Source organism: Cebus imitator, unplaced genomic scaffold (genome assembly GCF_001604975.1).
Source record: "Cebus imitator isolate Cc_AM_T3 unplaced genomic scaffold, Cebus_imitator-1.0 Scaffold205, whole genome shotgun sequence".
In the NCBI taxonomy this organism is placed as follows: domain Eukaryota; kingdom Metazoa; phylum Chordata; class Mammalia; order Primates; family Cebidae; genus Cebus; species Cebus imitator.
Window position 1 is genome coordinate 3,298,077 of NW_016107520.1, and position 72,089 is coordinate 3,370,165.

Below are 72,089 nucleotides of genomic sequence, written 5' to 3' on the forward strand. Positions count from 1 at the left end.
CTTTTTCTTTTTTCTTCTTCAGGAAGGAGCATGTTTTTAAATGGAGGTTTGAATGGTCCAGTTAACTTTTGTAAATATCTTGTGAAATGTTCACAGGTACACACACACACACACACACACACACACACACACACGCCCCTTTGGATTATCCACGCTGGATCAATTCTTCATCTCTGCTATTTCAGCCTTCAAATATAAGACTATTTTCCTTCCTTATCCACTCTATACCTTATATTTACAGTTTACAGAATAATGAAGTGTGAATGCTGATCTCGTTAATTTTTATGTCTGTGGAGCTCTTAGCTAAGTGACCCTCATTTTGCAGATAAGAAAATCAGTTCAGAATGGTTGAGTATCTAAACTATGTCCCACTTGACCACCCTCAGGTATTCAGGATGAAGCCCTTACCTCATCACTGTCACAATGTGGTTTTCTAATGAAATTGAATAGGCCTTTAAAACATGATCATCAGGCCAGGTGCTGGAGCTCATGCCTGTAATCCCAGCACTTTGAGAGGCATAGGTGGGAGGAGTGCTGGAGGCCAGGAGTTCAACACCACCTAGGGGACCGTAGTGAGACCCTGTCTTTACAATTTTTTTTTAACATTAGCCAAACTTGGTGGCATGAACTTGTAGTCCTAGCCACTCTGGAGGCTGAGGCAGAAAGATTGCTTGAGCCCAGGAGTTGAGGCTGCAGTGAACTATGAACACACCACAGTACTCCAGCCTGGGCAACTAAGCAAGATTCTGTCTCCAAAAGAAAATTTGAAAATAAGGGCTGGTTAAATCGAGTTACGTGTGCATGAGTACAGTTAATAAGCTATCCAAGAGTGGAGTTCTGTTCATCTAGAACAGTGGTTTCTGATGTTTTCCTTACAAAAATCCCTCTTAATTTCTCCCAGTGTGGATTCCCCAGAATTTTTGATTCTCATTAGATTACTATCATTTTTTCTTTTTTTTGAAATGAAGTTTCACTCTGTCACCCAGGCTGGGGTGCAGTGATGTGATCTCGGCTCACTACAACCTCTGCCTCCCAGGTTCAAATGATTCTCACGCCTCAGCCTCTTGATTAGCTGGTATGATAGGTGCCCACCACCACACCTGGCTAATTTTGTATTTTTAGCAGAGACAGGGCTTCATCATGTTGGCCAGGCTGGTCTCAAACTCCTGACCTTAAATTATCTACCTGCCTCGGCCTTCCTAAGTGCTAAGATTATAGGTGAGCCACCAGGCCTGGCCCATACCTAGCATTTTTATGCACCACTCATGCAGCGGATCTCCACATTTCAGTTTACTTGTGGAAACTGATCGTGAATAAATTTAGTTGTTTCCTTCCTGGATTTCAAAATGTTGTTGGTAGCACTTTTACTACTACCTTGGTTGACCCTAAATGACCCAGGAATTATTTGTGCACAGAGGCTGAGTGTGTGTTATCTGGGTCTGTACTCGGGAAAGGTATCTGTGAGAATCACATTAAGTATGAGTTAAGTCATATTCCCAAGTTATGTCCAAAGCCTTCTGGTATAATGTAGTTTGAAACATAAAACAGCACTTGAGGCCAGGCACAGTGGCTCATGCCTGTAATCCCAGCACTTTGGGAGGCTGAGGCAGGTGGATCACAAGGTCAGGAGTTCAAGACCAGCCTGGACAATATGGTGAAACCCTATCTTTACTAAAAATACAAAAATTAGCTGGGCGTGGTGGCATGCGCCTGTAGTCCCAGCTACTTGGGAGGCTGAGGCAGAAGAATTGCTTGAACCCAGGAGGCAGAGGTTGCAGTGAGCCGAGATCTAGCTACTGCACTCCAGCCTGGGCAACAGAGCAAGACTCTCTCAAACAAACAAACAAAAAACCCCCAAAAAACGAGCACTTGAAATAAATGAGCGACAGCTATGAGCAGGCAATCTTTTCCCTGGTCTATGGTTTCTTATAATGATGCTTAATAGGGAGGTATTTTTAGGCCTGTTAAATTTACAGAACAAAAGATGGTCACATACCTTTGGCTGAAGGAGGCAAGGGATGTTATTTTCTTTTTTAAAGAAACATTTTTTGTACCATGTGAATCTAGACATAGGAAAGCAAACTATTTCCTTCTAAAAACCAGGATATATATTTAGCACCTGCTCATTTCCCAGCATGTCCCAGTGCCTGTTGTTTAAGGTAATAGCTCATTAAGACTTACACGTATAGGCTTTAAAAGGAGACCGTTTACAAAATTCTTTATTCATATTATTTTATTTTGTTCTCCTAACAACACTGTGGATATTGTTATCTTTGCTTACAACCGAGGAGACTGAGACATAGATGAATCAAGTGGCATGTCCCAGACCACCGGCACATGAGAAACAAAGACTTGCAATTTACACTTCAGGCTCCGCAGTGCTGGCAGCATAAGCTCTGCCACTCACTGTGTGATCTTTTTGGTAGAATTTCCTGAAACATTTAAATTGGAGCAAGAGAAAGTGCTAATTACATGCTGCTTTTTTCATTTGTATTTTATTTTTATTGATACAAATGCATAATAAATGTTTGAGCTTTAATTGCCACTAAAGTCTTGGTAACTACCAGGCACAGTGGCTCACTCCTGTAGTCCTCACACTTTGGGAGGCCGAGGTGGGCGGATTGCTTGAGCTCAGGAGTTCAAGACCAGCCTGGCATGATGAAACCCTGTCTCGACAAAAAATACAAAAATGAGCCAGGCTTGGATAACTTGAGCCCCGGAGGTAGAGCTTGCCATGAGCCCAGATTGTGCCACTGCATTCCAGCCTAGGCGACAGAGCAAGACCTTCAAAACATAAAATAAAATAAAGTCTTATAACAAATTTTTAATTTGACTTATTAACAAATTGGCCACCATAATCCTCCCATTGGATAGCAGGCTAGTAAATTATGGGAAGTTTATTTCAAAGATATGTACAATCCACAATTAGCCATGCTAGCGGGGTAGAGGGCAGAAAAGGGCATGATTTGATAGTTGCAGTTTTCCTTTCCCCTGCCCTGGTCACCCAGCAATCTCCCTCCCTCCCTCCCTTCCTCTCTTTCTCCTCTCCTCCCTCTGGGTACCAGGAGGATAAATGGACACAGACACACTCTGGAACAATGTGGCCATGATGACTTCATTATCCTGCTTTGGCAGAAGATAAGTCCTGTCCGCCTGACACGCGTCTTGGCCCTATTTAAACTGTCTCTCTTGTTCAGGGTCATGAACCAACTAACTTGCCCACATTTTACAGCTTAACAGACTTGATAGGAAATAAGAAGAAGGCTAGTGCCAGGGTGGTTTCATGGGCGTGTGACCTGTGCAGTAGCAAAGCCCCCCATGCTCAGAAAGGCCTGCACCTGATTCATGCTCTGCTCTCACCATCTTGAAATTCTCAGTAAGTTTTGAAAAAGGGGTGTATGTTTCCATTTGCCACTTATTCCTGAAAATTGTGTGGCTGGTCCCACTTGGTGGCTTAAAGTATTAGGTTTGGAGATGGTGATCCAGCCAAGTTGGAGGGCTACCAGATTCTAGGTTTCCCCCAAAAGCCTGGGGATAGGTAAACACAAGGCTCACAGATCCAAAACGCATGGGAGCGGGACACAGCGGACTTGAAGCCTCATTGTATGTGAGCAACAGAGGATGTTGTCCACCACCTGGCAGAGGGGGGTCTCTTTTAGTTGAAGCCAGAGAGGCCTGATGCCCTACTCTAAAAGCCAGGAAGATATGCCCCCACGAATTCAAACTGTATTCTCTTGATTGAGAGTGCTGCACAGGCAGAGAGGAAACAGTCAGTATCCAACAATCAACATCCAAACTTTGGAATTTTTTTAACCCTCTTATTTTAGGAAGCATTTTCATTTAAAATTTAACATTTTTACTCATTATAAATTAACGTTCATTGAGAAACACATTTCATTACTGATAAGCAGGAAAAAATTTAGAAATCACCATAGTCCTACTCCCTAGAGACGATTACTGTTAAGGTTTTAATGCACATATATATTTGTATACACATAGATGAACAGTCATGCATCACCTAATGATGGGGATACATTCTGAAAAATGTGCCATTAGGTGATTTCATCTTTGTGCGAACATCACGGAGTGTACTTAACAGAAGCCTGGATGGTACAGCCTGCTAATCACCCAGGCTATATGGTAGAGCCTATTGCTCCCAGGCTACAAACCTTTACAGCTGTTGCTGTACTGATTACTACAAGCAATGGTAACACAACAGTAAGTACATGTATACCTAAACATAGAAAAGGTACAGTAAAAATACAATAAAAATAAAGGATAAAAAATGAAGCCCGGTGTGGTGTTTCACACCTGTAATTTCAGCCTTTTTGGAGGCTAAGGTAGGAGGATTGCTTGAGCCCAGGAGTTTGAGAGCAGTCTGGGCAACATCAGGAGATCTTGTCTCTAAATAAAATAAAAAAAAAAAAAAAAATGAAAAAGAAAAGAAAATTAGCCAGACATGGTGGTATAGGCCTGTGGTTCTGCCTACTTGGGAGGCTGAGGTGGGAGGATCTCTTGAGCCCCGGAAGTTGAGGCTGCAGTGACCTGTGATTGCACCATTGCAGTCCAATCATGGTGACAGAGTAGAGACCTTGTCTTAAAAAAAAATCCAAAGATTAAAAATGGTAAACTGTGTACGACACTTACACCGTGAATGGAGCTTGCAGGACTGAAGTTGCTCTGTGTGAGTGAGTGAGTCGATGAGTGAGTGGTGAGTGAATGGGAAGGCCTAGGACATTACTAAACACTATTTTAGAGTTTATAAACACTGCCCACTTAAGCTACACTAAAGTTTGTTACAAATCGTTTCTTTCCTGGTGGGCTGAGGTGGCTCATGCCTGTAATCCCAGCACTTTGGAGGCTGAGGCGGGTGGATCACTTGAGGTAAGGATTTGGAGATCATCATGGCTAACATTGTAAAACATTGTCTCTACTAAAAATATAAAAATTAGCCAGGCGTAGGGGCGGGGCACCTATAATTCCAGCTACTTGGGAGGCTGAGGCAGGAGAGGCTGCAGTGAGCTGAGATCCAGCTCCTGCCCTCCAGCCTGGGCGGTAGTGCTACTCTCTCTCAAAAAACAAAACAAAACAAAAACCACATTGCCCAGCTGCACAGAAATATTTTCTTTTTTTATCTCCTTACTTTATAAGCTTTCTTCTATTTAAACATTTTATTTTTATTTTTTACTTTTCAATTTTTTTTGTTGTTGTTGTTAAAAACTAAGATACACACACATTAGCCTAGGCCTACATAGGGCCAGGATCATCAATATCACTGTCTTCCACCTCCACATCTTGTCCCACTGGAAGGTCTTCAGGGCCAATACCATGCATGGAGCTGTCATCTCCTCTGATGACAATGCCTTTTTCTGGAACACTCCTGAAGGACCTACTGGAGGCTGTTTCACAGTTAACTTTAAAACAAAAATAGAAGCAGTACACTCTAAAATAATGATTAGGCCAGGCATGGTGGCTCATACCTGTAATCCCAGCACTTTGAAAGTCTAAGATGGGGGATCACTTGAGTTCAGGAGTTCAAGAACAGCCTGGCCAACACGGTGAAACCCTGTCTCTACTAAAAATACAAAATTAGCCAGGCATCGTGGTGAGCACCTGTAATCTGAACTACTTAGAAGGCAAAAGAATTGCCTGAACTTGGGAGGCTGAGTTTGCAGTGAGCCGAGATCCCATCACTGCACTCTAACCTGGGTAACAGAGCGAAACTCCACCTCAAAAATAACAATAATAATAAATAAAATAATGATTAAAAGTGTAGAAGAGTAAATACATAAACTGTAATATAGAAATTTGTTATCAAGTATTATGTACCTTACACAATTGTATGTGTTAGACTTTTATATGACTGGCAGCAAAGTGGGTTTGTTCCCACCAGCACTGCCACAAACACATGATTAATTCTTTATGCTACGACATTATCATGACTGCAACGCCACTAGGTGATAGGAATTTTGCAGCTCCAGTATAATCTTATGGTACTATTGTCATATATGAGGTCCATAGTTGGCAGAAACATTATTATGCATTATTATACCTTGGAGAAAAGCACGCCTGTAATCCCAGCACTTTGGGAGGCCGAGGAGGGTGACTCACGAGGTCAGGAGATTGAGACCATCTCGGCCAACATGGTGAAACCCGATCTCTACTAAAAAATACAAAAATTAGTTGGGCATGGTGGCAGGCGCCTGTAATCCCAGCTACTTGGGAGAATGAGGAGGAGAATTGCTTGAACCTGGGAGGCGGAGGTTGGAGTGAGTTGAGATCCAGCCAATGCACTCCAGCCTGGTCAACAGTGCAAGACCCTCTCAAAAAAAAAATAAATAAATAAATAAAAGAAAAACAAAACAAATTCCACTCTGTGTTACTCTATATGGCATCACAGAGTTGCTGCTTCTTTCATTTAGGATTTTGAGAACGTGGTCCCATGTCATTACGTATTCTATTCCATCACATACAGTCTGCCACATGATTTTAATAGAGTTTATAGCATGCAGAACTAACTTGTATGGTTTGATATTTAGATTGATTATCATTTCTTGCTGTTTTAAATGGTGTTGTGATGAACAGGTGCGGAGCTGAACTTTTACAATGATTCATGACTATTGCTTTAGAGTAATCTTCTAGAAGTGAGTTTCTGAGTAAAAGAGAGGAATGTAGTGAGAGTTGCTTGTCCGGTGGGTTTACGGAACCCTGGAACCAATCTCCATTCCTGTCAGCAGCGTTTATGACTTTGGGCAGCGTTCTCAGAATTCTGTGGGGACTTGGTTTTGTGGGTGGATGAGAGGTTGTGATTGACACCTAGAAGAGGCGCTTCCCTGACTCTCATGGAAGTTTCTAGAACCCCAAGTGGTCGATAAATGGGGGTGCAAATGGTGATTGTTTTTTATGATTTGTAGTCTAGGCAACTGCTGTGAGGTGAAAATTATCTAAAGAGATTACCATCGAGAGGGACGTTGCCCAGACATTCTATTTGCCTCTCATTGCACCTTATGGTTATGTATAACGCCATGGTTATATAATTTTTATAAATCCTGATTCAGCATAGTGCTCAATCAGGATTTGTAAAAATTGCACTAAAACCATGTCCTGTGATTTGAAAATAAAAAACAAGACCCTGTGTGTGTGTGTGTGTGTGCGCGCGCGCGTGTGTGTGTTTTGCTCCTACCCAATCAGCAGGAACTATAGGCTTGTTTGGGTTCCCTACCCCTCCCCTCTTCCAGCTACCCTTAAGATTTTTCTTTTTTGTCACATAGAGAAGCAGCAGTCATATGCCATGTCTGCCCATTCAAAAGTAAATCTCTCACACTTCAGCTTCTTCTGTAAATTAAAATTTCAGCTTAAATCTTTTTGATGTTTACAAACACTGAGCCTCATAATCCCTACATCTATTTGTGTATCAGACTTCTCTTTAGGGAATCCATAAATAATCCTCTTCCATAAAACAGCCCCCCACCTGGGTTTCTGGAAAAAATCAGTAAGAGGGAAACACAAGTAAACCTACCAGAAGCCCAGCTGGAATTTAGAGGTTCAGTCAATCATAGGAGACTTCATATTTTTTTTTAAAAAATCAGAAAAGATTTTATTATGTGGTATAGTGGTTATATATAGAGAGTAGAATCAAAATCCTGACAAATTATTTTCCATTGCAGGGAGGCTTCCTATTAAGTGAGATGTGTGATGTACAACATCTTCGAAGACAGATCTGCCCCGTGGGTCATAGATGATACTCCAGGAGTACATTCTAATGTCGGGAAGAACCATTACCCACCGACATGCCGGCAGTCATTTTCAGGGACTAGTGGCCTGGGTCTGTGGTTATTTTCCTACAGAAAAATGCAATGGATGATATAACCTTTAGAGTGGGCCGTGTTAGAATTCCCATGGCATGATGGCTTATCCTTTTAAAAATGCATTAAATATAAATGAACCATTTACCATTAACCATAGTATATATTGTTTTCTTGCGTTTATCTTGTGTCTTCTTTCCCTTTCTGCTCCACACACCCCTGTTTTCTTTTTCCAATTGCTTGTCTACATACTTTTCTTTGCCTTAAGAGTTTATGCACACATCTTTTTTTGGTTTCCTCTGTAACAACTCCAACACATCTTTTACGTTTGTGATTTTTGCTTAGCTTTTTCTCCCTTGTTTTATTCACCCCCAGCCAAACCATGTTTATTTTCATTTTTCTCTCAGTGGTCTAATTTCTCTCCATGCCTGTCACATTTGACTGAGGTTTGCTGCATGATTAAAATGAAGGAAGTCTTTTCTTCTCATGCTTAAAAAGGAAACTGCCCACTATATACTTTCAGCTTATCCTAAATGACTGGCTCCCTTGAATAGGATTCCTAGCTCTTTCTTGCAAACCCAGCTCAAAGAACAGCTTTGTGCTCTGTATAGAACACACCAGGGATGTGTAGGTTCAAGCTATGTTGTTCAGAATTTCCAGTGTTGCTTTGTTGAACATTAGGAAGTGCCTTATCACTAGCATCATCTCTTTCTCTCTCTGCGTCTGCTATTTACAGGTGTTTTCAGCTGGTATTCACCCTGCTTGTCAAAGGCAAAATTGGTTTCCCTAAACTCGCCATGTTAGTCTGCATTTTTTGCATTGCTATAAAGAAATACACGAGACTGGGCAATTTATAAAGAAAAGAGATTTAATTGGCTCATGGTTCTGCAGCCTGTATAAGAAGCATGGCAGCATCTGCTTCTGCGGAGGCCTCAGGGAGCTCTGACTCATGGTGGAAGGCAAAGTGGGAGCAGGTGTCTTACATGGCAGGAGGAAGAGGAAAAGAGAGAGAGGGAAAGGTGTCACACACTTTTAAACAACCAGACCTCATGATAATGCACTCACTCACCATCACGAGAACAGCACCAAAGGGAACTATCCGCCCTCGCCCGCCCTCGTGATCCAGTCACCGCCTACCAGGCCCCACTTCCAAAATTGGGGATTATAATTCGACATGAGATTTGGGTAGGACACAGATCCACACCATTTCATTTGCTAATCACAACCCAGAAGATGTTTTAAGGGAGGTGTTAAATTTACATTATCACTCCTAAAGCCTCTCTTGCTTGTGGAATAAAAAGAATGTGAAGGGGCATTGAAAAAGAATTCTGGCACAGCTGAATGGTTGTGAGATGTGATTTGCATGGGGAAAAACTCACTCTGCTTGTGAGGCTTTTTTTTTTCTTTTTTTGAGACAGGACTTTGCTCTGTTGACTAGGCTGGAGTGCAGTGGTGGATTTCAGCTCATTGCAACCTCTGCTTCCTGGGCTCAAGTGATCTTCTTACCTCAGCCTCCTGAGTAGCTGAGATATGCCATCATGCCCAGCTAATATTTTTGTAAAAACAGGGTTTCATCATGTTGCCCAGGCTGGTTTCAAACTCCTGCATTCAAGTGATCCTCCTGCCTCAGCCTCCCAGAGTGCTGGGATTGCAGGCGTGAGCCATCGCACTCAGCTGCTTGTGAGTCTTTAATCACTGAACTTGTTTCACTCTGGGCAACTATCTAGAACATATATAGCCATGTGAGGGGGACAGCCTTTGCTTTTTGAGATCTTGCTCAAGTCCGTTCTTAAATGGGTGTGTTGAGGAAAGGATAATATAAATCCTAAAATACAGAGTATCTCAGACTCTCCAGTGAGTCATTTCCTTATTTCCATTAATTGGCTTAGACCCAGCTGTAGACTAGAATGCTATTTTTATGGATTCGTTCACAACTGAGAGATCTAACACAGGGCTTAAGTAACACAATCTGCCAATGTGAAGAAGAGAAAGAAATGCCTTACTACATACATATTCCAGTAAATTAGGCTGACAATATGTTTCACATTTTGAAATAATCTTTGCCTTCTAAAACACTCATGTATAGGCTAAGAATGTTTTGGGTGGGGGATGTGACACTGCTTGGAGATAAAGGAGATCTCACTATTATTTCCCTCTACGGTGGCTTCCTTGGGATATTTTTTTCTTTGTGCTTGCCTTTTTCATGGTGGGGTACACTGAAGCTCTATCAGACACAATTGCTCTATAATAAAATGTGACTCACCTCTCCACTCCGTTGTAAAGTTGAAAAGGGAGCAACTCAAGTGTGTGGCTGACTCAGTAATTGGCCAGTACAGCCTTTATTGAAATTATGCTGTGATCTAGAAATTACAAGTGAAATAGCTCATGAAGTCATCCTGACCCAGCTGTTTGGGGCCAGGGTAAGAGTCTCTTCTGGAACATTTTTCTATTACCCCTTCAATTTGGTTTTGTAATTATCAGTCATGCAACCACTCCGATCATGAACTTAGCACATTTTTTTTTTCTAACTAGCTGTGACACTGTAGAACATATCACTTAGCAGCAGAGCACATTTCCTGAGATAAAGTAGCAGTTATTTCTTCAATGAAATAACACATTGGAGGCCAGTCCATAAAACTCAGGAAAACCTATAGGAAAGTTATGGAGATTATGCATGATGTTTATTTATCTATTTTTGTTTTGTTTTGTTTTGTTTTTTGAGACGGAGTCTTTATCAACCAGGCTGGAGTGCAGTGGCGCGATCTTGGCTCACTGCAACCTCCACCTCCCAGGTTCAGGTGATTCTCCTGTCTCGGTCGCTTGAGTAGCTGGGACTACAGGCATGTGCCACCACACCAAACTATTTTTGTATTTTTGTAGAGATAGGGTTTCACCATGTTGTTCAGGCTAGTCTCGATCACCTGACCTCAGGTGATCTGCCTGCTTCAGCCTCCTAAAGTACTGGGATTACAGGCATGAGCCACCATGCCCAGTGCCATGCATGAAGTTTAATCTTGTCAGTGTCTAGTCAAGTAACAAGTTTTATAATGGAAGAAAATTTGTCAAGGTCTGATGGCTGGACTAAAGGAGAAAGATCTGTATGTCTGGGGAAAAGAGTCATCTGATGCCTTCTGACTGTCAATGCTGGGCATGGGAAGACTAGAAGGGGACAGGAAGGGATTCAGGCTGGGAGTTTTGGGCAAAGTGCAGTGAACTCAAGTGGGCATTAGTTCCAAAAATGCAGGTCTGGCCATGGCTCCTCATGCTCCACAAGATGATCTCCAAATATCTCACTATGGCAAAGTGGACTATTCAGATTCTACTCACAACAGGCATGGTGGCTCAAGTCTGTAACGTCAGCACTTTGAGAGGCTGAGGCAGGTGAATGACTTGAGCCCTGAAGTTCTAGACCAGCCTGGGCAATATAGTGAGAACTTGCTGTCTCTACAAAAAATTAAAAAATTAGTCAAGCCTGGTGGCACATGTAGTCCTAGCTACTCTGGAGGCTGAGGTGGGAGGATCCAGTGAGCCCAGAAGGCTGCAGCAAGCCAAAACTGCACCCTTGCATTTCAGCCTGAGAGACACAGAGAAACGCTGTTTAAAAAAAAAAAAAAAAAGGAGGGCACGGTGGCTCAAGCACTTTGGGAGGCCATGGTGGGTAGATCACAAGGTCAGGGGTTTGAGACCAGCCTGGCCAACACAGTGAAACCTCATCTCTACTAAAAATACAAAAAAATTAGCCATGCATGGTGGCACATTCCTGTAATCCCAGCTACTCGGGAGGTTGAGGCAAAAGAATTGCTTGAACCTGGGAGGTGTAGGTTGCAGTGAGCCAAGATTGTGCCACTGCACTCCAGCCTGGGCAACAGAGTGAGAAACCATCTCCAAAATAATAATGATAATAATAAAAAGATTCTACTACATTTCAGTGTTTGTTTCATCCCTGCTTCCTTGATCATTCTGTTCCCTCTATCTGGAATACCTTATTCCCTTGTCTACCTGGAATATTGGATTTGTCTTCTGAGATTCAGATAGCTCTCATCTTCTTCAGGAAGTTTTCACTGACCCCAGAGATATATGATTCATGTTCCTGCCAGGTGCATGCTTCTGGTGCTTTACTCATTTAAAGCAGTGTGATTTATGTATTTACTTGATTTGTCTACTTCCTCTAATGGACCCTGAGCAACCTGAGGATAAGCTTGTGTCTTTATTCATTTTTATGTCTGCCGTGTCTAGCACAGAATCTAGCACATAGTAGAAGTTCATTGCATTTATGGAGAATGAATGAATGAAAGAAGGGGCACATTTTTCGTACAGTTGTGTCTCTGAATCCATGGGGGAGTGGTTCCAGGATCCCCCTCCGATACCAAAATCCATGGATGCTCAAGTCCCTGATGTAAAATAGTGTAGTATTTGCTCATACCCTACACACATACTCCTGTATCCTTTACATCATCCCTAGATGACTTATAAACCCAATGCAATACAAATGCCATGTAAATAGTTGTTATACTGTATTGTTTGGGGAATAATGACAAACAAAAGTCTGTACATGTTTAGTACGGGTGAAACAATCCATTTTTTGTTTGTTTTTTCAGATACTACTGATCCGTGGTTGGTTGAATCTATGGATGTGGAACCCACAGATGTGGAACTCATGGATATGGAAGGCCAACTGTGCTATGAATCTAGGAGGCAGAGCATCCAGAGATGCTGCAGAGGGTGTTTCTATATTGTGAGGGAGGCTGAATTAAATGTTATTTAAGAAAATGCCATGAATCAAATAGCCTTCCTGGCTTTTAAAGGATCACAGATTCAGCATGAATGGGGAATGTTAGAAACATTTAGCCCAGTCCCACTTCAAGAGAGCAATCCTTTCTAGGACTTTTTTATTTTCTTTTTTTGGAGACAGAGTCTCGCTCTGTTGCCCAGGCTGGAGTACAGTGGTGCGATCTCAGCTCAATGCAGCCTCCCTCTGGGGCATTATTGACAGATGAGCAGCTGGCTTGCATTTGAATGCTCCAGGGCCAGAGGGCAAAGTAATTTACCAGGAGCCCATTTGGGTCTCAGATGGCTATGTTTGTTTTTCATGATTAGGCATAATTTACCTCTTTGGAGCCTTCATTTTAGTAAGTGCTCAGTAAAATTTTCTATTATTGTTGTTACAGTATTGCTTTATTTTTCTTCATTAAAAACACCTAATAGTTGTAAGGGTTTCCATTTCTTCTTTTCTCAGGGCTAACCTCCCTAGTTGCTTAATACCATGACTGGATTCCCAGATCCCTTATCTTCTCCTCTCTTGCCACGTGGCTCAGCAGCCAGGAGAGAATAATCAGTGCTTCTCCTGATCCTGACTCAATTCATTCCAGAAAAAAGGCCTCTTTCATCCCTCTGCCCATGCTTTTCAGAAGCGAATGCCCAAAGCAGGAGGTTGCAGTTGTGAATCACATCAAGTGTAGCATTTATTTACTGAAAGAGATCTTGGGTAGGAAATGTGATGTTAAATAAGTAATCAGGGACACAACAAGCACATATTGTTTAAGAATTAGTAATATTTAACAGAAATTATTGGGAAAAAAAAAACTTTCTGTCTTATTTATTCACACATTTCTCATCAAAAAGCAAAACAGACCAGGCGCGGTGGCTCACGCCTATAATCCCAGCTCTTTAGAAGGCAGAGGTGGGCAGATCACCTGAGGTCTTAAGTTTGAGACCAGCCTGGCCAACATGGTAAAACCCCCATCTCTACTAAAAGTACAAAAATTAGCTGGCGTGGTGGTGGGCACCTGTAATCCCAGCTACTCAGGAGGCTGAGGCTGGAGAATCGCTTGAACCTGGGAGGCGGAGGTTGTAGTGAGCCAAGATTACGCCACTGCATTCTAGCCTGGGTAACAAGAACAAGACTCCGTCTCTAATAAATAAATAGCAAAAAATAAACCTTACACCTTGAAGGCAAAGCCATTTCTAACTCAAATAAATGAATTGTTAAAAAATAAGAGACTCATGGAAAATCAAAAAATTGACTGTGGGCCAGGCACGGTGACTCATGCCTGTAATCCCAGTACTTTGGGAGGCCGAGGTGGGCAGATTGCTTGAGTCCAGGAGTTTGAGACCAACCTGGGCATCATGGCAAAACCCTGTCTCTACAAAAAATACAAAAACTAGCTAGGCGTGGTGTCAGGCACCTCTCAGCTACTTGGGAGGCTGAAGTGAAAGGATCACTTGAGCCCAGAAGGTTGAGGCTGTAATAAGCCATGATCACACCACTGCACTCCAGACTGGATAATAGAGTGAGACTCCTTTTCAAAAAGAAAAAAGAAATGATAGAATATGGGTTTTTATTGCACATATTAAATTTTTTAAATTCTTCTTGGATGATCTGGGGAAAAAAAGCAGAACGCAAGAATCTGATTCTCCTTTTTTGATGCAAGCAGTACAAGAATGAAACCAATGAGACATTAGAAAGCATTTCTAAATTTAAGTAAGTTATCTTCAGTTTAGAAATAGCTTCTGAATAATGCTGATACATGTCCTTGTGAACCCACACACATAAAGAATATCCCAGTTAGTAACCCGCCATTTGTATGACGTAGCTTTCGAGTTATTTTCTTCATTTTGCTGACGAGTTTGCACTGAATGATCCATATTCTTTTATCCGATTCCTCTTATTCTCAATGATACATATTTGCAAAATGGCTCATGAGGGAAAAGGTGGTTACATCTTCTGCATAGCAACTGAGATCTGGTTGCTAGTTGAGTGAAAGATGCTGGCTGTCTCCAAAAGAGGCAGCTAAACTTAGGGTGGGGCCATGGGGGTGGGAAGAGAAGACAAGCTGGAGGAGACTGCCACTCTCAGTGACTCAGCCCAGGCAAACCCTATTTATTAATAGGGCCCTTGATTGCAGGTGCAAAGATCGGTTTTACCAGCAGATCCTAGAATAACAATTAACGGGGAAGCAAGATGGTGAATGGTTGCCCAAGACATTATTGTTTTCTATTTCTTCCTTTCCTTTTTCCTCATAGGACCCTGATTTTGTGCAGGATTCTGCCCCTACACTTTCTTCCTTAAAGCAGCCCTGTGCTCTTAGGGAGGTTGGCCAGACCCAGGGGATAAATTATGATTAGCCCAAGCCAATCACGCTCTCTTTTTCTCTTGCTGGTGATTAGTTTGGGCATGCGCACATGACGAGATCTGTCCAGGGAGACAAGAGAAGTGCATTCTGGAGTCTTTTGAAAGGCTTGTAAAGAGAAACACATAGAAAGAGATGGTTTCCTATTCTCCTGGGCCTTCTCATGTCTGGATGTGGTGCCTGGAGCTGCAACAGTCATTTTAAAACATGAGGGCGCTAGCCTGAGGACAAAACCCACATGTTAAGGGGGACTGGACAAAGATGGTAACACCTGGGGCCTGAGGATTTAACTGAATCACTGAATTAACCAACCACAGAGCTGCCTGTCATGCATGGAACAGTGCCTCCCATCCCCATTCATATGTTGAAGTCCTAATCCCCAATACCTTAAAACATGACTGTATTTGGAGATAGGGAGTTTATGGAAGTAATTAAGGTCAAAAGAAGTTCTGTGGGTGAGCCCTAATCTGATCTGACTTGTCTCCTAATGAGAAGAGGAGCTTAGGACACACGGAGAGAGACACCAGAGAGGCACATGTCCAGAGAGAGGCCTTAGAAGGAAACGAACCTGCCAACACCATGATCTCGGACTTCTAGCCTCCAGAACTGTGAGAAAGTAAACTTCCATTGTTTGAGCCACTGAATCTACAGTATTTTGTAATGGCAGCCCTCACAAACTGATACATGGTTCTCCCTGGGGACTTCTTCATACTGTGTATGAGGCCTTATGATTTTTGTTTGTTTTAGGTCACTTGAGTGGAGTGTTCAGTTTCATTCTAACAGAGTTGTTAAAAACACAAAAAAGATATTGTAGCCATATTATTCTATTATAAATGAAAGCAAGTTCTGAGTATAGAAGATACAGCTACAACATCTAACACTCAAGGCCAGAATACCAGGGAAGATAATCCCAAGTGCTATCATCATAAGCAGAAGTGGTAGCAGGAGAAAGCTGAAAATGTTGGAGGAGGGGTAGCATTTACCATGTTTTTTTTCTAAACACCAGGTAGAGTCTTGCTTTCTCCCCTTCTAATCCTCCCATAGCTGGAGCTGATACAGAGCCTCAGGAGGATATTGTTGTGGTCAAGAACCACAGTGGAGCTGAGTGTCCAGCGCCTGTGACCTCAGCTAACCAATCCAGTTGACCAGCAACAGATGAAGAAATAAATTTTGACCAGCTTCAGGGAATGAGAATGTATAATGCCTTGTATGGTAGCTAGAGTAGGAGAGCATGAGACCCACCTCATTTTACAGGCTTCCCCTCATTAATGTAGGCTATCCCAGGTCCTAACGTCAAAGCAGGAAGTTGGGTAACCACTGAATCAAGAGAGATCCACCATTAACATATATGTAACATATATTTTTTATCAAGTACCTCTGGGTTGGCTCTGAGCTATGAAATAAGAACTGTCCCTCTCATGACTAAATATGAAGTTTTTTTTTGAACCAAGTGTATTTGTCTAGAGAATAGTTGTCAGATTGATCATAGTCACATCTCCTTTCTTTCTTTCTTTTTCTTTCTTTCTTTCTTTTCTTTTCTTTTCTTTTCTTTGCTTTGCTTTGCTTTGCTTTGCTTTTCTTTTCTTTTCTTTTCTTTTCTTTTCTTTTCTTTCTTTTACTTTCTTAGATAGAATCTCTCTCTGTTGCTCAGGCTGGAGTACAATGATGCACTCTCTGCTCACTGCAGCTTCTGCCTCCCAGGTTCAAGTGATTCTCCTGTCTCAGCCTCCGGAGTAGCTAGGATTACAGGCGCTCACCACCACATCCGGTTATTTTTCTTTGTCTTTTTAGTAGAGATAGGGTTTCGCCATGTTGGTCAGGGTGGTCTCCAACTTCTGACTTCAAGTGATCCACCTGTCTCGACCTCCCAAAGTGCCGGGATTACAAGCATGAACCACTGCACCCAGCCATAGCCACAGATTTCAAGCTCTCAATGCTTAGATTCCAACAGCACCTCTTCGGTCTTCCACCTCCACAATTTTCCCTTCTAAGCCATTCTGCTCCCTGTTGAAGCTTCCTAAGATAGCTTTCATTATTACCTCCCCCATCTCCCAAATATTCATCTGGTCCGGAAACTACTGGAGACATCCTTGAGTGCATCCGCCCAGCTGCAGCTCCACATTCCATCTCTGAGAGCTACTCTGTCCTGGAGATGCGCCCAGAAGCCACGTTTATTTCATATAACATAGTTCTGTTGTTGCACTAGGAAGAGATAATCAAATTCTCTCTCCTGGGAATTTGGAATTGGAAGCCAAAGATGCCAGTAGCCTCTGCTGATCATTTGAACTGAAGATACAGGAACTTGGGAGTTGTGGAGTGGATTGTCTTATGCCGTCTTCATGGGCAACAGAAAAATCTATTGTGCAGAGAAGAAAGGATGAAGCAAATATGCAAAGAGAAGCCACAGTGAGAAAGTACCTGGTCAGGGGGGCAGGTGGAGTTGAGGAGACTAAGAAGCTTGTATCCCTAGTTCCTGATAGCTTTTCATTCTGGGTTCTAGGCCTTGGTGAGAGACCTAGCTGCCCATTCTGTCCTGGAGTTCCCCCAGATATTTTTATTTATTTATTTATTTTTATTTGCTTTTAAAATTTTCTTTTTTTTTCCTTTTTTGAGATGCGGTCTTGCCATGTTGCTCAGGCTGGTCTTGAACTTCTGAGCTCAAGCCATCCTCCAAATTTGGCCTCCCAAAGTGCTGGGATTACAGGCATGAGCCACCACACCCACCCTGTTTGTTTGCTTTTAATATGGATATGCAAGCCTGTATAACCCATGGCATCTTGGCTACACACAGCCCAGGACAGCTTTGAATGTGACCCAACACAAATTCAGAAACTTTCCTAAAAGATTATGAGATTTTTTGGTGATTTTATTTTTTAGCTAATCAGCTATCGTTAGTGTTAGCATATTTTACGTGTGGCCCAAGACAATTCTTCTTCTTCCAGTGTGGCCCAAGGAAGCCAAAATATTGCACATCCCTGTAAGATATGAGGTCTCACTGTGTTGCTCAGACTGGAGTACAGTGGCTCTTCACAGGCGCAATCAGAGGGCACTACAGTCTCAAAGTCCTGGCCTCATGCAATCCTCCCCACTCAGCTTCCTGGATAGTTGGGACTACAGGCATGAGTCAACACATTTGACAAGATCCTTTTGTTTTTGAGTTATCTTATTTCTTTTTGTTTACAGTAGTTTGAATAGTTTTCAGTTACTTGTATTTGAAATCATCTTGATTTCAAAGATAAAGTTCAAAGCCTTGGCTTGGCATTCAAGAGCAACCTTAATATGGCTGTCACGCATGGTTCTCACTTTCATATTCTACTATTCTGTAGGGAGTTTCTTTTATGCCAGCCAACTTTCTATCCCTGCACATCTTACACATTTCTGGCTCTTTCCTTGTTTCACATCATGTCCTCTACCTAAACCTAAAACACTTTTTTGTTTGTTTGTTTTTGAGACAGAGTCACTCTCTCACCCAGGCTGGAGTGCAGAGGCAAGATCTTGGCTCACTGCAAACTCTGCCTCCTGGATTCAAATGAATCTTGTGCCTCAGCCTCCCAAGCAGCCGGGATTACAGGCATGTACCACCACACCTGTCTAATTTTTATATTTTTAGTAGAGTCAGGGTTTTGTCATGTTGGCCAGGCTGGTCTCGAACTCCTGGCCTCCAGGGTTCCACCCGCCTCCGCTTCCCGAAATGCTGGGGTTACAGGCATGAGCCACCATGCCCAGACCCAAAATACTTTCCTTACTCTTCTTGGCTTACTAGACTCCTACATAGTTTTAAAGGTCAACTCAAGTCTGCCCTTCTATGTGAAGTGTGCTACAAGCTTCCTAGTTGGAACCATTTTTCCTTCTTTTAAACTATTATAGTGCTTATTGTTTCTATCACCAACTGTTTTCAGGTTTTAATATAACAATAGCTTATAGTTAGAAGGACAATAAGTTGGTTTCAGGGAAACTCCTTGATGACAGAAACTCTAATACCAGAGTTTGGAAATAATATGAAAGACCAAGAAATGCATCCCAGGATGTCAGAAAAGGAGGGTTGTTGACCCGACCCTCCAAATATATTGAAGTATTAGCATGAATAAAATCATATCAGACTTGTTGGAAAATATAAAATGTGCATGCTCAGATGACATTTTTTATTCAGCTGAATCAGCAACACTTACACGGAGTATGATAGAACATCATCAGATAGGGAGGAGATAGGAATAGAAAAACAAGAGGACATGCAAGAGAGGGTAGGCAGCAAGATGCTGGAGAAGATGGAGCTAACAGGAATGAGAGCTGGCGGGAGAGAGGATGAGACAGCGATGTGGAGATCGTGGCAGGTCCTTCTTCCTTCTCTACGGTTTTTGGGTAAAATGAACTTTGACTTCTGATGCTACCTTCTCTCTTACAAGGGATAAGAAGTTTTAAGAATGAAGTGAATAAAGAATACTCAGGTGACAAGAAGGACAAGGACTGCTTTCTTCTGTAGACTTTGAATCTGTGGTCTCTGACCCAGGGCAGAGTAGTCCAGTCTTTATGACAAGCATTGACTGACTTATAGAACCAAATTAGTATTTTCAGTAATAAACATATGGATCCTTGTAGACCTGCCCATTCAATGACACTCACTCAACAAATATTTTCTGCACTCTCTCTCTCTCTTTTTTTTTTTTTTTTTTTTTTTTTTTTTTTTCCCTTTTTTTTTTTTATAATTCAGTCTCCATAGAGACTGTGAAAAATTGCCAATGCCGACTGTATTTCAAGTCGTCATGGCGGGGTATTGGGAAAAGTTTTCAATTAAAAATAATTGTGCCTTGGATAAACCTCTTTGGCTACGATACTGCCACTGCGCAAAGCTGTTTTCTGCACTCTCTATTATCAGATGGTTCATTAACATACAAAGCGGCAGTCACACCCATTTCCCACTGTACATTATCCACGACCAGAGTCTGAAAGTCCTGGCAGTAAACATCGGTTGGCCATTGCTATGTTGATGAGGCTGCCTCTTTGACTCACCATTGAGCTTTGGTCCATAAGAGCTCCCCACCCTGTCTGTCTCTGGGGTTTCCCAAGACTAATGCTCCATAATTTGTATCTGGGCCAACGTTCTTTTTTCTCACAGTATTTGTTCCCTAAAGCTGTATAAAGTAAGCAATAGCATGAGGTTGCTTCGGCAAATTCCCTGGCTACCCAGAGGACCTGGAGCACAGAACACATCATACTCTGTCCATTTCCTCTCCTTCGGCATTTGTATTCAGTTGTATTAGAACATCAAAGGCAATCTGAAGGGGAAAAGATGTTATGGACTAGTTTCAGCCCTGTTCATAGGAACTTGAAAAGATCACTGCATTTCCTTCATGCTTTCTTCCAGCCTAAACTCGTACTGAGACCAATTCTGTGCCAAGCATTGACCTTGAGTAGTCCACAGCCCAATGGGAAAATGACCTGGTAAACTTATAAATAATAAAGATAAACACCAGTTTCTTTACTTTAGAACTATTTATATAAATCAAGAGCTACCTTCTCTGTCAACTCTATACTCCCTGCCCTCCATATCTGCCCTGATTCCCTATAGAGTCTATGCACTATGATCTTAGAGATGGTATAAACTAGTGTTGTAAAGGTGGTTGTAGTGTGTGTGTGTGTGTGTGTGTGTGTGTGTGTGTGTGTGTGTGTGTGTAAGCAAGAGAGAAGTGCTCTGATTTAATGGTTCACTTTAACAAAGGAAAGCGTATCCCCTGCCACAGAAGCTATGCTCCTAGATTCCGCTCTGTTAACCTTAGATTCCAGCTAAACATTTAAGAAGGAAAGAGCCCTCCTGCCTCACCTGAGAACTAAGCATATGTGGATTGATGCCCTTGCTGCCTGTTCATTCAGGGTGTATCCCTTCTTGTTGAATGTCCTAGATAAATTTCTATGGGGTGCACACAGGCTACCAACAGGATGCTTTGGAAGTGGTCCTGTCTTCCCTGCTGCCTGGCAGAGTCATTATTTCCTTAAATGGCCGATTTTGTTTGGTCTGTTTTTATTCCATCCTCCATCAAGGTCAGAGCACACCTACTGGGTGTCAACTACTACCCTGAGGAGGTGCTTCTGTGCATTTTTTAATGTAGACTTGGGATCCTGGAATAGTGATGCATCATCCCCTAGTCATTCTGAATTTGTTATGGTGTTCCCAGATTTTAAAATCCTCTAATTGGAGGATTTAACTGCCTGTTCATCCAATTGAATTTATATGATTCACTGTCCAAATCCGAGTCACAGTGCCGTGATGAAATAAGAAACTTATTTTTTTTCCTCCAAGACTCAGATAGCACAGATCTGACTGAAAGGTTCATAGCGAGGTCAATTCCAATCCTGTCACATGTGGATCAGCTCAGCCTGGAACTGGAAAGCAGGACATTTTAGGTTCAAAGAAGTACTGGCACAGTTCCTAACACATACCAGCTTCTTAGCAGATATTTATTCATTGGTTAATACAGTCTTAATACAGATGCCATCTTTTAAGGGTCTCATTTTCCTTTAAATAGATGGCAGTGAATCCATGTTAGATGCGAAAAGCAATAGTCAATTACAGAGTAACATCACCGAATTGAATAATAAAGTGAATCTTCTTCCCAGACTAGCTACATCATTTGTGGAGTCCAATGCAAAATTAAAATGCAAAATCCCTTTCCTCAAAAATTATTAAGAATTTACAGGCCGGGCGCGGTGGCTCAAGCCTGTAATCCCAGCACTTTGGGAGGCCGAGGCGGGTGGATCACGAGGTCAAGAGATCGAGACCATCCTGGTCGACATGGTGAAACCCCGTCTCTACCAAAAATACAAAAAATTAGCTGGGCATGGTGGCACGTGCCTGTAATCCCAGCTACTCAGGAGGCTGAGGCAGGAGAATTGCCTGAACCCAGGAGGCGGAGGTTGCGGTGAGCCAAGATCACGCCATTGCACTCCAGCCTGGGTAACAAGAGTAAAACTCCGCTTCAAAAAAAAAAAAAAAGAATTTACAACCAGGTGCAGTGGCTCATGCCTGTAACCCCAGCACTTTGGGAGACTGAGGAGGGCGGATCACCTTAGGTGGGGAGTTCGAGACCAGCCTGACCAACATGGAGAAACCCCTTCTCTACTAAAAATACAAAATTAGCTGGGCATGGTGGCACATGCCTGTAATCCCAGCTACTTAGGAGGCTGAGAAAAGAGAATCACTTGAACCAGAGAGGAGAAGTTTGCAGTGAGTCAAGATGGTGCCACTGCACTCCAGCCTAGGCAACAAGAGTGAAACTCCATCTAAAAAAAAAAAAAAAAAAAAGAATTTAGAGACAGTGCCTGCAAAGCCTTAAACCAAGTAGGAGGGCCCTGCTAAGCATGGTTGGATTTGGATATCGTGCAGCTGGCCAAGCACCCCACCCATTTGATGAACATATATAAATGCCTGCTGTGTAATGGACATTGTGTCTACCATTGTCATATATATCATCTGTTATTCTCACTGCAACCATATGTGTCTCAGTGAAATTTTTTAACTTGCTCAAATCATGCACAAAAGACTGCATATAATGCCTGTTTTTGCCAAGCCCAAATGTATGGCTTTTTCTACTAGACAGAAGGCATGTCAATTCTGAACGATGTATGTTCACATAAGCTGACATATGCTGTCTTGTACATTTTCCCCTCATTGACTTATGTAGACAATGCTTAACATGAGTTGAGAAGTTACAATGTGTCAGGCAGTGCTCTAGTTGCTGTACATGTATTCATTCGCTTAGCATCTTGCTGTGTATTTATGCTGCTTTGGTTCGTATTTGGGAGAAGGCAGAAAACACAATAAAGAATTAACTGAAGGGATTTTAATGATGGGACTACTTTCAAAGGGTACATAGGAGTAAGAGAATTCTTCAAGGAATATGGATGCATCTGGAACTAGCAAGAACAGGAAACTGTTAGCATCCCAGGCCCAAGGGAGCAAGGGGAGATTCACTAGAACCCGATGACATCATTAGCCATGGCAGGGAGGCTACTTTTTTAGTGCTATGGCCATAGGTAAGGGAAGACAGACACTGCCAAAATCCTGTAAGGAGGCGGGGAGTGGAGGATGAATGTTCTCCCCCTCTTTCCTACTGCCCTTGGATCTCCTGCCCAGGGCCTGCTGTGTTCCATCCCAAGGAATCCCCAGGGTTGAGGTCTGAGAGTTGGCCTCCTAGGACACAGAGCAGGGTAGAGAATGGCAAGGGCAAATGGAGAAAAACCGGGATCATTACCGTGCCCATTTCACCGATGGTGAACTAGAGACCCAGAGAGGCTCAGTGTCTTGTCCCAAGTCACACAGCTAAGAAATAGCAAAGCCAAGATTCAAACTCAAGAAGTCTCAGTACAGAGCTGAACACTTAACAATGCATTCTAAAACATGTCCTCAAATGGAGTAGAAGCATGACATATGATGATAAACCATCTACAACCAAACCTGAGGGATTGGGTTATTGTAATTAGGGACAGCCAGTCTGAATAAATAAAACTAAATTTTCCTTTTTTTGTTGTTTTTGAGACAGAGTCTCACTCTGTCACCCAGGCTGGAGTGCAATGGTGTGATCTTGGCTCGCTGCAACCTCTGCCTCCCAGGTTCAAGCGATTCTCCTGCCTCAGCCTCCTAGGTAGCTGGGACTACAGGTTCATGCCACCACACCCAGCTAATTTTTTGTATTTTTAGTAGAGACTGGGTTTCACCATATTGGCCAGGCTGGTCTCAAACTCCTGACCTCAAGTGATCTGCCTGCCTCGGCCTCCTAAGTGCTGACATTGCAAGGCGTGAGCCATCGTGCCTGGCCAAAACCAAATTTTGATAACTATAAATGTGTGCAGTTGGATTACCTTTAAGGTAAAATATAATTAGGACTAGGATTGGAAAGCTTTGCCTGGGAGATTGTTTAAGGGGAGATGGTTTTAGAAAGGAGAGGAGTAGTGTGTAATTAGCTACATTCTTTTAGAAGTGAATGAATACTTCTGAAACAGAGCCAAGAGTACTCAAAAAGTTTGCTTTCTTAAATACAGTACATACTCCTCTCAAGTTTATATTCTTTATGGTTTATTTAAATCCTGCATTAATTCATTGACTGTGCGTTGAGAGCCTATTGTGCCCCGCGTTGTTCTAGGTGCCGGCGATATAACTTTGAAAACACCAGGTAACATCTCCCCTCTCCAGGCACTTAGACTCTAGTGGCAGGAGACAGACAACAGGCAAACAATGAATACACACATACATAATAGCACAATGAAGAAAAAGTAAAACTAAGAGTATAGAGAGGGACGGGGAAGAGACACACCCTAGTTAATACTGAATTATCAAGAAATGTCTCTCTAACCAGGAGACATTTGAGCAGACAAATGGGGGAAACTTCTATCTCATTGATGGTGCAAAAGTGAACTTTAGCCCAGTTGCATAGAATAGAATTTTAGATGTGGAAGGAACCACAGAGCCGACATTCTTTAATGAAGAAATGGAGGCCCCAGGGAATTAAGTCCCTTATTCAGAGCCATATGGGACGTAAATATCAAAAAAGCTTGAGCTAAAAATAATCTATTAGGACTCTCACTCCACCAATTAGCAAATCTTATTGGGCTCTCGTTATTTGCCAGGCACCCAGTCTCTGGCATTTTGCGATAGATCCTATTGTTTACTAATTTGGAAGCAATTTAGAATTATTGAGTTTTTGCTGTGACTTTAAGATTTGGCTACCTTGAGTTATAGGTTCCCTTTGTGTGATATGAGTTGAGATGTTTTGGAAGCTAAACAAAATCCTGGCCATTGTGGCTGGAAAAATGTTACAAACCACCCAACCCTTCTTTCAATTGCTTTAAAAACTTGAAAATGAGACCCTGGTGGTTCACAAGGACTGGTTAAAAATCACACACACTCTCTCTCTCCAATCTTTGATCTACATTTATGAAAAATACATAACAGCAGAGGTATTGTTTTAGTTTGGGAGACTGGGCATAGGGAGAAGAATCCAGGCAGGAAAAGAGCCAGGACGTTCGAGGGATTTCAGAGGTCAAATCAGAGGGCAAGGGAGAACTGTGTTTAGAAGGTGACACAAGGTGTGACTAGGCATTATGCCTCACACAGATGGACTAAAGAGGCGGAAACAGAATCAGTGACTAGAGTGAGGAGACAGAAATCTGCACAGAGACTGGGGGAAGTGGCTGAAGAGGAGAAGGGAAAAAGAGGTTAGCAAGGCTAGGGGTCAGGGACAAGAGTGTAAGAATCCCGTGCCTGTGACGGTTCATTTTATGTGCCAACTTGACTGGGCTAAGGAAGGCCCAGATGGCTGGTAAAACATTTCTAGATGTGGTTGTGAGGGTGCTGCCACAATAGATTGGCATATGAATCAATAGACTGAGTAGAGAAGATTGCCCTCATCAATGTGGTGGGCATCCTCTAATCCACTGAGGGCCTGTCTTAGTGCATTTTCTGTTGCATATAAGAGAATACCCGAAACTGAGTAATTAAAAAAGGAAAGAAATTCATTTATTACAATTATGTAGGCTGAGAAGCCCAAGGTTGAAGGGCCACATCTGGTGAGGGCCTTCCTGATAGAGGAAACTCTTTACAGAGTCCTGAGTAAGTGCAGGGCATCCCATGGTGTGGGGGCTGAGCGTGAAAGCTCAGGTCTCTCTTCCTCCTCTTATAAAGCCACCGGGTCCCCTTCCACGATAATCCATTAATCTATTAGTGAATCCATGAGCCTTCATGACCTAATCTCCTCTTATAGCCCCCACCTCTCAATACTGGTGCACGGCGGATTACATTTCAACATGAGTTTTGGAGGGGACAAATATTCAAACCATAGCAGGGCCAAATGAAACAAAAAGGCAGAGGAAAGGCCAATTTTTCTCTCTCTTCTGGAGCTGAGACATTCATCTTCTCCTGTTCGCGGCATTTGTGCTCCTGGTTCTCAGACCTTTGGACACCCCTCCTTAGTTCTCAGGACTTTGGCCTTGAACAGTACTATACCCCACCAGCTTTCCTGGTTCTCCAGCTCACAGACAGCTGACTTTTCAGCTCTCCATAACTGTAGGAGCCAATTCCCATAATAAATCTCCTCATATGTATCTATATATATCCTATTACTTCTGTTTCTCTGGAGAACTCTGTAATACATGACCACAGATAATTCTTACAGATGCATTGCTTTGAAAGCTGTGTTCAAAGGCCCCGGTTCCATCTCTTACAGAGCTGACAATTTTGATATAAACTTATATTAAATAGTATTTATGGGAGGCTGAGGCAGGATAATTGCTTGAACCTGGGCGGCAGAGGTTGCAGTGAGCCGAGATCGTGCCACTGCACTCCAGCCTGGGTGATTAAGTGATACTCCATCTCAAAAAATATATACATAATATTTAACTTTAAAAATCCTTCACACATATACACCATATTATTTAATCAGTAAGGTAATGAATGCCAGTATTTTATTCAGTCAATGGATGGGAGAACTGAGGAGGTCTAGAGATGTTGAGAAATGGACCCAATATCTGATGATGAATTGATGGCAGAGCAGGGGCTAGAATGCAGGTCTTCAGACTTCTAACCTCTGACTCTTATACTGGATTTTTTTTTTTTTTGAGACAAAGTCTCACTGTTGCCTATGCTGGAGTGCAGTGGTACGATCATGGCTCACTGCCTTGAACTTTTGGGCTGAAGTAATCTTCTGACCTCAGTTAACCTGGGACTTAGGACTACAGGTGTGTGCCACTGCATCCAATTAACTTTTAAATTTTTTTATAGAGACAAGGTTTTGCTGTGTTGCAAGGCTGTTCTCAAACTCCTGGGCACAAGTGATCTTGCTGCTTAGGCCTCCCAAAATGCTGGGATTACAGGCCTGAACTATCACACCCAGCCTCTCATACAGATTTGACCTCGTCCACATGGCCTTGTGGTAGGAAGATGGGAAGAAATAAACGTCACTGACAGTACTAAGAAGTTTACAGCAAAGTTGTGAGACTTGCCCCACAGTGAAGATGTATATGTCTTGATAAACAGCAATGTGCTTATGTAATTTTCCTCTCTTCTTTTCTGGGGGGCCAGTCACCTAATTTGCAAAGGCAGACAACCCCATAGCTTTCTTCCTTAATCTGGAGGCTTCAACTGAACTGAACCTAAAAAGAAAGGCTATCTTACTCTGAGCTCCATCATGTGAAGTTCCACATTAGTTTTTATGGTCTGAATGTGTATCCTACAGGAGAACATTTATCAACATCAGCAACTATAATAGCTCTCATTTATTGACCACCTCTTAACAGCATGTGCCACAACGCCTCATGAAGACTTAGGTGAGATGCCAGCTGGGGATGATGTACTATGAGGTTCAGACACTGGTCTTCAAGGTGCAGTATATGCATCAAATCATTACACAGTGCTTATGTCTCTAGTAGGTAGAATATGCAGGTGCAGGAAATAAAGGTAGAAAGTGACCCTCTTCATTATCATTCCTAGTGACCGACTTGGAAAATTTGTACTTCCTGTTTCTTGAACTTTGCTTTATGCTAAACCAAAGATCCTAGTTCCCATAGTGAATTGGCAGTGAGGGAGGGGGAAAGAGGTAGAGGGAATCTTATACCAAGGAATATAGTAAAGATTTCACTAAATCTAAAGTTATACTTGTCACTTGGTCATTTTAAACTCCTTGGGCTAGCAGTCCAGCAAGCCAAAGAAAAAAGTTGCTGTCCTGGCAGGGATCATTGATGTTGGATGTCACAGGAGGCAGGCTTGCTTCTACATAGTGGGAGCAAGAGAAAGTATCTCTGGAACTGAGGGGCCACCTGGGTCCCCTCCTGGTGCTTCTGGGTGGTGAATGGGCAACTGCAGCCACCACAGGCTGATGAAGACATGGAAATCAGGGACTCAGACCCCTCAGGGATGAAGGTCTAGGTTACCTCACTAGGCACACAGCCTAGACCATCAAAGGCCCAGCTGGGGGTCGGGAGAAACTACAGTGGGAGAAAGAAGAGTCAGATGATGAAGAGGAGAGTTAGAGCCTTTGGACTAACTGCAGCAGAAGGGACTGTAGCTGGTCTCATGAATGTGCCTGTGATGTTTTTTTTTTGCTTCCTTGGAAACTATGACCAGATGCTTTGAGAAATCAGTGATTGGACAGTTGCATGAGTGGATCCGAGTGTGACAGGGTGGGCTGTAGCAGACGCTGTTGGTCCTTTCTCGTATCCTCTTGTCTGCCACTGGTCCCGTGCTGGCACCAGGTCTCAGCTCTCACCAATGGGCTGCTCTGGCCATAGGAGCAGGCTTGACTTGCTAAGGGACAAGCTAGAAATTCTAGGAAGCTCACAACCTGGGGAGTAGCCCTCAACCAATGCAGGATGGGAGCTGGTAGATGAAGACCCAGCTTCCTCACTCCCAGGGTGTGCATTGCTGAAGCATGAGCTCTGTAGTTTCCCAGTGGATGCCTGCGGGAGTGGTCCCCAGAGCCCTGTAGTGGCCTGCTCCTTCATGCACGCCATCTGCTTTGTCTTTCGTTTCCTGCACCACTTCCCCACTTCCTTACTGGTGCTTCCCGCTGTTACCTCTCAAATAAGCCGCTTGCACCCAAATGCTTATTAAATTTTGGGCAAACCTAAAGAGTGACTAAGCCAGAATGTGAGTCCAGGTAGTTTGCCTCCAGAGTCTAGGCCTTGAACTACTATGTTTGAATTAAAGAATTATCCCATAGATATAAAGAATGCTGACAAGGAGAAAAATGATCCAAATAGCTTTTAAAAGCAGACACAAAATCAAACTATTCCATCCTTATAAGCTTTTATGGCCAGTGTTAGTTTTTTTTTTTCAACAGTCCTTTATTTGAAATTAATCTTTGCTAGAGACTTAATGGACACTCATTGGGATGATAGTTTTCCTTTCTTTTTCAATAATGGTTTTATTGATTTTTCAGTGGCAGTTTTCTCAAATGAGATTTGAGAAAAATGGGATTGCATGATACTCAAAGAAGAACCCCTTGCCTTTCAAGAAAGAACAGGGACATGGAATACAATTATGTTTATTCATTAAGTGTTTCTAACAACCAAATAAAACATTGTCCTAGAGACAGAGCAAAATTCTGGTTCCTCCACATCCAAATTTTATTAGCATCTTTGGGAATTATCCTCATCCTCAGAGGGAGGAAAAGAGATTAAAAAGAGATCAGGAAAAAGCAAGAAAACCGGGCACAGCGGTTCACGTCTATAATCCCAGCAATTTGGGAGGCAGGGATGGGAGAATCACTTGAGCCCAGGAGTTTGAGATCAGCCCGGGCAACATAGAGAGATCTTATTTCTACACAAATGAAAAAAATAGCCAGGCTTGGTGGTGCACATATGTAGTCCGAGCTACTGAGGAGGCTGAGGCACTCCGGCCTGGGTGAAAGAGCAAAACTCTGTATTTTTTTTTTTTTTAAAGCAGGAAATAATCACATGCTTTACCTCTCTGCACTAGGCTTGTGGAACCTGCCATTCTTCATCTGTCCACTCCTTGATCCTCTGTCCACTCTTTCTAAAACCTTGTACTCCAATTTGGAGTCTGAACTTGGGTGAGCAAAAACCACTCTGAATAGACACTGGCCTGGGAAGGGGTTTTCAGTCTCCTTTAGAGAAGGAGACTCACTCCAATCTCTGCCCTTGTCTTCACATGCCCTTCTCCCCGTGTGTCTGTGTTCAAATTTCCTTCTTATAAGGACACATGTGAGATTGGTCAAGTATGACCTCCTCTTAACCAATTACATATTCCAAGGACCTATTTCCAAATAGAGTCTATTTCCATTCCGAGGTTCTGGGTGGATGTGAATTTTCAGGTATACTATTCAACCTACCACAGACAAGAAAAGGTGTACTGCAGAAGTCTTCCCTTCCTTCTTGCCTGCTGGTGCTCATCCTGAACAGGCTGGGCACAGTGTAGCTGATGCCTGTAATCCTAGCACTTTGAAGGCGGTCAAGGCGAGCCAATCACTTGAGGTTAGGAGTTTGAGACCAGCCTGGCCAACATGGTGAAACCCTGTCTCTACTACAAATCCGTAAATTAGCCGGGCGAGGTGGCAGTTGCCTGTAATCTCAGCTACTCGGGAGGCTGAGGCAGGAGAATTGCTGGGGAGGTGGAGGTTGCAGTGAGCTGAGATTGTGCCACTGCACTCCAGCCTGGGTGACAGAGCAAGATGTCTCAAAAAAAAAAAAAATGCAATAGAGCAGACTGGTTTAGACTCTGGGCTCTCAGTCATGGAATCTGTGCGCACATTTCAGCCTTGACTCTGACCTATGTGAGGTTCTACTCCTCTTTTGCTTTCATCTCCCCATCTACAAAATAGGGATAATGATAGCCCCAACTCCAAAGGCTGGTTGTGAATATCATGTACATTAATCAATGTCGAGTGACTGGAACAGTTCCCGGCACATGGTTTGTGCTCAATATATGTTCCCAGCTACCTATATTTTCTGAGTATTTTCTTTGCAGGAGCCATTGAACGTCCTAGGGTTATGAAACAATTAACCAAAACTTCTGCCCTGTAGGTCGAATAGTGCAGACTTTAACAAGGTTAGTGACAATACAAATTTGTACATGCTAATACTATGTGACAGGTGGCTCTTCTGGTCATCTTATGATTATAATTGAGAAGAAAGACAGCCCGCATATTGGCAGCCTGTGGCATCCCCACTTCTGGAGCATAATTCATTGAAGCTCTTTCTCTAAGGAGTGCTCTTTAAGCCTTAACTGGGACAAACAACATATAACATTTGTACACAACTTAGCAGGTGGTTTGCTATGGTTTGAATGTGTTCCCCCAAGGTTCATGTGTTGGAAACTTAATGCCCAGTGCAATAGTTTTGAGAGGTGGGACCTTCAAGAGGTGATTAGGTCATGAGGGCTTCACTCTCCTGAATGGATTGGGGTCATTATTGTGAGAGTGGGTTAATTAGGGCCAAAGTGGGCTCTTAATAAAAGGATGCTCTTGGCCCCCTTCCCTTCTTGCTCTCTCTCACCTTCTCTTTGCTCTTTGGCCATGTCATGACGAAAGAAGGCCTTCATCAAATGCAGCCCCTTGATCTTGGACTTCCCAGACTCCAGAACCGTGAGCCTAATAAATTTCTGTTTATTATAAAGTATCCAGTCTGCAGCACTCTGTTATAACAGCACAAAATGAACAAAAACATGCCTGCCTACAGATCACCTCAGGCAGTCTTCACAACGACCTCATGATGTAGGTGGTGCTGGTCCTATTTTAAAACTAGAGACACATGAGATTCAAAGAGGTTAATAACTGATTTCTCCAAAGTCACCTAGCAGATCCAAATCTCAAATCCAGTGCTCTTTGCCTGATGCAACAAATACTGACTACTTACCTGGGCACACTGGGGCCCAATTAACCAAACAATTGCATTAAAGGAGGATAAGTCATAGGGCTCCAGGAAGGCTGCATCTCCTGATGGTGACAATGACAACTTTGAGAATAATGTTGTGCCTCAGTTTGTGTCTGCTTTGGGATTTTAAAAGTGGCTTAAGGCTGGGTGTGGTAGCTCATGCCTGTAATCCCAGCATGTTGGGAGGCCAAGGCAGGTGGATCACCTGAGGTCAGGAGTTCAAGACCAGCCTGGCCAACATGATGAAATCCCATTTCTACTAAAAATTTAAAAATTAGCTGGGCATGGTGGTATGTGCCTGTAATCCCAGCTACTAGGGAGGCTGAGACAGGAGAATTGCTTGAACCCGGGAGGCAGAGGTTGCAGTGAGATCGTGTCACTGCACTCCAGCCTGGGTGACAGAGCGAGATTCTGTGTCAAAAAAAAAAATAAGAAACAGACATAGAGAAAGAAGAAAGAAGGAAGGAAGGAAGGAAGGAAGGAAGGAAGGAAGGAGAAAGAAAGAGAGAGAGAGAGAAAGAAAGAAAGAAAGAGAAAAAGAAAGGAGATAGAGAGAGAGAAGGAAGGGAGGAACGAAGGAAGGAAGGAGAAAAAGAAAAGTGGCTTGAGAGTTGCCGAGAAAGCTTTAAAAACAGGTTCAACCTGGACTTGGTTGTTCACCTTGTTATTGAATAAAACATGGCTGTCTTATTAAAACAGGCTGCTGAGTGCATCCTGGAATGGGAAAAGGAAATGCTGATCACCTTGCCTGTCTTTATATTACGGAAGTGTTTTTGAAAAGTCAAATGCAAATGATTTTGAACCTTCTCAAGAAACTCTTCCTTCAGGTTTGAGGATCAATACTTCTTAAAATTTTAACTTGGCCAGACACGGTGGCTCATGCCTGTAATCCGAGCACTTTGGGAGGCCAAGGCAGGCAGATCGCTTGAGCCCAGGAGTTCAAGACCAGTCGACCAACATGGTGAAACCCATCTCCACTAAAAATACAAAAATTGGCTGGGCATGGTGATACATGCCTGTAAACCCAGCATTTTGGGAGGCTGAGGCAGGAGGACCATTTGAGCTCAGGAGGTGGAGGTTGCAGTGAGCCAAGATCACATCGCTGTACTCCAGCCTAAGCACCTGAGCAAGACTGTCTAAAAAGAGATACCTTTAAACTTCTTCATATTCAGTCTTCCTAATCATTCATGATATATAAACAAGTTTCAACAAAGACGGATGTTGTATAAGTATAAAAATCTTTCCATAATACGCTAACTCTGATGACATGTCCAAATTCCAGCTCCTTCACTTGAACGGTTTGTGTACAACATTCTCCCTTATCTACAAAGCAGGAATAATAATATCTACGTCTTAGATATTAAATCAAGGATTCAACAAGGTAATATATAAAGACTTAGAATACTGCTGGACCCTTTATTTGTGGTGAACCAGCTGTTATATTTTATTACAGAGGGTGGAAACAGTAGCTGTAGGGCACTGTTTCCCGAGGACCTGGAGCGTTCTAAAGGGAGGCAATGTGTAGTCTTGTCTCCATGCCTTTCGCTGCATAGCTGGCGTGAGCAAGGTGCCTTGGTAACCTGGGAGCAGCAGTTGTTGACTTCAGGACTTCTGCATACAGCAGACCACCGCCTGGTTCTGTTCCCTTCCCTAGGAGCACTCATAGGACTTGGAATCATGTAGTTTGCAGATCGGACTTGAGGAACTACTTGTGTAAACAGCTGGAAAAACCCAAAACAATAAGGAGAGCAAAACCAACGTGAGAAGAAAGCTGCCTCGGGTTCGGGCCGTTTGCTGTCTGAGGTTGTTTGGCTATTCTTCCCCCACGTGCACAGGGGAGTAACGACCTAATGAAACGCTCAGAAGGCTGCCAGCACCCATCTCCAAGGCGCTGGAAGTGACTTCAGTGAGACCCACTTAAGGAGCCCCGCAGCCTCTCCTGAACACTATGCATATTGGCTAATGAGAACCATCACTCCTCTTCTTTGACAGGTTTTTTAAGTTGATTTTTTTAAAATTTTGAATTTCAGAACTTAATCTTTTTTCTTTTTAATTATACTTTAAGTTCTGGGTACATGTGCAGATCGTGCAGGTTTGTTACATGAGTATACATGTGCCATGGTGGTTTGCTGCATCCATCCCCCCATCATCTGCATTAGGTGCTTCTCCTAATGTTATCCCTCCCCAATCCCCCGACCCTTGCTATCCCTCCCTTATCCTCCCCACCCCACAACAGGCCCTGGTGTGTGATGCTCCCCTCCCTGTGTCCACGTGTTCTCATTGTTCAACACCCACTTATAAGTGAGAACATGTGGTGTTTGGTTTTCTGTTCTTGTGTCAGTTTGCTGAGGATGACAGTTTCCAGCTTCATCCATGTCCCTGTAAAAAACATGAGCTCATCCTTTTTTATGGTTGCATAGTATTCCATGGTGTGTGCCACATTTTCTTTATCTAGTCTATCTTTGGTGGGTATTTGGGTTAGTTCCCAGTCTTTGCTATTGTAAACAGTGCTGCAATAAACATACATGTCCATGTGTCTTTATAATTGAATGTTTTATAATCCTTTGGATATATACCCAGTAATGGGATTGCTGGGTCAAATGGTATTTCTAGTTCTAGATCCTTGAGAAATCGCCACACTGTCTTAATTAACCATCCTTTCAGCAAATTCAGCTGTGTACAATTCATAAGCCATGGGCACACTTCAATGAACTTTAAATAATGATTTTTTATAAAACCAGTGTAAAATGATTAAATAAAAACCCTCTGCCCAAGCCTTTTATCTGCAGCAATTACCAAACATTACCCCAAGCTGCCTGTCTAATTTATAAGGTCTTGAGGACTTGACCTTTTTTCTGCCCCCACAAGATTTGTACAGGTAATTTTTAGCTTCCGCAGAGAAGTTCTTAACCTAGGGATCAGTAGACCCACAGGAGTTCCAAAGAGAGAATTCAGCAAGTCCATGAAGTTGAATGGAAAAAGATTACAACTTTATTTTCACCCAGCCTCAAACAGATATTTAGCATTTCTTTCAATTCGAAAGGCTGTCAGGAAACCACAATTCTGCACTTATAGCAGTGCCTACAACTTTTACTAGTAAAAATCGGCTATTTTCATATCAAATAATAATTGTTGCAGATACCTTGAAATAGCATTTACTAGTAGCACTACCACTAAATTGAAATAATTTATAGAACTGCCACTAGGTCTTATTTAATGCATTAGAAAAAAAAAGCACATATATTATTATATCACAAATGTATATTTTAAGAATTTTGATAACTGTATTTCAATATTATAGTCTGCTGTGGAGTTCTATGAATTTTATTTTACGGATTTTAAAATACTCCTCTGAGAAAGCTTCCATTGGCTTCACCAGGCTGCTGGGAGTTCCATGACATAAAGTTAAAAGCCTGGAGCAAGGGGCCCGATTCCTGGCTGTCCTGCCGATCAAAGCACACCCTTCTTCTCTCATCCTCATCTTCCACTCCTTTTTGTCCTTCTAGTCACCCCCACCTCCTTCCCACCCATAGGCACTACCTTGCATTTCATTTCTGATAACCCTCCCTAAAGTATAAACTAAAAATATAAGGCTGGGCTTGGTGGCTCACGCCTGTAATCTCAGCACTTTGGGAGGGTGAGGTGGGAGGATTCCTTCAGCCCAGGAGTTAAAAACCAACCTGGGCAACGGAGTGAGACTTAGTAAAAAAAAAAAAAAAAAATGGGCAACATAAGGACATGCCCATCTCTATAAATATATATTTTTTAATTACCTAGGTGTGGTGGCATACATCTGTGGTCCCAACTACTCAGGAGGCTGAGGCAGGAGGATCGCCTGAGCCCAGGAGGTGGAGGCTGTAGTGAGCCATGACTGTGCCACTATACTCTAGCTTGGGCAACAGGGTGAGGCCCTGTCTTAAAATGCATCTAAACTAAAAATGTAGGCATTGCTTGATAAGCATGTACAATGTGACTCTTCTTAGGGTTGCCAGAATGTTAAATTGGAGCTCTAAAATTCCAAAATGCCTTAACTGCAAAAGAATGGCTTTGTGATGGGGAGCAGCAGGCAATGAGTTGATTCGAGGGCAGCAGCCAGTGCTTCTCCACACGCTCTTGCAGTCCATCCTCTGCTCTGCTGGGAGGCCTGTGTCTACTCAAGTCAGCCCCAGAGTTCCTCAGAAAGTCACACTCCTTAATTGCCACACAGATGTGCCATGATGGAATGAAGCACGTGTGGGGAGGCCTTTCAGTTAACTTTCAGCATGAGTTCTCTGGACCACTGATTTCCAAAATGACACCTTATCAGATTCAAAAAGTTAATGCACAAAAAAATTTTTGTCTTTATGGTCAAAGAGTAGCTAACTCACCAAAAAGTGTCACTGGCTCACAGGGCCATAATTTATTGAAAGGCTCCTTGGCATTAAAATTAAGTTCTTAGGCCTGGCACAGTGGCTCACGCCTCTATTCCCAGCACTTTGGGAGGCCAAGGCAGGCGGATCACAAGGTCAAGAGACCGAGACCATCCTGACCAACATGGTGAAACCCTGTCTCTACTAAAAATACAAAAATTAGATGGGCGTGGTGGCACACGCCTGTAATCCCAGCTACTCTGGAGGCTGAGGCAGGAGAATAGCTTGAACCTGGGAGGCAGAGGTTGCAGAGAGCCGAGATCTCACCAATGCACTCCAGCCTGGCAACAGAGCAAGACTTCGTCTCAAATAAATAAATAAATTCTTAGATCTCGCTTTCCTGTTTGTCTTTCCTTTTTCCTCTTCTCTCTTCTTTGTCTGTACACCCATCACTGGCTCTGTCTAGGACAGCACTTTAGGGACTTTCTTGAAAAGGTTTCCATCATTGGGGTTCATTCTCTGTTTCATAAAAGAAATGAGTTTTCAATGGAGGTATAGGCCTGGACTTGGGGGATTGGTGAACAGGAACCACTTGACTAAAACTTAGGTATAAATGCTCATGGATATAAAATACAACAAAAGCAATAAAGTGCTCTGAGGGCTTTGAGGCAGTGAGTCTGTTAGTACTCAGGGCTGAAGATCAGCCCTCGAGCCATTTATGAGGGCAAGGCCTGCACTTTGAGATCCTTCTGTGCCCAGAAAGGTGCCACCTTGGGCAGAAGTGAGCTGTTGCCTGAAGGTCAGCAGATCTGGCTTTTTCATCTCACATTTTAATTACAGAACAGGACCTCTTCAGGACACACAGTGCCACTCAGAAACTAGACTGTGGTGTGGTTGTGTGAAGATTGCTGAGAACATGGATCAGAGTAAAGGGGCTGGGGCCTGCCCCTTTTTCTGCTTCAATGCAGAGTCCTTGGAAAGTCTTGGTCTCATTTATAAAAAAGGAATATCCACAGTCCTGTGTCCATGGCTATTGTGAGAGTGCAAAGAAATAATGTGGGTGAAAAGACAGACCCTGAAAAAGTAGAATTTTCTGCTCAGTTGTAATTTGTTTTTTGTTTTTTGGGGTTTTTTTGGTTTTTTTTTTTTTTTTTTTTGAGATGAAGTTTCACTCTGTCACCCAAACTGGAGTTCAGGGACACAATCATGGCTCACTGCAACCTACACCTCTGGGATTCAAGCGATTCTTCTGCCTCAGCCTACCAAATAGCTGAAACTACAGGTGCACACCACCACACCCTGCTAATATTTTTTTGTGTATTTTTATTGTAATTTTAGTAGAGATGGGATTTCACTATGTTGGCCAGGCTGGTCAAAAACTCCTGACCTCAAGTGACCCACCTGCCTCAGCCTCCCAAAGTCCTGGGATTACAGGCAGGAGCCACCACACCCGGCCTCAGATGGAATGCATTTTTATTATATTTTGAAAAATGTATTCTTCATGTTTGGTGAACTCATCCTAAAAACGAGTGATGTCCACATTTTTTTTAAAATTTCCCTATAGCAGTAAAAGTTTTAAGGCACACAGAGATCATGATTGATTCTTCTTAGGAACATGATCCTTCCTCAGGATTCCCATGCTTATAGCCTGGAAAGAAAGGATCAAATGGAATTTACCTTGACTTTTCGATTCCAGCCAAAAGAGTCCAATAATTCAGGTAAATAGAGCCAGATTATGTTAAAACCTAATCAGGATTATGAACCTGGTCTGATTGGTAATAGGGAGTCATTGTATGTTCTTGAGCAGCTTGAAGTACCATTTAGGAAAATAAACTTGGCAGGGTGAGCAGGTTGAATGGAAGGGAGAAGAAACTGCAGTCACAGCAATTAAATAAAGATTTCAATACTCGGGATACAAGGAGATTCCTCTTCCTTGCCTGAGAGCTGGGCTAGCCAAGATTAACTTTTATAGTAGGCGAATAGTTTTATTTCTAACCCATTGGTCTCCTAGCCTCTGAGCCCCGGGAGGCAGCACTCTTACGCTACCCTGAGATTTTCACTAAGATGCCTCTCCACGCGGGCCCTATGCTATAAAGGATTACCTCCTTCACATTTGCTCCCATCCCCTTCAGAACACCCCTCTCCACAAGCAGCTCATCTCTGCTGGGAAAAATGAGATCAATCCTCTTGCTTCCAACCCAGGATTGAGGCAGACCTTTTATCCACTCCCAGAGGATTCGTGCTTTTAAGAGGCAATCCAAGTTAGCACAAATGGATCTGCAGTCAATGAAACCTCACACATCGTGACCTCGTACAGTCACAGGGTGCTGCCCCCCAGCTCCTCCAACGTGGTGTGCCTTCTTCCCTTTCTCTCCCAGAATTTCTGGCTTCTCTATCAGCTCCAGGGGAGCATATTTGGGATAGAGACAGCCTGAAACTCAGAGAAGGCTGGTGACCCATCTGCCATAATGGAAACAGGACTTCTCTGAGAGAGTTGGTTCTGTGTCTGGGACAGGGAAGTATGGGCCCCAGCTGCTGACATCACAACCTCACAGAGAGAAAAAGAAAAGAGGAGAGGCCAGAAGGGCCCGACAGTCTCCCCAGGACTGAAAATCCCTGCCACCCTCTAGAACTCTTTCTTCATGAAGAAAGTTGGGGTCCTTTCAGCTATAATATTGTAGGGGTCACTGGATTTCTGAAGGTAAGCTAGCTGGGCACAGTCTCTTCATCATACCAGGTCACTTCTTATCACAGTTAATGGTAAAATTAACCAATTAAGCTGTCACCTCTAAAAAGTTGTCCTGTGAGGCCATTGATCAACAGATGGATCACTTAACTGATTTTGAATATCTACATTTTTTTTTATCACCACTAAATAACTTATTCATGTAACCAAACACCACCTGTTCCCCAAAAACCTGTTAAAATAAAAAAAATTAAAATTAAAAAAAGAATAGTTTTTTTTTTTAAAAAAAGAAAGAAATAGAAAAAAAAGAAAGAGAGAAAGAGAAAGAAAGAAAAAAAAAGAAACAAAAATGAAGGAGAGGAAGAAAGAGGAAGAGGAAGAGGGAGAGAGAACGGGGGTGTTGCTTTATTCCCCGGGCTAGAATGCAGTCTAAAAATGGGCATGCCTATAATTGTGCTTAATAATGGAGACACTAAAAAAATGAGGGAAGAAAATAACAAACAAGCCGCCAACCAATATTTCATTTAAACCTGTAAGTAGATGTGATGTGGTACTGATAAGAATGTGTATTTTGTGTATTTAAAGTGGAGAGTTCTATAAATGTTTATTAAGTTTACTTGTTCCGGATCTGAGTTCAAGTCCTGGATGTCGTTGTTAATTTTCTGTCTCATTAATCTGTCTAACACTGATGGCGAAGTCTCCCACTATTATTGTGTGGGAGTCTAAGTCTCTTTATAAATCTTATATATCTGGGTGTTCCTGTATTGGTTGCGTATATATTTAGGATCTTTAGCTCTTCTTGTTGCATTGAATATCTACTTTATTGATTGGTGGATTTTACCAAAATGTAGTGAAGGCTCAGCCTCCAGCCCAGAGGCATTCTCAGTCTTTGGAATGCCAGAATCAGGGGTGTAGAACAACTTATGTAAAAGCAAGCACCATGTAATGGAGTCCTGAGTCTATGGGGGCTCAGGCATCAGGACATGATGGAAGACCACTGAGATAAAGTCAGGCTTTATCAGTCAGAAAGTTCTCTTGTGAAGGACAGGGCTTCAGCCTAGTGCTTTTTTTTTTTTTTTTTTTTTTGGTCTCTCTACCTACTTGGCGGTGGCATGAGATTAGGGGAGGAAGCAAGGGAGCAGGCTGAGGTCAGCCATTGCAGAATTATTTTCCCCGCAAAAGCCACTTGCAGCCAGGCATGGTGGCTCATGCCTGTAATCCCAACACTTTGGGAGTTCAAGGCAGGCAGATCACCTGAGGTCAGGAGTTCAAGACCAGCCTGGCCAACATGGTGAAACCCCGTCTATACTAAAAATACAAAAAATTAGGCGGACATGGTGGTGGGCGCCTGAAATCCAAGCTACTTGGGAGGCTGAGTCGCTTGAACCTGGGAGGTAGAGGTTGCAGTGAGCCGAGATCGCACCAATGCACTCCAGCCTGGGCAACAAGAGTGAAACTCCATCACCANAAAAAAAAAAAAAAAAAAGAAAGAAAGAAAGAAAAAAAGCCACTTAAATTTATATGCCCTATGATTGCACAGGCCCCCCTGACTCCCTTCTCCCGTAAGAGCTTGTGGGGCCTCTCACTCCCTGCTCACTCTGAGAAGCACATCACCCTGCCAGGGGCCGCTGTGCCACCACGGAGCGTCAGCAGGCAGGTTCCCTGTGGCGCATTACAGAGTTTTCCCAAAATGACACCCTCCGTCCTGTGGCTGATACTGTGGTTTGGAGATTTCTAACGAGACCATAAACTATCTTTATAGCTGTCCTTGTTTGTTTTTAAAACATCGGAGTTATCAGCAGGATCCTGAGTCTCATTTCACTCTTCAAGCAGACTCTATTTTTGGCTTGGCGAACGTGGAAGCCTTTTCCATGAAGAAGAAATGGAGCCAAAAAGAAATGGCTTTCTAAAAAAGCTTCATGAAGAAAAGGAAGAAAAATGGTGGAGGAGGTGGAAGTCCAACCTAGAAATAGAACAGAGGGCCGAGACGGGAGGCCTCTTCGTGGGAGCGTGGCCTGCGGTGGCTCGGGGCATGGAGCGTGGCCTGCGGTGGCTCGGGGCGTGGAGCGTGGCCTGCGGTGGCTCGGGGCGTGGAGCGTGGCCTGCGGTGGCTCGGGGCGTGGAGCGTGGCCTGTGGTGGCTCAGGGTGTGGAGCATGGCCTGCGGTGGCTCGGGGCGTGCCTGCGGAAGGTGCCATGCCTGGTGAATGCCCTGCTGCCGCCATCTTGAGATGAGACGCTCCTCAGGTGCGGAAGCAGCAGCTCTGCATTGTCATTTTGTACTGAACCCCACAGATTATGTAGCTGTGTGGCCAGCTGGGCTGTGTAGCTCCTTCTGTGTTCTCAGAGGACAAGGAGGGCACTCAGTGGGGCAAAATGTAAGTTGTAAGGCTGTGTGAAGGCTAGCTTTAAACCTCAACTAGACTGAAACATGGGGTGTCCAGATTAAATATTATTTCTGGGTGTGTCTGTGAGGGTGTCTCCGGATGAGATTAGCATTGAATCAGTGGATTGGGTACAGCAGATGGCCCTCCCTGTGTGGGAAGGCATCCTCCAGTCTGTTGAGGGCCTAAGTACAGAGCGAAGGTGCAGGAAGCGGGCATCGGCTGTCTCCGCTTGACTGCTTGAACTGGAACGTTAGTCTTCTCCTGCCCTTGATTGGAACATACACCATCAGCCCTCTGCCTCTCAGAACTTGACCACCAGCTTTCCTGGGTCTCCAGGTTTAAGATGACAAACGCTGAGACTTCTCAGCCTCCACAACTGTGTGAGCCGATTCTTCATAATGAATCATATACATTAGCTACAGGGACAGGGAGGGAAGTTCTGTTTCTCTGGAGAAACCTGACTAATGTAGGCCAAAGCTAAAGTCCTCTGGGACGAATCAAGCTCTAGCCTCAACGCCCGCCGCCCTTGCCTGCCCATCCCAGGTTCCGTTTTAAACTGATTGGACTTCCCCCCAGAGAGCAAATGTGACCTAGAGCAAAAGGCCTTGTTTGGTCTGGGTATCCATTTAGGTCCAAGCATTCATGAAGCTATCTCTTTTGGATGCTTAGGTCACCAGAGCCTCCTAAGAGAACCCAGAATTAAGGTGCACCCAGGAGCTGTGTACATTTACTGCCACTGCTATAGCAAGCTGCTATAAATTTGGTGGCTTAAAACTACACAAGCTTACTCTCTTACAATTCTGGATACCAGAAGTCTGAACTCATCCTTACAGGCCTAAAATCAAGGTGTCTGGATGCCCCAGGAGAGAACCTGTTTCTTACCCCTTCCAGCTTCTCAAGGCTCCCAAGAATCCTTGGCTCATGACCTCATCACTCCCATCTCTGCCTCTGTGGTCATTTTGTCTCCTCTTCTGTGTTAAAACTCCATCTACCTCCCTTATATAAGGACACTGAAGACTACATTTGAGGCCCACCAGGATAATCTCTCCATCCCAAGGTCCTTAACTTAGTCATATCTGCAAAGTCCCCCTTGCCACATAAGGTAACTTTCACAAGTTCCAGGGATTCAAGCATGCGTGTTGGGTGGCCATCACTCAGGCTACCACAGGAGCTGTTATGAAAGTTGGTGCTCAGCCAAGAAGCCCAGTGTCTTCCTGCTCCCCCAGGCTACTCCAGTACTTCCCTCCCTGCTGCTCCCCACTCTGGGCCTGAACTTCCAGAGGGCTCCGTGAAGCAGATCCACACCTCTGCAGCACCGCTTCCCTGACCTTACCAAAATGTGCCTGTAAACAGACACTGCAAGAGGAGAAAGGACAGGGGGAGGGAGGAGAAGGAGAAAGGGTAAAGGGAGGGAGGATCACTCCAACCTTGCCTGGCTGGTTAATGCAGCCAAATCGAGTTGGGCCAAGATGTCAATCACCTCTAATGATGGCATATGTACTCTTAATACTTAATTTGACCCAAAGAAGAAACTGATAAAATAATTCCAGGGCCTGGAGAGGTCCACAAGGAAGAGACCTTTGTTCAGGCACTGAAAAATAAACTGTATCCAGCCTGGCCACTGGAACAAATGAAAGACAGCAGCTCAGGCATTTTATAAACCCAGAGTGCTGGCCCTGGGATGAGCTCTGCAGTGATAGGTTTGCCTCTGTTCTGCCATAGAATAGGGCCTGTGGGAAACAAGCATGGGTGGCCAGTTATCCAAAGGGCTGCCTGCTCCGCCATCTCCTATTCTCTCTGGACAGTTTATACACCAGAGAAAATGGCCTAAATGCACCAGATGATGTGAGTCTCTTAGGATCAGGCTCTGTACTCGGGTGGAATTTAGCACAAATGGGATGCTGTGCAGAGCCAGCCCTGAGCTCCCATGAAGTGTGAGGAGTCATTTTCTGTCATTCTCCCTTAAGGGCCCCTTCTGTCTTCATCCTGCCTCACAAAACTCCCCACACATTCAGCCCCCAGGACCTGACACTGTTTCTATCTTTGTGGTCATGTCAGCAAGGGTTCAGGGGATGGTGGAGAAACATAAATACTTTTTTTTAAAGACAAGGTCCACTCTGCTGCCGAGGCTGGAGTCCAGTGGAGTGATCACGGCTCACTGCAGTCTTGACATACCAGGCTCAAGTGATCTTCCCATGTCAGGCCCCCCAAGTAGCTAGAACCACAAGTGTACAACACCATGCCTGGCTAGTTGCTTTTCTTATAATTTTTTTTAGAGACAGTGTTTCCCTATGCTGTACAGGCTAGTCTCAAATCCCTGGGCTCAAGCAATCCTCCCTCCTCAGCCTCCCAAAGTACCAGGATTACAGGTGTGAGCTTGCTACACCTGGTCCTAAACACATTTTTTTTTTGTTTTTTTTTTGTTCTGTCACCTAGGCTGGAGTGCAATGGCATGATCTCAGTTCAATGCAAGCTCTGCCTCCCGGGTTCAAACGGTTCTCCTTCATCAGCCTCCCAAGTAGCAGGTGCCCGCCACCATACCTGGCTAATTTTTGTATTTTTAGTAGAGACGGGGTTTCCACCATGTTGGCCAGGCTGGTCTTGAATGCCTGACCTCAGGTGATCTGCCTGCCTAGGCCTCCCAAAGAGCTAGGATTACAGGCATGAGCCACAGCACCCAGCCCTAAACACATTTGTAAAAGCAAATGTGAATAACATGCTAAAAACCGAACGGGCGATGCACATAATTTGTATTGAAATTCAGAAGGGAAAGAACTTTGTGAAGGAGGTGATGCTTGTATTTGGCCTTGAAAGGTGAGCCGGGCTCAAGCAAGCAGAGGATAAGGCCAGTGGGTGGGAGGACTCAAGGAAGAATTAAGAAAAGCCATACGAGAGAGTCAGAGGAAGGCCAGGGGCTGGGGTCGGGGACATGTTTGATGCACCCATTAGGACTATAGTCTGGTCTGGAGGGTGCGGCCGAAGCTAAGGTGATGATGATAAGGAAGGGCCAGGCCTGGTCACGGAGTTAATATGGCCAAAGAGAGTTAGTGCTCCACCCACCCAGCCCCCGTGTGGACTCCTGGTCTTCCCCATCTAAGTGCTACCACTCTCCCCAGAGCCAGGAAGCCCCACAGTTCTTTTATCTTTCACTCAGAGCCCCAGAGCTAAACACTACCGACTTCAATTTTCAAATCTATCTCCAGTCATAATCACTTCTAACCACCTTCATTGGAACCACTCTCCAGTTCAAGACGCCATCTCTTGTCCAGGTTACCGAAGCAGCCTCATGGCTGCTCTCCCTTTAAGCATTTTGCCTCATTACAATTCATTCTCCACACAGCTGCATAAATACAGGCAAGCCACGCCCCTGCTTAAAGCCCTCCAAGGCTTCCTGCAGCATCTGGAATTAGATCCAAACACGTTACCAGAGGCAAAAAGCCCTCCTTGACCTGCTCGGCCTTGCTGCCTGACTTTGTCATATCTCAGACCATCCCAGACATGAGGGGGGCTCTACTCCAAAATGGCACCCACTGTCCTAACTCCTGGTAGACCTTTCCTATGTGCCAAGGATTCTTCTAAGTTCTTCGTAAGTAGTAAATCATTTGATTGCCCCTCCTCTCCCTAAATAGCACTAGGAGTTAAATCCTATGGTCCCTGTGTTACTGATGAAAAAATTGGAACACAGGGATTTTACATAAGTGGCTGAACTGGGCTGAGACCCCTGACTCCCCTATTATGCTATACCCTTCCCCATCTTCTGTGGTCAGTGGAAGTGGTGATGCCGGTTTGTAAGAAGGAAAACTGTGGCTGAGCTGCAAAGTGAGAAAGGCAGACCTCCATGCATACACATACATACCTTTTAGTGTGTTACATGTTCTAACACATGGAAGAAATAGTGTAAAAGGATATCAACACAAGGTTAACAGTGGTTGTCTCTGGAAATGGGAGAATGGGTGCTTTCTATAGTTTTTTTCTTGAATGTATACCTTTTTTTAAAAAAATTCTACAATAACATAAAATAGGTGTTGCTTAAATGACACTTTTTTACACACTAACTGCCTCATTTCTGCTTGACTGTTCACAGCACATACCTTCACTTAATTTACTATACATTTTACTTATTGTAGTGGTTTTCTGTCTCCCTTTTAGAATGTAAATACCATAAGAAGTGTTTTGTTCACTCCTGTATCCCTAGACCCTAGAAGAGGAAACTCATAGTAAGCACTCAATCTATTGAATACGTAAATGAAATCATTGAATTAAAAGAAAAAGTAGGTCATTTTTAGAAGCACATCTCATAGGCAACCTCTTCACCTAACGCTGACCCAGACTGGGGGCTGGCACTCATGCTCCCTCATCTGCCACCCCCACAAGGAAGATCACTGCCATTGGGCAGCCAGCCATTGTTCTAGTTGCCTACGATGCTACCCGCTCTTCTTGTCTTTACTCTGTTTCTACAAAGCCTACGCCTCCTGGAAGTTTTACTCACAGCTAGCTCTGTGTTAACTTTGCTTGCTGCATTTGTGGAAGTGACCCAGCTCTCTTCCCAGCCATGGACAGAACAGCTGGTGGGGACTGCATAAACGAAATCAGGTGCTAACTGCTTCCTGCCCAGTAGCCAGTGTTCAAAGACTTAGCTCAACCCTTGGCCCCAAGACTCTGCACTTTGTACATCTCCCTCAAAAGGCTTGGGAGGGAAATACAGTCCCCACAGCCATCCCCTTAGAGACAGACTGAGGGCCGAAATTCCCTCCTTACAAAAGGACTTGGGGACAGTCCTGGACCCATCAGCTGAACAGACAGTTTGGTTTTATGAAACAACTTGGGGGGAAACTAGAGAACTCTTACTTTTGGATTTCCTGGGAAAATAATGATACTATTTTGTGTATAAGTGTTTTTAATTTGACTTTTTACATTATTAAAATATTATTGCATGCACCTGTAGATCCAACTACTCAGGAGACTGAGGTAGGAAGACCACTTGAGCCCCAGATCATGACTGCAGTGAGCCATGATCACGACACTGCACTCCAGCCTAGGCAAGAGAGAGGGAGACTCTGCCTTGAAAAAAATGCTCTACGCAGAAATGGACAAGGGGAAGCTTTCCACCCAGTGTTTGATGAGAGTCACTTACCTAGCAACCCCCTAATGACTCACCATTATAAACACGGCAACAACAAACATCTTCAAACACATAGCTTTTTATCTTTGGAATTCCTTCTCGAACTTGACCCTTCTACCTGTTGGTTTCAGCTAGTATACGCCCAGCATCTGGTAGAAAAACACTTATGTTATGATATGTTAGATTGAAAACCTGGGAATCCTCTGATTTGTGTGGGCCACATCCTTGATTCCGTAAGAACTGTTGTTTTCACAGGAAATGTTAGTAATACAAGTGGTGTTAAGTAGTGAATAGATGCTCAGTTACTAAAACAGGAAGAACCAAAGTCGTGTTGAGGGGCAGAATCCAGATAACAGGAAGCAGTCACAAGATGCAGAAGGTTCTGAGAGTTCTGAGGTTCTATGCATATTTGACTCTGTCATGAGCTAGATGGGCAAAAAGTGGAAATATCAGGTTTGAGGCATTAACACAAGAAAGATTCTATGGACAAAGAGCCTAGTATAGTGATGAACAAATATGGGTTGGAGTCACACATATGTCGATTCAATTTCCAATTCTACAGATTAGGTGTGTGACCTTGAAAAAGTTGCCTAAACTCTCCAAGCCTCGGTTTCTTATCTCTAAAATGGAAATTGTAAATGATTGAAGGGCTCTTATGCCTTCGAGCTCCCTTTGGGCTTGGCCAATACAGAGCCCCAGATGATGAGAGGAAGGAAAGAGAAGGAAGTCAAAGTACATATTCTATAAGGTACCGCCTTGTGAGATTGTGGCCGTGTCCCTCAACAAGAAAGCACCGCTCCTTTTCAGGTGGCCTCCTCTACAAGGTTTCAATCACTCCTTAACTCTTTGGCCCTGGAGATAGTGTCTTAGTTCATCTTCTGTTGTTTATAGCTGAATACCTGAAACTGGGTAATTTATTTAAAAAAAAAAAAAAAGCATATTTCTTATAGCTCAGGAGGCTGAGAAGTCTAAGGTTGAGTGGGCCATCTGATGAGAGCCTTCTTGCTCCTGAGGTGGCGCAGGGCATCAGGGGGCTGAGTGCGTGAGCTCAGGTCTCTCTTCCTCTTCTTATAAAACCTCCAGACTCCCTCCATGACAACCCGTTAATCTATGAATGGATTTATCCATTCAGGAGGGGAGAGTCCTTATGACCCAATCACCTCTTAAAGGTCCCATCTGTCAATACTGACACATTGGGGATTAAATTTCAACATGAATGTTGGAGGAGACAATTATCAAACCACGGCAGATGGTAACCGCTCTCCGGCCGCCAGCCTCGAGTTTCTTTGCGCTGTCCCCCATGGTACCCCTATTCTCCCCCCCTTTGTAATTTAGCTGTTAATGAATAAACCCTGCTCAAATTATTATACTTTGAGTGTGCCATCTGATTCCTATTGGGACCCACACCAATATGGTATCCTTCCCCTACTGTTTTCTCTATTATAGGACACTACATTCCTTAGGCCCTCTGGCTTCCAGGTGGATTCAACCAATAAAGACCCTAGATGGTGGAAGGTGGGGACTTGCAGGCATGTCTGTTTTCCGTGTTGTCTCCTGTTGTCTCCAGCTTTGCCCAGTGGCTGGCCCCTGGGATTCAATATCACAGCCCCTTCCCTTTTGCTCTCTGCTATTGCTGATCTCAACTGCCTCACTGTTGCTGTCTGGGTTCTCACCTCTTCCTTCACCTGCATAATCAATTCCCTAGATTAAATTCCCTTTGGTTTAAATACCCAGAAGAAGTTCTGTTGCTTTGGTTGAACCCTGACTGATATATTCTCAGTTTCCTCATCTGTAAAACAAAGCTAACAAATAAAACCTATCACCAAATGATATTGTGAGAATATTAATGTATGAAAAACCCATGGTAACTGCTCAATAAATATTGACCATTATTAATTAGTCTTTTCAGAGTGGTCCTTGGGATAAGGGCCATCCTCTGTAATATGATATAAGATCTGGCTCCTGGCAGGGTGTGGTGGCTCATGACTATAATTCCAGCACTTTGTGAAGCTGAGGTGGGTGAATCACCTGAGACCAGGAGTTTGAGACCAGCCTAGCCAATATGGTGAAACCTCGTCTCTACTAAAAATACAAAACAACAACAACAACAACAAAAACTAGCCAGATGTGGTGGCACAGACCTGTAGTCCCAGATACTCGAACCCAGGAGGTGAAGGTTGCAGTGAGCCAAGATTGTGCCACTGCACTCCAGCCTGGGTGACAGAATGAGAGTCCGTCTCAAAAAAAAAAAAAAAAAAAATCTGGCTCCCGGCTTCCCTTCCAGCCTCAGGTCTCCCTCTCTGTCCCACACAGATACCCCAGCCCTATAGAGCTTTATTTCATAAAGTCTTTCACTGCTCTACTAACTCTGGCATAACACCCATTTCGCTTTATTATAATTACTTGTCTCCACTCATCTTTTCTGCTAAAGCTGTGGGGTCCCCATCACTTGTTCATAGCTTGCACACACCGAATCCTCGGTAAATGTACACAGAAAGAAGGAAGGAACAAGGAAAGCAGGGGAGAAACAAGAGAGTAGTACGAAGAACAATGAAGGCAAGTGGTGGTAAGAAGTACAATGACCCAGAGATCCTGGCAAAGTAGTGGGTCTACAGTCTAACCCAGTGAGTCAGGGGTAAAGGAATAGACAAGAGCTACTTGTTGCTAGGAGGCACTGGGTCAGAAATCTAGATGGAAAACAGTACAAGGCTGAACAAAGAAAGAAACCAAAAGGGAGCATGAAACTGAGAAGTTTCCACCCCGCTAGGAGCCTTATTCACTTCCTGTTGACTCGGGAAGCTGTTCCACCACCCATCATCCAAGGTAAGAAAGGCAAATGGCGGCACCGTTTGGAAAAGGAGTGAGGGGAAGTATGGGTGGCTGACTGTGATAGAAACACAGGTGGTACAGCACAGGCCGTGTTCCTTGAGTCCAGTGATTCAGGTGGCTTTCAAAAATCTTAGTACCTGAGAAATATCCCATGGCCCACTCTCTTATTTCCCCGTTCCCCATGGAAACTCACCACACTGAGTTTCTTGACTGGGCTACCTGCATGACCAAACCACTCAGGCACCTAATCTCTAATCTAACTGCTGGGCTCCGTCTCAGACCAGATGAGCAGAGAGTTCAGGCTGGATATCCCATAGGAGGAAGGCTGGATACCCCTCTCCCCACCAAAGCCGCTAAGGACTGGGTGAGTTATGTCTCATGTTCCTGTTGTGAAATGGAATGAACAAACAGGGGATGTGATTCATGTCTGCAGAGCTAATCAGGAAATACCATTTCATGTCTGGTCTTATAAAGCCTCTTCAAAAATTTGATAGAGGCTAAATGGGAGCAATCATTTTAAAGTGAGCTCTTGTTATCTTTTCAACAACTTACTCCACATTCCCACCATTAAGTTCTGAGAAAACTTTACACCACTCCCTCTTCCTCCACCCCAGTCCAGCTCCCCAACACCTACGCTAACACACACACGTGCACACGCACACACATGCACATGCAAATTATTTGAAAGAAACATCATATGGCCAGGTGCAGTGGCTCATTCCTGCAATCCAAGCACTTCAGAAGGATCAGGCAGAATGATCTCTTGAGCTGAGCTTGGTGGCTCCTGCCTGTGGTCCCAGCCACTCAGGAGGCTGAGGTGGGAGGATTGCTTGAGTTCAAGGCTGGGTGAGCCAAGATCATGCCACTGCCCTCCAGACCGGGTGATAAAGCAAGACCCCATCTCAAACAAAAAAAAAAGAAAAGAAAAGAAAGGACTGCATGCGGTGGCTCACACCTGTAATCCCAGCACTTCGGGAGGCTGAGGCCGGTGAATCATGAGGTCAGGAGTTTGAGACCAGACTGACCAACATGGTGAAACCCCGTCTCTACTAAAAATACAAATGAATTAGCCAGGCATGGTGGTGCATGCCTATAATCCCAGCTACTCAGGAGGCTGAGGCAGGAGAAACACTTGAACCCGGGAGGTGGAGGTTGTGGTGAGCCAAGATTGTGCCATTGCACTCCAGCATGGGCAACAAGAGTGAAACATTATCTCAAAAAAAGAAAAGAAAAGAAAGGAAACATTATATAACATGAGACATACTTTAGACTGAAGTCAGTTATTTGTTTTCAAGGCAAAATGAGTTTCCCCTAATTTATAGGAAATAAAAAGAAATATTTAAAAGACTCATAAGAACAAATAAATCCAATTCTCAGCTGGTGCTTGGTAAATAAGAAAAAGAAAGACAGGTAAGGAGAAGATTCACCTATAAATTAAGTTCATTTAGCAACTTAGTTTATGACTTCCCCAAAAGGAAATGAAAATGGCCCCACTGATCAGAGAGGTAAAGTGTATTTTATTTTAGTTTTTTAATTAATTTTGCAGGGAGGCACCTAAATTTACCAAAAAAAGGGAGCTAAATATCAGGGAAATACAAGCTCTTAATGAAAGATTATGGAATTCACAAGTTGCTGGTGGCAACATTTTATTGGACACAATTAGACATCTTAACAAAAATGAAAGTATATATTTTAATGAACCTATGTCAAGGGAAGCCTTGAGTATAAAACCTTTACAGGGTCCAAAGAGATCAGGACTTTTGCTCAATGAGTAAATAGACTAGTTGACTAGTAACAATGTATTTTTGAATTCCTCGAACAAGATAACAAGTCAGACTTGTTTACATTTCTTTTTCCAGCCAGCAAGAACACTCTGTGGGAGGAGCCTCCTCAACCCTTTGTGAGACTCCTAAGCCCACTAACCCTGAAGTCACACACGGCTCAAGACACACAGAGGTGGCCTCTAAGCTGAGAGACATTTATTCAAAGCCTCCTCTGATCTATCAGAAGTGGTGATCTAGGAGCTTTTTGTAAAGCCAGGTATTCCTCCTCTCCAGAAAACAAAAGCAAAAGCAAAACCCTTTGCTTCTCTATCAGAAGGATCCTTTTCATTTCCTTTAGGGGAAGTCTTCTTTCACAATTAAATGAACTCAGTTTGTGGATGACTCTTCTCCCTGTCTGTTCTCCTCGTCCCCTTTATCAAGCATGGTGAAAACTGTGGAGTCATCCTTGTCTCATCTGCTCTAATGTGTTTCCCACATCTGGCCAGTTCTTCTTTGGAAGGATGGCTCCAATTTTCTCTTTCTTATCTCAGTTCTTGTTGCTTTGCATTAGCATGTTTTCACAGCCTCCCCTCCTCTCAGTCCCTTCCCTTCCTCCTGAAATCTAACACTCTTTCATCTGGCACTGCCCCCTCACAACTATTATGAGTTCCTTTTGCTCCCACATTGAGTCTGAATTCCTCTCCGCGGCTTTCAATGACTTTCTTATTCTTCCTCAACCGTCTTCATTATCTGTTCCTCCCTAGCTTTCCCTTCTCTAGTGAGGTCAATATTCTCTTTCGCTTACTGTGCTTGTTTCTCTGTCTTTCTCTTTACCCATTAATTGCCCTGTCCATTGGCTTTTTTTCTTTTCCGTATTTTTTTTTTTTTGAAAGGGTCTGGCTCTGTCACCCAGGCTAGAGTGCAGTAGTGTGATCTTAAACTTCTGGGCTCAAGTGATTGTCCTGACCCAGCATCAGCCTTCCAAGTAGTTAGGTTTACAGGCGCTTGTCACTATGCCTAGCTAATTGTTTTTATGTTTTATTTTTTATTTTTTGAGACGGAGTCTCGCTTTGTCACCCAGGCTGGAGTGCAGTGGCATGACCTCGGCTCACTGCAACCTCTGCTTCCCAGGTTCAAGCAATTCTCCCTGCCTCAGCCCCCCGAGTAGCTGGGATTACAGGCACCCACTGCCACACTCGGCTAAGTTTTTTGTATTTTTAGTAGAGATTGGGTTTCACCATGTTGACCAGGCTGGTCTTGAACTCCTGACCTCAGGTGATCCGCCCACCTTGGCCTTCCAAAGTGCTGGGATTACAGGCTTGAGCCACCACACCCGGCTTGTTTGTTATTTATTTATTTTTTTTAGAGACAGGGTCTCACTTTGTTGCCCAGGCTGGTCTTGAACTCCTGGGCTCAAGTGATCCCCCCTCCTCCCAAAGTATTGGGATTATAGGCATGAGCCACCGCACTGGGGTGGGCATTTCTTACCTCTGTCTGCAGAGTACGCCTCCTCATCAAAGACCAACTTCTCATGAAGTCCCTCTCAATGACTTCTCATATGCTTCCCTTTCTCTAAGCTCCCTCAACATGTGAGTTTGTGGCATTTGGTCTAGCACCTGGCTCAATACAGGTCCGGATCATTTTCAAACCACTCTGTGTGAATCTTGTCTCTCAACAAAATGATACACTCTTCAAGCAGAAAGTCCACTTTCTCTGCTTACTTGCATTTTGTGACTATAGAAAAAGTTTAGAAGAGAAAGCCTGATTCACATTGGATCCACTGACATCATCCTGTGATGGAGAGGTCTTTGAAGTCAGACAGACTCATCTCAGCTAAGCCACTTACCCACTGTGAAACTTCTGAGTCCCCGTTTTCTCACCTATAAAATGGGGATACTCATTCTTGGCAGAGCTGCTATAAAGATTCGATGTTATAAGATATGGAAAGCTTCTTACATACTGTTTGGCCCATAACTGTATACCCAATAGATAGCAGCAATATCTATTATTAAATTCTGGAGGAGGTAGGTGGCATGACTCAATTCTGAACGTGAGTTGGACTCATCGCCAGGGTCCCCTGACTCTAGATTCTAACTGATAGGAAGAGAAGACAGAAGAGCAGACTTCCTATCTGCTCAGCCTGGACGTAGTCATCTTGTATCTGGGATGGTGTTTAACTGGCTAGAGGAGCTTTACTATGTAAGATGAGAAGGAATTGCTGTCCAGATGGGACCAGCATTCCAGAGGCTCAGTCCCTGGGCCCAACTCTGAAGCGCCTTTCCTCAGAAATGATACTGGATCCAATTATAGAGGTAGACACTGTTGTGCAAGAGCAATACCCAGGGGATGAGAAGCAGACATCTGACCTTGCAGAGAGAGATTCTCTCCGTGGCGGGAGTTGGACCGGTGCTGAGCACATATGGAGCGGCTCAACCAATCCTGCAGCAACCTGGACACGAAAAGGCACAGAGAGATAGGAGGGATACAGTAATGTAACAGACTCTTCTATACGGCTGTGTATGTGTCTGCATTGCTCTTTGAGCTTTATGTTGTAACATTAATCTTCACAACAACACTGTGTGGTAGCTACCATTCTTGAGCCCCATAGTCTCTACCTATCTACCCCTCTAGATTCCTTCTCTGCCCTTCTGCACACTGCTCTAGGACCTGGGAAGCTAGCGTTGATGGGTGGCCTCAGCCTGGCTCCCTTTCCCTCGGATCTTAGTTGGGTTCAGCCACCAGGGGCTATCGGCAGGAAGCACCAATATCCAGGAATGGGAATGAAACATCGAGGCTGAGAGATGGCCGGGGCAATGTTCCTCCACCGAAAGCCACAGCTGTGAGCACACAGCCCTTTCTACAGGCGAATCCATAGTTACTCTTCATTCTCATAACACCCGTGGGCCTAAGGGCAGAATTAGCTTCCTGATGTTACTAGCTCTGGGGTGCTACTTCCCAGTGTTGGTTCCCCCTAATCCTGCCCACTTTTGTAAGTAGTCTCTTTATTAAACCCATCTCAATTTGAGAATACATCTGTTCCTTGCTGAGACCCTGACTAATATCATTATTGTCCCTCTTTTATGGATGAAATGCAGAAAAGTTAAGTGAAACCACCAAGTAAGTGGTAGAGCTGGGTCTCAGTCCAGGCACCCAGACAACTTGGTTCCAAAGTTGGGCTCCACATTTTACTGCCAGTGCAGTTCATGGAAATAACAAAGATGTGACCTGGAGAAATATCCACAACTGTAGCTTTGTGCTTTCATCCCCAACCAGGCTACCTCCACGAAGCAGTCTGGCCAGTGCTCACTACTCCAGGCCCCCAGGGTCAGACTTCGTCATAGTCATTTATTGTCAATTTCCTCCTTCTCTAAAGGAGACTGAAAACCCCTTCCCAGGCTAGAGTGAGGCATCTACAAGACCAGGAATGCAATGGACAGCAGCAAACCACCAGGCAGTGGAGAGCGGCAGGGAGCAGATTCTCCTTCAGAGCCCCCAGAAAGAATCAACCTTGCTGACATCTTGGTTTGAGTCTCTGGCCTCTAGATCTGTAAGAAAATTAATTTCTGGGTTGGGTGTGGTGTCTCATGCCTGTAATCCTAGCGCTTTGGGAGGCCGAGGCTGGCGGATCATGTGGTTGGGAGATTGAGACTATCCTGGTCAACATGGTGAAACCCTGTATCTACTAAAAATACAAACATGAGCTGGGTGTGGTGGTACACGCCTGTAATCCCAGCTACTCAAGAGCCTGAGGCAGGAGAATCACTTGAACCCGGGAGGCAGAGATTGCAGTGAGCTGAGATAGCGCCACTGCACTCCAGCCTGGTGACACAGTGAGACTCTGTTTCAAAAAAAAAAAAAGGAAATTTCTGTTGTTTTGAGCCATCCAGTCTGCGATGTTTGCAATGACAGCCCTGGGAAATCAATACACCTTCTGTCTCTCTCTGTTCTCTGCTTTCCAGTGAAAGGAGGTATTGCACAGATGACTCAAAAACATAAGAATCTGAGGCTTTGGAGGGTTTTAGTTTGCATGAGCTCATTTCCTTTTTCTCTGATTAAACCTCATAGAAAACCAGCCCACTCAGATTAAGAAAGAGTGAGAGGGTCCCGTGGGCCATTTTCTCTTGGTAAAGTGACACCAATCCCAGAAGGCAGACTGTTTGAAAAGCCCATCTTCATTAATCAACCAATAAGGCTGTGAAGTGGAAATGTGCACTTCCTTTTACCTCTTTTTTTGTGGGCAGAAGAAGGGAGAGCTAAAGAGAGGCCATCCCAGCCTAGGAATTCGAATTCGTCTATGAAAAAGAGAGAACTGTCATTTCAAACGTCTGCTCTGATGCTTTGGGGTGGAGTCCTGGATCAAATGGCCAGTCAGCAAAGTATTTCACTGACAGCACAGTTAGGTGCTGAAGTTTCAGTTTAGGAAGAGGCTGGAGGTTGCTGAATCTTTTGGCATGACTCAGAAGAAGAAATTTTGCTTAGATGTTGCCAAGGAGCAGGGAAAGAGGAGCACAGTGTGAGGGGAGAGGCCGAGACACGATTCAGAAAGGCTACCCTGAGACGTCCCTCGTTGGTGGGCTTGGTCATGCGTCTTTTAAGAAGAGGCACAGCTGATATTCCATTTAAAGTTGGCTATGTGATACTATGATGTAACTCCCCACCCTGGTTGCATTAAATCTTCAGAAAAAGTTTTCTGAATATACACCCCTGTTTTAATCATCCTATGGGGAGAGGAAGTGTCCTCAGAGACACAGTGGGAGGAACCAGCAACTGTTAGCCTTTTTTACCATCTACCGCCCTTCCTCTCTTCCCACTTTTGTGAGCTTGGAATTTAAGTCTATTTTGAATAAATCCTAAAGGGTGCTGAAATCAGCAAGCTATGGGATTTGAAACACCACTACCAGGCTGCTTAGACCTACGTCTTCCTTGGACTGAGGGCCAGCTACAGGAAAGGCATCCTGGGCGGCTCATGCCTGTAATGCTAGCACTTTGGGATGCTGAGGTGGGAGAACTGCTTGAGCTCAGGAGTTCAAGGTCAGCCTGGGTAGCATAGTGAGACACTGTCTCTACTATAAATCAAAACATTAGCTGAGTATGGTGTCACTTACCTGTGGTTCCAGCTACCCTGGATGCTGAGGTGAGAAGATCACTTGAAGCCAGGGAGGTTGAGTCTGCAGGGAGCCATAATTGTGCCACTGCACTCTAGCCTGGGCGATGGAGCAAGACTTTTTCTCAAAAAAAAGTAAAATAAAATAAAAAAGGAAAAGCATCCTATGAGTTGTACCAGGGACACAAAAGCTTATAGGATCTAACCCTGTTGCTGTGGACTGAATGCTTATGTTCCACCAAAACTCATGTCTTATAGCCTCATGCACAATGTGATAGTAGTTGAAGTTGGGGCTTTTGTGGGAGGTCAGTAGATCTCACTAATAAATCTCATTAGTGAGATTTATGTCCTTATAAAAAGAGGAAGAAACATGGGAATTTTCTCTTTGCTTTCTGCCCTGTGAGGATACAAAATGAAGACAGATTTCTGCACGAAAGAAGTGGGCTTTTACCATACAGGGAATCTGATGGTGCCTTGATCTTGGACTCTCCAGCTTCCAGAGCTGTGAGAGACAAATATTTGCTGTTTAAGCCGCCCAGACTTAAGTAACAGATAGTCATTTATTACGGCAACCTGAACTGACTAAGACACCTGGCCTCAAAGAGGTTCCAAAACTGAAAGACAAAGGCAAGAGTAACTGCAATTAGGACTGCCCTAAGAAATAGCGGTTTCACAGCTTCAGAGGAAGAAAAAGAGCACTTCTGGCCAGCGTGATCAAGGACCTGGAGTGAGATATATAAGGTAATCTTCCAACAGACGGAGTAGAGGTATACGGCGTGTCTCTCTCTTGAGTATACCCACACTTCCTTTTCTTGAGTGTTACTTTTCCCTTTTCAATAAATCTCCATAAACAAAAAGAATTGAGGTGTAAGGGTGTGTGTGTGTGTATGCATGTGTGTGCACATGTGCATGCATGCACACACACACGTACCTCGTGTCTTCCAGGCAGACCACAGGAGGCATTATTTACACAGGATATAATGTGAATGGTGCGATCTGGAATTGCACAGCAGGTGGTTCTGCTTCCGGTCCTAGTTCATGGTGCTACCCAACAGGTGAGGATGAAGCGCTCTAGGGGTACCCAGCCTGACAGTTGTACTCCTCTCAGTAAGGCAGTGAAGGATGAGGTGGCAGATCTTTTTGTTAGCAATGGGTCAAATGCAAGAAGATGAAATGTTATAGGCATAAATTAAAGGCCCCATACTTGGTCCAAAGAGTCAACTGAACAAACTCTACAAGAAGTGGGAAATGCAGTTGAGTAGCAGTATACATCAATACTTGTCCATGAGAAGCTCATACTGAATCACGGGAAGTGATGGGGGGCAGGCAAAGCTGGAGCTTAAAAAATGTGGTGCATTAAAAGCCAGTGTGGGCTGGGCACGGTGGCTCACGCCTGTAATCCCAGCACTTTGGGAGGCTGAGGAGGGTGGATCACTTGAGTCCAGGAGTTCAAGACAAGCCTGACCAACATGGTTCAAACCTGTCTCTACTAAAAATACAAAAACTAGCCTGGCATGGTGGTGAGTGCCTGTAATCCCAGCTACCTGGGGGGCTGAGGTGGGAGAATCACTTGAACCCAGGAGGTGGAGGTTGCAGCGAGCTGAGATCATGTTACTGCACTCCAGCCTGGGTAACAGCAAAACTGTGTCTCAAAAAACAAAACAAAACAAAACCCAGTAGGATCTCAGGCTGCATTAATAGAAAAAATATGTATAAAATAGGGAAAGCAATTCCAAAATTGCCAAAGGGAGAACAAATTAATTAGGTATGCAAATCCACTACTCTTGTAAAAGGTTTCCAAAAACTGGGTTTAACACTCTTTCTGGAAACACATACACAGTCTTGCATTGAGTTTAAACAGTGGGTATCAAGGATATATAACATGGATGGGAAATTGAAAATGAAATAGAAGATATGGTAGGCAGGGTATACTGGCAAATAAGGTATTTGGTGGAGGATAAAATATTGAAAAACTCATTAGAATTTAAAAAATGTTTTTACAGTGAATACATAAAACTTTTGTAATTAAAGTTAGATTAACTTAAGACAAGGGAAGTGACAGGTTCTATGTCACACTGGTCAAACCATACTGGAAAAAGGAATTTGGTTGGCACAATACAGAAAAACTGGACATTTGCAGGAAAATGGCTAATATTTGGGAAGGTCTCAAAACTGTATGATGAAGGCTGGAGAAAGGATTGGGCGTGTTTCAACCTGGAGAAAAGTCTTTTCAATGATTGGAATGCCACTAGTTTTGGAAGAGAAAGTCGACTTACTCTAGATGGCCTGAGAAACATAGGGAAAATATTAGAGTTAAATTATAAAGAACAACTTAAAGAATAAACTGCCTGGCTAGGCGTGTGGCTCATGCCTGTAGTCCCAGCACTTTGAGACTGAGGCAGGAGGATCACTTGAGCCTGGGAGGTTGAGGTTGCAGTGAGCCACGATCACGTTACTACACTTCAGTATGGGTGAGGGAGAAAAACCCTGTCTCAGAACAAAAACAAAAAACCAAAAAGCAAACCAAAAGAAAATTCACTTTTTAATAGTCCTTGGAAAATAGTTATGGCCAATAAGACATGTGGGGAATTCAGCTGGGTTAATTTCTAAGGCTTCTCAGAAATTAACTTTGCTCTCTGATAAAAGGAGGGAGAGCAAGAAGGCTTCCTTCTTTTTGTTGGCTTTAATAGATTATGTAAAAATATGCCACTTAGAAGCCCAACAGCCGTCTTACCACTGTGTAGACCAAAGCCTGTCTCTGATGAGCCCCTCATCAAACCTGGATCACCAGTCTCTGATTAGACATTTCATTTTGTGAGAAAATTAAAGATCTTTATTTCTGAAACTACTGTTATCTAGGCATGTTAGTCGTCCCTGCAGCCAGGTGCTTGCTAACTCACTCAGACTTTATGAGTCTGAGAAAATCACTAACTTTGGGTTGGAATATTTAATATAACACATGTCTTCCTGAAAAGATGCATGTGAATAAAATTGCTGTAGGTTGAATATTATTCCAAATGCATGAATAAAATTATTATCCAGAGAACATGTTGAGTATTGGGTTCTATTGTAGGCCCTGCATTTAAAGAGGAAGCTGAAAGTTTTCCAGAGGAAAACACTAGGATGATGGGAAATCTGGAACTCATGTGAAAAGGGGCTGGGGGAGGCTACCCTGAGAAGAGAAACCTAGTATTTGGTGGTGGGCGGGGGAATAGATATTTGATAGCTTTCCATATAGAACAAAGCTTTCATGTATTTGCTATATAGCTCCGAAGGCAGAGCTACGTCCAGTAGTAGGAAGTACAGGGAAGCAAATTCCAGTTTGTTGCAAGACAGAACTTTCTAAGAACTAGCGCTTCCAACAGCAAACTGGGAGGCCTTAGGGGATGCTAAAGTTCAGGAGTATAGTCAATCAGTAGCAGGCCAGCCACGTTGTTCAAGAGAATGCCAGCCTTCAGTGGCATTGCATTAGTTGATTCTGGAAATTGCTTGGAAACAGAGTGTTCTTCATTAGCACTATTCTGCAAATGAAGAAACTGAGGCTTAGTGAGGAAGATGACGTGTCCAGGGTCTCACAGCTGGCTGGAAGCTGAGATGGGTCTGGGAAGTGAGTGAGTGTGGAGGCGGAATGGCTGCATCTAAACCTTTGAGGATGCAGGACTGGATCTTGGAGCACACTTGGAACTTTGGAATGTGAACTTTGCAGGACTCTGCACTTTTTTTCAGACACCACAATAGCCAGACTGAGCTCTCCAGACTTGTGATGGGAATTCAGAAAGCTGCCCCCTACAGGCTTCAGTCCATCATAAAGAATGAGGCTTAAGCATTAAGAAACAGGGATGATGCCAAATCACACCACAGATACAGATCCATCCGAAGGGACTCTGGCCTGTACATTGCACCAGGCAGGTGATCCAGCCCCCCACATCAGCCCTGCTAAAGTCTTGTGGGCCCAGGAGTAGAAAAAGATCCTTCTGGTGCAGCTAGTAGGACGCACTTTATCCTCACTTGAACCAAACCTGGCTGCAGAAAGGGGCTTAATGAGGTTCCAGGTAGCCACGCTGGGGCAGGTTGTAGTCTCTAAGAAATAGACCCCGAGACTCTCTGGACATGGCACACAGGTTCACTGGGGAGTGCTTTGAGAACAACTCCTGCTGGGGAGTGAGTGGGGCTGAATTGAGCAAAAGGAGAAGCTGAGCTGTGGTTGCAGCAGAGGCCTCAGGGGGTCCTACAGGGAGCCCTAGAGCTGGAATGCCCCGCAGAGGTATCTCAACTGAGGCAAGGGGGATGGGGCTTTGTACTCCTCCTCAAACAGTCTTTGGAGGCAGGCTGCCCTCAGAAGAGGGTGTAGGCTTCAGCAAGATTATGCCCTTCGGCAGAAGGCAATTCCAGGAGTGGGACTCAGCCCTGAGCTGTCAGTAGCCAGCACTCCCTGGAGTTGGGGGAATGAGAGAGTAAAGTCCTGAAGGGGCCCGCCTGGCAGCACAACATGGAATTGCCAAAGAGAATCACTCCCCTCTGCCAGCTGAATGGTATGGCCGTGTGCCACACAAACCCTTTCTGTTTCCTCTGGGGAGCCCTCCCGGCATATGATGAGGACTCTGTGGCTAAATTAATGCTCCAAAGTACAAACTCTATGTGGGGCAGGGACCCGGGAGGGCATCTGTAGGACAAGCTTCTTTCCCCTCCAACTCTACAAGCAGAGGAGGGGACGTAAACGCTGGGTGCCTGCTTCCCACGCCGGGGTCCCAGAGGAGCACCAGGCAGGCTGGTGGCTGGGAGCAGGGACGCTGTCAGAAGGAAACACCCACGTGTTAACAAAGCTGGTCAAGGTTGGAGTCATGGATTTTGGGAAGCTGGCGATTCCCAGCCAGAAGAAGTGCGTCAGACACAATGACCCGACACGCCCAGGATCAACATCCTCTGGGAAAGAAGAGACCCAAATCAGACCTTTTTTTTTGTTTCCTTGACTAGGTGGGATGCCTCATGGCAGGATGTGGCCGCGTCAGCCGTCAGCGAGCCTCTCTCAGCCTGACACTGTATATAGCACGGAACTGTGAACGGAAGGCCCGTGTTGTCTCTGCACTGAACTGCCAGACACACCCCTTCTTATCTGTAAGCTCACGTGAGCCAAGGTCACCCCATGCTCTCTGCATCTGTATGACACCTCACACAACTCAGAAGGCCTATTTCCAATCTGCCAGCAGACTCTTCCTCCCTCCCCCACAGGGTTGCTATTCTTAGCTGTAAGGAAACGGATTTTATTTTCTCTAAGCAGAGCGATGGGAAGTTAAGCACAAGATCCCCTAACTCCTTTTTTTTTTTTTTTTTGAAATGGAGTCTTGCCCTGTCACCCAGGCTGGTGTGCAATGGTGCAATCTCAGCTCACTGCAACCTCTACTTCTGGGGTTCAAGTGATTCTCCTGCCTCAGCCTCCCAAGTAGCTGGAATTACAGGCACACACTACCATGCCCAGCTAATTTTTTGTATCTTTAATAGAGACGAGGTTTCACCATGTTGGCCAGGCTGGTCTCGAACTCCTGACTTCGTGATCCACCCACCTCAGCTTCCCAAAGTGCTGGGATTACAGGCGTGAGCCACAGCGCCTGGCCAAGATCCCTTGACTCTTGTCTGAGCTGCCTGAACTGAGGACCGAGGGAAGTCTTTTACGGAGTCTTTGGAGGGGCGGGGGATGGTGGCCTCAGGAGCTCCACTGAGGTTCCAAAGAGAGGCTGCACTCCCTCAGCTCTGCGTATTTCCCCAGGCCGTGGGGATTAAGGCAGAGACAGAGACTGAGTCCCTGGCCCAGGCTGCATAAACTCACTTTCGTGGTGTTCACCTGCGCCTCCCACACAACTCCACGAGGTGAGGACCAGAAGAATTTCCACTTGACAGATGAGGACAGTGAGGCACAGAGAACTCAAGCTCACATAGCTTAATGAGGGAGAGGAGAGCTTAAGCTTCAGCGGTGGGGTGGAGCTGGGGTTGGCACACGGTCACCCCAAACCTGTGCTTAGAGCTGCTGCCTAGCACTGTGGGTCAGGACCACTCACCAGTGACCTGGTGGAGCAATGGCTACAGTTTCCGGACTATTGGCCAAGCTAGCAGCACAGAGACATGAACGGCAGTGAGAAGGAATGGCGCTGGGCACCCCGGGACTCATTCCTTGGAGGGAATGAAGCCAGTTTATGAAATAAGCACAGCTTGACTGGATATGAGAAAAAGCAGCTTGATTCATTCTTGCCCTCCTCAAGAAACTTGAATAGTTCATTTCCTACCTCTAGAGGGAATCTCAGGCAACACTCATTACTTTTCCAGAAAAGTTTATATAATTGAAGATGAAATCCAATGTGCTGTCTAAACTCTACATAGTCCCTGGTTTAGGGCACCCTCTGTTTCCCCAGTGTATTAGTGTCCAATGGCTGCCATCACCAATTACCGCAAATGTGCTGGCTTAAAACAACAGAAATGTATCCTCTCACAGTTCTGGAGGGGAGAAGTCTGAAATCTTTTTTCCAAAAAGGTCATGTAGACAGGTTCTGGAGGACAGGGTATAAACACGTGTTTTGGGCAGGCACCATCTAACTCATTACACCCAGCTGGCACCCACTTCCGTTTGGGAAGCCTGCAGAATGTGTAGGCGTGTGGGTGGAAGGTTGGTCTTTCTTTGCCTTGCTCTTGGCCCCTTCATGCACTGACCCAGGAGCAGGGCGGAGAGGAAGGCAGGGGGCAGGCTGAGCCGAACCTGACTGCTGCCTTTGCATTCCAAGGCTGGTGCCTTTGTACATGGCAGGTGTTGGAAGTTGATCTTTACTACATGGGGCATGTTTATGGGTTATTAACTCTCATGCCCTCCACCCTCTAATTTCACAGCTGGGCTATCGGAAAGGCACATGCACCCTTGGCCCATGCAATTCTGGAAGTGTGCTGTTCCCATTGTGGCCACCTCCCACCACTGTCCACCCTGGCAAGAACACCACACCCAGCAACCTCTAGATTATTCAGTTAGGAATCAGATTTCAGTCCCAGTGTTCCTTAAACACCAAGAGACAGCTGTCTAGGCTCTGTGAGAGGTTGTCTGGGAGCTCCCTCCCACCTGGCTCAAAGTATGCAGGAAGAACTCCTCTGCTACTCCATGGAGGAGGAAAATTCGCAGCAGATCAAAGGTTCTCAGCAGAACTGCCCTCCCTACATGCTCTTCGGCCTCCAAGGGATGCTTCACCTTCTGACTGATAGTGTGGAAATGGCTGTTGGATGTCAAGATGAGGGTGGATGTGGATTTGGCCTCATATCCACTCAGCATGTCCTGCATGGAGGATCCAACAACTCCCTTTAAGATCCGGGCATATTTGGCACCTAGTTTATTGTCCTCAGACTTTGGGACCACTGCTCTGAACTCCAAGACATCAGAAAAGGTCCATTTTCACACTATGTTTAGTAAGTTAATGGGACTATTTCCTATTCTCTCAAATTGGATTTACACATAAAAGACAAAGAAAATGAGAAATCACTTAGATAGAACAAAGTGGCACATGCATTTCTGCCTTGGTAACTTCTATAAGATAGTTATTGATGAATACGAGAAAACAGCAATACTAGAACAAATGTATTCAGCAAACATCTATTGTGTGCTTACAGGGGCAGAGGCTGGGAGGCTGGCAGTCTGTATTTCAAGAAAAGGAGACAAAGATGAAAGTTATGTTGTACCCACATCCAAGCCTTATCTGCTGCTGTTTCCATCATTTCTGAAAATCCACTCTTAGCAGCAAAACTTTTGTGAGGCCAGGGAGTGGTCCCTTATTAAGGCCTGATTAGCATGGCTTGGTGTCTAAGGTTAGCCAGCCTCTACCAAGGCTCCGAGGAAAGGCACATTTCATGTTACTTCCAGTCCAGCCCCTCTCTCTCTGCCTTGGTTGAGTTTCATGTCTTCCTCATCTTCAGCAGAGACGATTAAAATACCCACCTCACAGCTCCTACTGGTTGCCATCTGTGATGGTTAATACTGTCAACTTGACTGGATTGAAGGATACAGAGTATTGGTCCTGGGTGTATCTGTGAGGGTGCTGCCAAAGGAGATTCACGCTTGAGCCAGTGGGCTGGGAAGGGCAGACCCACCCATAATCTGGTGGGCACAGTCTAATCAGCTGCCAATGCGGCTAGAATATAAGCAGGCAGAAAAATGTGAAAAGAGAGACTGGCCTAGCCTCCCAGCCTACTTCTTTCTCCCATGCTGGATGCTTCCTGCCCTCGAACATCGAACTTCAAGGTCTTCGGCTTTGGAAATCGGACTGGCTCTCCTTGCTCCTAGGCCTGCAGACAGCCTATTGTAGGACCTTGTGATCATGTGAGTTAATACTTAATAAATTCTCCTTTATGTTTATATCTATTCCATTTGTTCTGTTCCTCTAGAGAACCCTGACTAATACACCATCTCACACCCCAGCAACCTCCATTTTGCAGCCAGATCCTTGGTCTGTATCTCCCAGGGTCCTGACAGGGAGCAGAATTCTGTTCAGTTGGTTAGTGGAAGAGGGTTTAAGGAACGAAGGAATTGTTTACAGAAGTAGAGTCAGGGTCAAGGGCTCTAACAAGGACTGTGGGCACCGACTAGCATGGGAGGAAAACATCTTCTAGGCCAAAAGAAAAAAAAGTGATGAGGGGAGGCCCTGAAGCTGTAGAGACAGTGGCCCAGCAGGAATGGTGTTTGGCATCTACAGTGAACACTTCTGTGTCCCTGTCACATCCCCTCAGCCTCCTACTGACTTCAGCTGCAACTGCCGTCTCACCCTGACAGCTTTCTGCTGAAGGAAAGGCAAGTGTCCTTCTGATTTATTTCCAAGGCCTTCTCTAAAGCCGCACCTGCTTGGCTTGCTTGAAAGTGCAGCTGGAAAACCTGGAAGCTGCAAAGCCTCTGCAGCAAACAGCGGGTGGGGCACAGGAGCCAGCCAATCAACCTGCAGCCTTTCCACAGAAATCCCAGAGGCGGTCTGTGCATTTCTCAGAGGTCCCCCAGAGGCAAATTCCAGTAGGTCCCTCATATTTGATTTCCTTGTCTCCTGTCTGACCCTACTCCCCCATTCTTGGAATCACCGTCCAAATAAATCTCTGGAACCCAAGTCCCTGCCTTGTGCTCTGCTTGCTGGGGAGCCCATCTAACCTGTGGAGAGTCACAACTATGACCAGAGTAGAGCCCTAAAGCAGAGAAAGTGGGGGTGAGGATAGGGTGGAGGAGGGGTGGGAAGAAATATCCATGCACCCCTCTTTCTCTCAATCTGAAAACTTCTCCTTGTGTATCTAATGGGTTCAATGAACAGAAAGCCAGTGGTGAGCCTGGGAGTGCAGTCTTTGGGGGTCAGCTTCCCAGACAGAGCAGAGCAGAGAAAGAAAAGAGATCTGGCAAGACAGCCAGAGAGCAATCAGCAAATTTCTGAAACACAGACCTTGCCATGCCACATTTAAAATAATCGCAATAATATTGATTATGATGTTATCAATAATGGATGGCATTTTTTAAGACCTTGTGTGCTATCATAGATTTTTTAGAGGGTTGGAGATGATTTTTCCTTTATTTAGTTTATTAGCATAATTTGAAATCAACCTGAACAACTGCTTCTGTTTCAGCATTCTTGAATTTTGTAGTATTTTCAGCATCCTCCTGAAGGCTGACAACCACCAGGCAATTAGTTTTTGATCTTTTTGCTTGAATTGCTGTTGTTTTCTTTTTATTATTATTATACTTTAAGTTCTGGGTACATGTGCAGAACGTGCAGGTTTATTACATAGGTATACATGTGCCATGGTGGTTTGCTGCATCCATCACCCCGTCATCTACATTAGGTATTTCTCCTAATGCTATCCCTCCCCTACTCTCCCACCCCACTGCTATCCCTCCCCTAGCCCCCCAGCCCCCGAGAGGCCCCGGCGTGTGAGGTTCCCCTCCCTGTGTTCACGTGTTCTCATTGTTCCACACCCACTTATGAGTGAGAACATGTGGTGTTTGGTTTTCTGTTCTTGTGTCAGTTGCTATTATAGATTTTACATAGATGATCTCATTCAACCTACACAACTCCTCTATGAGATAGATATATAATTCTGACTTCACAATGAGAAAATTGATGCTTGGTGAGGTTAATCAACCCATCTGAGGCCATGTCACTAGTATGAACACACTGGGGTAGTTGGATTTGACTCCATGACCTTTTTAGTTAAGTTTAAATTCCTGAGCGTAGAACTTGGGGCTTTACCTTTAGCCTTATGCTTTATCTTCTCCCAGACCAATCCATAACCACACCAAATGACCTGATATTTCTTACTTAAAATCCTGTACCGCTTGTTCACTTGTCTCAGTGGGCCTCCATGTCCCACCTCCTTCAAGTGCCACCTCCTGCAGGATGCCTCCCACTGCGGCATTCCCCAGCCTCTGATTCCTCGGTGTGCATGAGCCTTCTCTGTGCTCCCACAGCTCCGGGTAGCTAAGCCAGGCAGCCCTCACAAGACTGAGCAAAGATTTCATCTTCTGATTTGTCCCTGCCACCATTGTGGGCTCCTGGAAACAATTGCATCTGGGTCTACCCTTCCTATCCGCAGTGCCAGCACACTGCCCGGCATAGCACAATTTTTTAACAAACGTTGGTCAGGGAGGCAAAGAAGAGGGCCAGGTCTGGAACATGGAGCATTGCTAGCATACAGCTGATCAGGAGTCCAAGCTGTGGGTGGCTGGAAGCAGCCTCAGGGAAAGCCTTGGCGACCAGAAGCATGGAAGTCCCGTATCATCTCCACAGACTGTCAAGATCTTGACTCACACACAGTGTTTATACACTGGGATCATGTCTTGAAGGACGGTGAGTTTGTAGTGGAAACACAGGGCCTGGGTTCTGTTTCCTGGTCTACATCGCGATGTAAGTACTAAAGCCTGCCTTGGAGGGTTGATGTGGAGGCCAACGGAGACAGGTAGGCAAAGGCTCACTGGGAATCCCAAAGCACTGGGTAGCTTTTAAGCAGTAAGTACTGCAGGGGGTGTCCATGGTGTAGAAGAAGGGGGAGCCCCTCTGGGAGCTGCACTCGCCTCCTCACTCCCCGGGTCTCTCTCTCTCACACAGTCCTTCAAGGCCTGTTCTTGAATTCAAAGAAATTCTCTTCAAGATGCTATCTGCCATTCAGTTTTACCATTCCATACTTACTATTTTTTATTTTAAATTACAGGCAAAGAGGGTGCAAAGTTACAGTTAGATGGGAGGAAGTGAGTTCTGATGTTCTATCACGCAGTAGGGTGACTATAGTTAACTATATTGTATTGTACATTTCAAAACAGCTAGAAGAGAGGATTTTTGAATGTTCCCACCACCAAGAACTGTTTGAGATGATGGATATGCTGAATACCTTCACTTGATCTTGGTACAATATATACATATATCAAAATATCACATCATACTCCATCAATAGGCACAATTAGTACATGTCAAAATGTGTCAGTAAATATAAAATAAAACTTAAAAAGCACGATTTTTAAAATTGCTCAGATTTTCCATACAATTTTTTTAAGTAAATAAAAAATAAAATTAAAAGTGAAGAAAAATCCATTTTCTTTCTTTTTTTTTTTTTTTTTTTGAGACGGAGTTTCGCTCTTGTTACCCAGGCTGGAGTGCAATGGCGCGAACTCGGCTCACCGCAACCTCCGCCTCCTGGGTTCAGTCAATTCTCCTGCCTCAGCCTCCTGAGTAGCTGGGATTACAGGCACGCGCCACCATGCCCAGCTAATTTTTTGTAGTTTTAGTAGAGACGGGGTTTCACCGTGTTGACCAGGATGGTCTCGATCTGTTGACCTCGTGATCCACCCGCCTCGGCCTCCCAAAGTGCTGGGATTACAGGCTTGAGCCACCGCGCCCAGGAAAAATCCATTTTCTTACAAAAAGTCTGCAAAGTATTTTATGCTCCTTGTCATTCTTGAGATACCCTAGGGTGTGCAAAATCAGATTTGCAGACTTCGCTGACTGCAATGGTGCATGTTTATAAAGTGTTGCACTGACTTTCTTTGGGTGTTCATTTGGAAGAAACACAGAACAGTTTCTCATGATACTTTTGGGAAGCAAACTTCTTTCTCAGGCTACCAAAAACTCAGGGTGGTATGTTATTGCTTCTGCCTCTCCTTGCATTACTATCTATCTGAGACAAATGGATAGATTAGCCTAATGCCTCAGGAATTATCTAGTTCATTTTCTCTTTTTTCATTTGACCTTGAAGATCAGATACCCAGAGAAGGTAAGAAAGTCGCCCAAGGTCCCGTAACCGGCAAATAACATGCTGAGGCCAAAAGTGTTCTGATTCTTCATCTAGTAACTTCTGCCATTCCTCACTTAACTTATTCCATTTTGCTGTCACCCACGAGGCCTCCTATGATTGATGATTCCTATTCTGTGTGCCCCCTAAATGCATATGTTGAAGTCCTAACCCTCAGGACCTCAGAAAGTCACTGTATTTGGAGGCTGGGTCTTTACAGAAGTAATTAAGTTAAAATGAGGTTGATAGAATGGATATGCCTGGTGTCTTTATAAGAAGTTGACGCTTTGGGAGGCCGAAGTGGTGGAGTTTGAGACCAGCCTGGGCAACACGGCAAAGCACTATTTCTACTAAAAATACAAAAATTAGCCAGGCATGGTGGCTGGTGCCTGTAATCCCAGCTACTTAGGAGGCTGAGGCAGAGGTTGCAACGAGCTGAGATCACGCCACTGAACTCCAGCCTGGCGACAGAGCAAGACTCCATCTCAAAAAAAAAAAAAGGAAGTTGGGACACAGCACAGACCTGCACCCAAGGGAAACCATCTGAAGACACAGGCAAAAGATGGCCATGTGTGAGCCCAGGAGAGGCCTCAGAAAAACCTAGCCCTGCTGACTCTTTGCTCTTAGGCTTCCAGAATTGTGAAAAAAATAAATTTATATAACTTCAGCCAACCAGTCTGTGATACTTTGTTATGGCAGCCCTAGCAAAATTATATAATTCCTCATAAAAATTCTTATAAAGTTGAGAGAAAAACAAAAACAAAGATGAATGACTCTTCAGCTCTTCAGTCATATTCCTTAGGAGACACTGAGCTCACAAGTAAACAAAATAAAAATGGTATGTTTCTTTGATTTTGTAGAAATTTTTTCCATGTGTGAAATAGGTATGTTAGAATGCAGAAAGGGAACAGAAATTTGGTATAGTGGATTTTTGAAAAATTGCAGTGGGAAAATGAACAAGGATCATTTTTCCTCATTTTCAAGTTTAGATATATTTTGATTAATGTAGACATCTGACTTATCTCCCTGATGAGAATACATTTTATTAATTACCATCTAGGAAACTGCCTTGTTATTACATACAAAGACTCACTCCTTGCTTCCTGAAAATGTGAGCTTCAGCCATGCTAATTACGTTTCTATATCTTCTCTAGCTTCTCTAACTGTCCTAACTCTGACTGCTGTGGAAAGAAACCTAAAGGGTTTTTGCCACGAGAACCAGAACAGAAAAGTATGCTGTTGTTAACACAAAAAATAAGATAAAATTTATTGGGAAATCTCTTCTCTCAGGAACGGGAAGTTTCTGGGTGAGCACCCAAGCCCAGCAGAGCCTAGAACCAGGACTCTTTTGTTTCCAGAGAGAGCACAAGGCAGAATTTCCCTGTTTGTATTGCATTTTTCTCTTCATTACATTAATCGCAGTTTATTCTAACAGGTGAGAGTGACCTAGAGAGGGCAACTTAAGATTTATGACAAGTAATGGCAGAGCCCTGTTTACATAAAGCGTTGGAAGAAGATGACATCAGTGAGCTGTAAGCACGAAGAGTTCACAAAATCCTGAAAATACCCTTGAGACCAAAGGGAAAAAATGAGACCCACCCACAGATAATCACTACTTCTTTTTCCCTCTTCTCTCCTTTCCTTCTTCTCCTCTTCCTCTTTGGCTTTTAGGATGAGGGCCGATGATCCAGAAGAAGACACTTGGGCCGATGATCCAGAAGAAGACACTTAACATTTGAATTAGAGACACTAGGTCTTGAGTATTGAACTCACAGGGTTCTGGCTGACGGGGCAATGGTTTTTGGTGTCCGTTGGCCAATGGTAATGGGAGCCAGGGAAAATGCTATAAAGGAAGGGAGGGAGCCGGGATTTGGGAAGGTTTGGAGCTCACTGTCGATTAGAATTGATTTCTCACCTCCAGGGTTCCACCTGCACCTCCAGCTGTGATGGGTACAGATGGAGCTCCTCTTCCTCCAATGTCCTCAGGGCTGCTTGGGGCCTCAGCTGGAGCAGGAACTTGGCAGTTCTTGAGTGCTGTTTTTGCCTTCTGGAGCTACTGGTTTCTTAGAAGAAGAGCCTTGGTGGTGGTGAAAAAATCAGTGAGGTAGACAGACATGTGGACATGAGCTCATGACTAGACTGGAAGACACACAGCATCGCTGCTCCTTTCCCTCAACTTCCCCTCTTCTGGCTTTTTGTTGTTGTGTTGTTTTGTTTTCTGTTCTGGCTGCTTTAGAATTAGCGCAGGAGTCAAGCCAGAAGTCTGCATTTGTGACTCAGCTCTGTGACTTCCTGACTGAGGGATGTGAGGAATCATTTCATCTCTCTGAGCCCTAATGTCATAACCCATAGAAGGAGATAGCCATATCTTGACTGCTATCTAAGGGCTCTCTAGGGAAAAAATGAAATAACATATTTGAATGAGATGATGTATTTTTAAATGCTTTCTAAACTGAAAAGTGCTTTAAATGTTGAGGTTTTAGATTTGAGTTCTCCTTAAATCAACCCGATGTAATTTCCAGCCTGGACTGGCCTTTAGGGTGTTTCTTTTAGATCCAGAGCCAACAGACTCCCCAAGAAGGGAGCCAAGGTGTCTTAGTCTACTTGGCGACTGCCCCACTCCTAGGATGTCGTCACTTGGGAATCACAGATTTGGGAGCAAGATAGTGCTTCTTAAAATGGTACTGGGGGATACTTTTCTTGAGGATGGGGGATGATTACAGTAGTCCCTGCTTATCTGCAGTGGATACATTTCAAGACCCCCAGTGAATGCCTGAAACCACAGATAGTACCGAACCCTATGTACATTATGCTGCTCTTGTATGTACATATCTATGACAAAGTTTAATTTATGAACTAGGCACAGTAAGAGATTAATAACAATCATAATGAAATAGAGCAATTATAACAGTATCTTTGAATGCAGTCTCTCTTTCTCTAAATGTCTTATTGCACTGTGCTTACTTATTTTTTGATGGAGGTTGACTGCCAGTAACTGAAAGGAGGGAAACCAAGGGTTAGAGGGGAATCACTGTATCAGGAAAAAGTCTTCAACGGTGCACATGCATTTGCTTGGCTGTTCTATGAAGTTCAACAGATTTTCTTTTCTCTGGGACTTCTCAGAGTCACTAGCAGGCTAGTCTGGGTCATCCATAGAGGTTTTCAGTGTTTCTCAGAATTATTTGACCAGGGCATTAAAACCTTTTGTAATTAGAAGCACATTTTAGAGTTCCTACTGGGGTAAAACACAGGCTTTATCAACAGTGCTTTGGATGTGTTGCTTTTATTAGTTTATTAGATAATTTCTAAAGTAACAGAAAAGTAAGCACGCTAACGCATGGTATGAGCATAGGTAGATAACGCTGGATTGACAAATAGTTTGGGTGATGGGATGAGAATTGTGGAGGAAAGAAAGGTAACGGGCTTTGGTTTATTAACACAATTTTATTTAATCTTTTCAACAACTTCCTGAAGAAAATGCTATGACCACCATGTTTTTGATAGGGAACCAGAAGCTGAGATCACATCTGTTGCTAGTGGTTACACAGTTTGTCATTGTTGGAGCTGGGATCTGAATTCAGGTCAGCCTGTTCCAAAGTCCAATTTCCTTCCAGAGAACGATTCAGTACCTCCAAGAAGGGGGAAGTGAGAAGGTGAAGACAAGATTTGCTTACCTTACAATTATGTGGGAAAGATTGTGGTGAGGCAGCTGTGTGGTCACTGAAAAACACAGTCACGTTCAGAAAATATGGGTGTCCATGCTCCTCTTGGGAAAAAAAAATCTTCTTACTCAGGTGTGCACATTTTAAACCCACAGAAAGCTGAAAGGAATCTAGGAGGCGTTGGGCTCCATAAAAATCACCACCTCTGTGGTTAAAGATTTATTAAGTGACCACAGTGTGCTGGGCATATAAATAAACCTGACCCTTGCCCTTAGGGAACCCAGAGTAAATACACAAGATTTATAGTCACAGTGTTTGATGTCAGACTAAATGTTTTAGGACCATACACATTCCAGGATCCTACTGAGCAGGGTTGAAAAACATTGGCTTGGGAGGAAGTTCAGAATAGAGGAAGTCATCCAAGCTTTGCAGCCTCGCCTACCTGGGCTTCTCTACTGTTGCTAGCTTTGAAAGTTAAGGCAAGTTACTTAACTACTCTGATTCTCAGCTTCCTCTTCCATCAAATGGAGGTGATAATACTTGCCTCACAGGATTAATGTGAAGTACAATTGCTGTGTGCAAAATGCCAGGCACATAGTTGGT

General features: G+C 44.1%; 1 non-coding gene across 1 annotated transcript; it reads right to left on the reverse strand.

The window, feature by feature from the left end:
• Positions 1-19,643: 19,643 nt before the first annotated feature.
• Positions 19,644-19,784, reverse strand: LOC119474057. The gene has a single exon (XR_005203361.1). It is a non-coding gene; the product is annotated as a U4 spliceosomal RNA (small nuclear RNA).
• Between the last annotated feature and the right edge of the window lie 52,305 nt (positions 19,785-72,089).